Source organism: Apium graveolens, chromosome 3 (genome assembly GCF_009905375.1).
Source record: "Apium graveolens cultivar Ventura chromosome 3, ASM990537v1, whole genome shotgun sequence".
Lineage (NCBI taxonomy): Eukaryota > Viridiplantae > Streptophyta > Magnoliopsida > Apiales > Apiaceae > Apium > Apium graveolens.
Window position 1 is genome coordinate 537,572 of NC_133649.1, and position 72,089 is coordinate 609,660.

At 33.3% G+C, this 72,089-nt stretch overlaps 6 protein-coding genes across 9 annotated transcripts; 1 reads left to right on the plus strand and 5 right to left on the minus strand.

The window, feature by feature from the left end:
• The first annotated feature begins 14,924 nt into the window (after positions 1-14,924).
• Positions 14,925-18,027, plus strand: LOC141711311 (uncharacterized). Its single transcript, XM_074513689.1, has 5 exons — positions 14,925-15,399; positions 16,032-16,153; positions 16,479-16,570; positions 17,488-17,574; positions 17,677-18,027. The coding sequence occupies exons 1-5, from the start codon at positions 15,041-15,043 to the stop codon at positions 17,782-17,784; spliced, it is 768 nt and encodes a 255-aa protein (XP_074369790.1). The 5' UTR covers positions 14,925-15,040; the 3' UTR covers positions 17,785-18,027.
• Positions 18,028-18,119: 92 nt separating this feature from the next.
• On the minus strand, positions 18,120-22,027 carry LOC141711310 (serine/threonine protein phosphatase 2A 59 kDa regulatory subunit B' zeta isoform-like). 2 transcript variants are annotated; one of them, XM_074513688.1, is made up of 3 exons: positions 21,794-22,027; positions 20,178-21,542; positions 18,120-19,121 (listed from the first exon to the last, which is right to left on the minus strand). In XM_074513688.1, exons 2-3 carry the CDS (start codon positions 21,417-21,419, stop codon positions 18,804-18,806), a joined length of 1,560 nt encoding a protein of 519 aa, XP_074369789.1. In that variant the 5' UTR covers positions 21,420-21,542; positions 21,794-22,027; the 3' UTR covers positions 18,120-18,803. The 2 variants fall into 2 exon arrangements, with proteins under 2 accessions (XP_074369789.1, XP_074369788.1); XM_074513687.1 differs by having other exon boundaries at positions 20,178-21,597.
• Positions 22,028-22,960: 933 nt separating this feature from the next.
• Positions 22,961-27,247, minus strand: LOC141711312 (serine/threonine protein phosphatase 2A 59 kDa regulatory subunit B' gamma isoform-like). The gene is made up of 3 exons (XM_074513690.1): positions 27,033-27,247; positions 25,530-26,897; positions 22,961-24,008 (listed from the first exon to the last, which is right to left on the minus strand). Exons 2-3 carry the CDS (start codon positions 26,772-26,774, stop codon positions 23,640-23,642), a joined length of 1,614 nt encoding a protein of 537 aa, XP_074369791.1. The 5' UTR covers positions 26,775-26,897; positions 27,033-27,247; the 3' UTR covers positions 22,961-23,639.
• Positions 27,248-27,867: 620 nt separating this feature from the next.
• LOC141711314 (chromatin remodeling protein EBS-like) lies at positions 27,868-31,754 on the minus strand. 2 transcript variants are annotated; one of them, XM_074513691.1, is made up of 6 exons: positions 31,613-31,754; positions 31,491-31,572; positions 31,048-31,390; positions 30,896-30,964; positions 29,925-30,052; positions 27,868-28,219 (listed from the first exon to the last, which is right to left on the minus strand). In XM_074513691.1, the coding sequence occupies exons 2-6, from the start codon at positions 31,561-31,563 to the stop codon at positions 28,176-28,178; spliced, it is 657 nt and encodes a 218-aa protein (XP_074369792.1). In that variant the 5' UTR covers positions 31,564-31,572; positions 31,613-31,754; the 3' UTR covers positions 27,868-28,175. The 2 variants fall into 2 exon arrangements, with proteins under 2 accessions (XP_074369792.1, XP_074369793.1); XM_074513692.1 differs by having other exon boundaries at positions 29,914-30,052; positions 31,491-31,749.
• Positions 31,755-61,202: 29,448 nt separating this feature from the next.
• LOC141711316 (glycine-rich RNA-binding protein 4, mitochondrial) lies at positions 61,203-62,625 on the minus strand. The gene is made up of 4 exons (XM_074513694.1): positions 62,408-62,625; positions 62,187-62,255; positions 61,573-61,679; positions 61,203-61,477 (listed from the first exon to the last, which is right to left on the minus strand). Exons 1-4 carry the CDS (start codon positions 62,547-62,549, stop codon positions 61,364-61,366), a joined length of 432 nt encoding a protein of 143 aa, XP_074369795.1. The 5' UTR covers positions 62,550-62,625; the 3' UTR covers positions 61,203-61,363.
• Positions 62,626-62,770: 145 nt separating this feature from the next.
• Positions 62,771-67,377, minus strand: LOC141711315 (pyrophosphate--fructose 6-phosphate 1-phosphotransferase subunit beta-like). Of its 2 annotated transcripts, none has more exons than XM_074513693.1 (16): positions 67,019-67,366; positions 66,652-66,810; positions 66,407-66,528; positions 66,084-66,137; positions 65,831-65,937; positions 65,638-65,743; positions 65,432-65,495; positions 65,218-65,306; positions 64,944-65,075; positions 64,663-64,833; positions 64,451-64,566; positions 64,244-64,355; positions 63,978-64,062; positions 63,421-63,465; positions 63,199-63,267; positions 62,771-63,105 (listed from the first exon to the last, which is right to left on the minus strand). In XM_074513693.1, exons 1-16 carry the CDS (start codon positions 67,227-67,229, stop codon positions 63,029-63,031), a joined length of 1,719 nt encoding a protein of 572 aa, XP_074369794.1. In that variant the 5' UTR covers positions 67,230-67,366; the 3' UTR covers positions 62,771-63,028. The 2 variants fall into 2 exon arrangements, 1 of the variants encoding a protein (XP_074369794.1); XR_012571308.1 differs by lacking the exon at positions 62,771-63,105 and adding an exon at positions 63,723-63,820 and having other exon boundaries at positions 67,019-67,377.
• Positions 67,378-72,089: the final 4,712 nt, after the last annotated feature.

Here is a 72,089-nt window from a genome sequence, read left to right on the forward strand (position 1 = left end):
ATAGTTCTCGCCAAAACCTCATAACCAATCAACAAAATAAAAAGCGGGAAGGATATTCTGACCCAGTCTTGCATATTTGCAAGTTTATGTCTTATTCATGTGACAAGAGTTTATAATTACTATTTATCGTCTTTTTGTGTTGATTCTTTTCTGTCAAACATGGCATCTTCACAAGCCAATTTGGAAGAAATGTGCGCACGCCTGTCAGTAGCGGAGGAGGAGGACGAGGGAGTGTTCGTTGGGGAGGAGGAGATCGTACAAAGTAAGCAAACGTTCATCCTGGTGGGACGATTTCTAACTGATAAGAACATAAACTTTCAGGTCATGCAAAGTGTAATGGCTACATTATGGCGACCAAAAGAAGGGTTAGAGATACATGATTTGGGAGGCCAACGATATTCATTTGTATTCTACCATGTGTTTGATATGCAGAAGGTTATAGAGGGAGGCCCCTGGACATTTGAACAGAGTTTGTTGTTGCATGAATTAAAAGAACAGGAAGATCCCAGTCGAGTTTTGTTAAACAAGATGGACATCTGGGTCCAGATTTATGACTTACCAAGGGGGATGATTTCAGAGAAGATAATTCAAAGTATAGGCAATTCTGTTGGAGTGCTTGTCAAAACAGACCCTTTAAATATGCAGGGTTTATGGAAGCCGTATATGAGGGTTCGTGTAACAATGGACATTGGTAAGCCTTTGAAACGAAGGATGAAGCTCAAGCGAGAAGGTAATACTTGGAGTTGGATTAACTTTAAATACGAAAGATTGAGTACCTTCTTCTTCGTATGTGGTTTATTGGGGCATTCTGAAAGAGATTGTGACATAGTGTATGCTAATCCTGAGAAGGTAATTGATAGGGCATATGGCGTATGGTTACGGGCACCAAACAAGAATGCTAAAAATCAGAATACGGGATCAAAATGGTTAAGGAATAGTCCAGACGGAGGTCAGGCATGGAACTCAGGTGGTCCTAGCAAAGAAGCCACTGTGTAAGGTGGGAGAGAGTTAGCAGCAAGATTCAAGGAAACAGATGGGGTTGTTACCGAAATTCCAGGGCATGAGATTGCACTTCGAATGCAACAGCGTGATCACGCAAAATAGGGGAATCAACAAATTGCTGTGTTCTCGGATGGAAAAGATATAGGCGGGAACAATAGTCAAACTGATGTTGTTGTGATCGACACGAAATGTAGGAGGGTTGTTACGGGATTTGATGCAGAAAATCAGGAAGAAGATATGGTTGATATTACTGAAAATATAAATAGGCCAAAAAACTTGTTAGGGGCGGGTACTGGACTCCAGGCCCGCCTGGATCAATGAGTGTCCTAGCTTGGAATTGTCGTGGGTTAGGTAGACCACGGACAATTCATTTTCTTAAAGAAATTACCCAACAAAAAAAGCCCAACATTATTTTTTTGTCAGAAATATTAGTTAAAGAGAATAAAATTAGGGATTTATGTAAACAGTTAAATTATGCAGAGTACTGGAGTGTTGACACACAAGGCCACAGTGGTGGCTTGGCATTGTTATGGAAGAACGAGGGTGGGTGTAAAATAATGGAAGCTACAAGGCATTTTATAGATTTTGAAGTTGAGAACGATCAGGTGGGAAGATGGCGCTACACTGGTTTTTATGGTTGTCCGGAGCGAAGTAGGAGACGTGAATCATGGGGGATGTTAAAGTGTTTATCGGAGAAATCAGACTTACCGTGGTGTATTTTAGGCGATTTCAACGACTTGATGTATGCTGATGAGAAACGAGGAGGAAGTAACCATCCGTTTAGCTTACTTACAGGGTTTACAGATACGGTGCATGATTGTGGCTTAAGGGACCTTGGTTTCGTGGGGGAAAAGTTTACGTGGGAGAGGTCGAGAGGTCAAGATAATTGGGTTCAAGAAAGACTCGATAGAGGGTTAGCCAATCAAGGTTGGCAAGCGTTATTTCCACAAGCTGAGATTCAAATAGTTGAAGTGGCTACATCGGATCACTTGCCTCTTTTTCTGCATTTAAAGAGACAGACGTATATGCCTAAGGAAAGGCGTTTTCGTTTTGAGAACGTTTGGCTTAAGGAAGGGGATTGTAAAAATATTGTGAAGAATGGGTGGGAGATGGCAGAAGGGCTAGATATTGTAGGAAAGATTCGTTTGTGTGGGTTAAAGTTACAGGAGTGGGGAGGTGGCATAAACAAGGAATTTAAAATCAAAATCCAGAACTGTCGGAACTTGTTACGTAAGTTACGATCACGTCGTGATGTGGGGGGGATTCGAAGGTACAACGAAACACGGTGGGAGTACTTATCTTTGCTAGAAAAGCAGGAGATATACTGGAAACAAATATCTAAACAGCACTGGCTTCAAGAGGGGGACAAGAATACGCGGTTTTTCCACAAGTTTGCATCGAGCAGAAAAAAGAACAACAGACTGGATAGAATTAAATATGATAAGGGCGTGTGGAGGGAGACACCAGCTGAGGTTCAGGGGGTTATAGAAGTTTACTTCTCACAATTATTCACAGCATCCACGTTGAATGGCAAATTGTCTGACAGAGAGGTAGTCAAGCAGGTCTCAGAAACGGAGAATGAAGAATTGATAGCAGAAGTGACACAAGAAGAAGTAAGGGAGGCAGCCTTTTCAATGCACCCTGATAAAGCACCAGGGCCCGACGGATTAAACCCTGCTTTCTTTCAGGTCTTCTGGAGTGTGGTTGGTAACGACGTTGTTCAATTTTGTCGTAATTTTATGAATACAGGGGAGCTACCTGAAGGAATTGATAAGGCATTGGTATGTTTGATTCCGAAAATTAAAGTACCACAAACCATGGGAGATCTTCATCCTATCTCGCTGTGCAATGTTCTTGTTCGAATTCTGTCTAAGGTCATGTCGAACAGATTAAAGAGATGCTTGGGGTCTATTATTTCTGATACTCAAAGTGCGTTTATTGAGGGGAGGTTTCTCACTAACAATGCCTTAATAGCTTTTGAGATCAATCACTACATGAAGCGACGCACGCAAGGAAAGATTGGAGTGGCAGGGTTAAAGATCGATATTTCAAAAGCATACGACCGATTGGAATGGGGATTTATTCGTAATATGATGGAGAAGTTTGGATTCCATCAGATTTGGGTGCATAGAGTAATGACGTTTATATGCTCAGTATCGTATAGTTTTTTACATGATGGTGAGGAATTTGGTTGTGTTGTGCCTAGTCGTGGCCTACGACAAGGCGATCCAATTGCTCCTTACATCTATATTATGTGCGCTGAGGGTCTGAGTTCGATGATTCGTCGTAATGAGGAGGTGGGATTACTACATGGATGTTGTATTGCAAGGGGTTTGCCAGTGATATCCCATTTACTATTTGCTGATGATTGTTACCTTTTCTTCAAGGCCACGAAGACGGAGGCTACTGTTATGAAGAAGGTTTTAAACAGATATGCAGTAATATCAAGTCAAGTTATTAACTTTAACAAGTCTGCAATTACATTCTCTCCAAACACTACGCCTCCTGATCGCTTGGAGGTGTGTGAACAGTTGGAGGTGAAGGAGTGTAATACGCCTGGGAAATACTTGGGTATGCCGATGTCTATAGGAAAGAAAAAGAAATCAGTGTTTGGTTTTTTGGTTGATAAAGTTGATAAGAAGCTGAAATCTTGGAACGTGCAGAACATTTCCAAAGCCGGTAAGGTGACATTGTTAAAAACTGCTGCTCAATCCATTCCAAACTTCTGGATGAATCTTTTGCTTCTACCAGTCGACGTATGTGAGACGATTGAGAGAAAGATGAATGTGTATTGGTGGGGGAGTGGGGAGAATCAGAAGGGCATTATATGGATGGCTTAGGATAGGCTGTGTGAAGTAAAGGAGGGGGGTTTAGGTTTTCGAAGCCTAAAGGATTTTAATGTTGCAATGCTTGCAAAACAAGCTTGGAGATTGTTGACTAATGCTAATCCTTTGGTTACTTCTCTGATGAAGGCAAGATACTATGCTAAAACTGATTTTCTCGAGGCCAAAGTGGGGACAAACCCGAGTTATATGTGGCGTAGTATAATGGCTGCCCAGGAGATGTTGCAGCAAGGTAGTAGAAAGAGAATTGGTGATGGTAGAGACACGAGGGTTTGGGGGAGTCCATGGTTACCATGTAGGGATAATGCATACCTTACAAGTGAAGTATATCCTGGATTGGAGAATACAACAGTGCACAGTTTGATGAAGGGTAATTGTAAGGAATGGGATGATGAGATTTTACAGGACCTGTTTAACGAACGGGATAAAGAATTGATACATAGTATTCAAATTCCAAATCGTAGCAAACATGATTCATGGTATTGGGGCCTTGATTGTAGTGGGGAATTCATTGTTAAAAGCTGCTATAGGCATATTCGAGGAGAAAGTGATTGTTATGATCGTGTTTTCTGGAAGAAATTATGGAGCCTTAAGCTCCCAGGAAAAGTATTGAACTTTCTTTGGAGAGCATGCCCGAATGTTTTACCTACGACCTATGCATTGAGTTTAAAACATGTCAGTGTGTTACAAACATGTACGTGGTGTCACCAGTATGTTGAGACGTAAGTTCATGCGCTATTTACATACTGTTTTGCAAAGGAAGTGTGGACTTCTGTAGGTTTACAAGGGATAATTCCAATGGACGAGACTGGTACGGCTTTGCAGGTTTTGCAGAATGTTTTCAGCAGTGTTAGCAGTGAACAATGTGCTCGAATTGGGTTGTTTTGCTGGGGGTTATGGGTGCGAAGAAACTCGTGGGTCTGGGACAGGAGGAGCAAGTCCGTTTTTGGGGTAAATGCTATGGTATCTAACTTATTGCAGGACTAGAAACAGGTGCAAGCTGATAACATTAGTAACAGGGCGAGTAAGATGCAGAGCAAATGGTGCAAACCTCCCCAGGGTTGGCTAAAAATTAACGTTGATGCAGCTTGTCAACGGGGTGCAGATTGTGCAGACATGGGATGTGTTGTGCGAGATGATCAGGGTCGCTTTATACGAGCTCGTAGTAATCTGGTAACTGGTCGTATGCAAGCACGGGAGGCTGAGGCTTGGAGCTTAAAGGAAGCATTGGTTTGGGTTCGAAAATGGAGAACAAGCCGCTGCATTTTTGAGATGGATGCTAAGCTCGTGGTGACTGCAATTCATGGTACTCAGGGGAATTCAAATTTTCATGTCATTGTCGAGGAATGTATTGAGATTCTTAAACACTTTGAGGAGGTGTTAGTAACGTTTGATTATAGATCTGCGAATAGAGTGGCTCATATGTTAGCGCAGGCTGCTTATTCTGAGTCAGGTCTTATGGAGTGGTGTGACATTGCTCCAGATTTTATTTTTGTAACCTCATTTCGGAAGAAGTTTAATATATGCAAGTACGACTTTTCAAAAAAAAAAAAAGTAGCTCATGATATAGTGAGGCTCCTTATATATTGGTTCTTATGAACGTTTTTACTTCTTCTTGGAGTCTATATTATTGGATTATTCATTAAATTAATAGAATTTTTGTTCAAAAAGAAGGTATATTAGATTAATTGCTTTGTATAAAAAATAATGTAGTCTCGAGAGCCGAAAATATGAAATGAAATAAATTTAGATAAAATCCGATTCAAAATTTTGCAAGTCTTAAAAATAAGTATGCAAATCGAAATGAACATGCATGATTTCATAATTTCAAATTATAAAGACGCCACTATTTTTGAAATTTTTTGAAATGTGTTAAATAATAATCTCTTATAATCTAGAAGTTTGGAGGAAAATATTGTGGTGTGTTTGCACTATCTATTAAATTAGCCTAAAACAAATAAAACTCTAAAGAAAACAATCCAAGAATCGGGGTTTTTTAATTGGCTACTGTGAATTTCTAGTTTGTGTTTCTTGTTTGCTAAAAACAATCCTTCTAAAATTTATAAAATACTCTCTCAAGATAAATTAGAGTCATGTTCCAGAATTACAATTCCTCTCCTGATTCATTATAATTAATATGGATACAATCAAAGGTTCACGACTCTCTTAATTGTGTTAAGCCCTCAATGACAGATTAACAAATACAAAAAAATCACATAATAACTAAACAAACATAACAAGTAAAAGAATAATACTCAACTCTTGAATTAAAGGATTAGCTACTCATGATAAGATACACAAGATATAAATTTAGCCTTCAAATCATGAGTTTAAGAACTTAAGGACAAAGAATACAACTTGAAAGGTTCCTTTGAAATTCAAACGAATTACTTCGCTTATTTTTCCAATCTCAATCTTAAAGTACTTCTTTTTCTTTTCTTTCAAGAGTGTGGTTATATTTATTTTTTTATAATATGTTATGGATGTCTCTATACAATATATAAAAACTTAATATAATAAAGAGGTTTAATGTTTTTCCCCAAATAAATTGGATTCTGAATTAAAATTTGTAGTTTGTTTTTCAGGTCTGATTATGGGTTTCTCTAGTTAGAATTTGATGTTGGACCACTTCTAAACTATAGATTATTCTATTAGATTCGCATGGGTTGTAAGATCATCCAAATATGATATCTAGAATTATGAGTTAAGGTCCAAACAGTTGTGTATGCTCGTAGTCCAATAAATCTGAAGTTTCTTCTGATTTATCTCCAAATAAGCCCAATTTTCATAAAAAGTTGGAATTTTTTATTATAAATATTCAATCACGAGCAAGCTCGACTTGGTTCTAATTAATAATATTCAATTATTGATATAATATATAAATATGAGAATAACATCATTTAAAATATATATAACTATATACTCTATCATTCGTTCGTGAGCAACTTCGAACATGACTCGATAAGGGCTTGACTCATTAAAAACTCTAGCTCAATTTTAAACTCGAAAATGTAGGGTTAAGCTTAACGATCTCGAGCTGTGCTTTAGAATGTGCGACTCGAGATCAGCTCGAATTCAGCTTGTTAAAACTCGAAAAAAATATATAAATATAGCATGAATTTGAATAATATTCCTAACATTTATAGTTCTAAAGTACACCCAAATATTTAATTCACAAGTCATTTGGATTATTTAAGGATAATAGATTAAAATTTGAGATTCGGTTATGCTGAAACAGATTACAAATTGGTCAAATTGGGTTTAAATGTTATTATTAACGAGCTGTTAGCTAACGGCTCAAGTTTGGGCTAAAGTCCGGCTCCGCACGTTTTTTTTACTTTTATTCGATAAAAGCTGGAGTGCGACTCGGCTCGTTAACGAGTTCGAACATAATTTTTGTGTGATAAGAAATTTCGGCTTAATTTCGTCAAGGGAAAAAAAAATTAAACTTGACTAGTTAAGTACAAAACTCGGCTCGACTTAATTCGTTTACTGCAGAGATCGAAATCGAAGTTGAAAATTTAATAGGCGTCATTTTATATGTTGCAATTTATAGTCGCCGGAAAGCCAAAATGCGTCTAAATTTTTATTTTAGTTGTACAAAGACTTCATACAATGGTAGCACCTTTGATCTCCCAAAGATGAAGCCTGGAACATAATGGAAATAATAAATGAGCTAACTGGCAACCTTTGAAGTTCAAACGAATTACTTCGCTTATTTTTCCAATCTCAATCTTAAAGTGCTTCTTTTTCTTCTCTTTCAAAAGTGTGGTTATATTTATTTTTTTCAATACGTTATGGATGTCTGTATACAATATATAAAAACCTAATATAATAAGGAGGTTTAATATTTTTCCTAAAATAAATTGGATTCTGAACTAAAATTTGTATTATGTTTTTTAGGCCCGATTTTGAGTTGCTCTAGTTAGAATTTGATGTTGGACTACTTATAAACTATAGATTATTCTGTTAGATTTGCATGGGTAGTAAGATCGCGTAAATATGATGTCTAGAATTATGAGTTAACGCCCAAACAGTGATATATGCTCGTAGTCCAATAAATCTAAATTTTCTTATGATTTATATCCAAATAAGCCCAATTTTCATAGAAAGTTGAAAATTCTTTATTTCCTGTCGTAAAACATTAAACTCTAATTAATAATATTCAATTAATTTATATAATATTATAAATATGAGAATAACATCGTTTAAAATATATGTAACAATATGCTCTATTATTCGTGAGCAAGTTCGAACTTGACTCGATAATGACTCGGCTTGTTAAGAACTCTACCTCAATTTTAAGCTCGAAAATGCAGCGGTAAACTTAACGATCTCGAGTTGTGCTTTAAAATGTGTAGCTCGAGATCAGCTCGATTTCGTTCGTCTCAAATTCAGCTTGTTAAAACTCGAAAAAAAACATAAATATATCCCGAATTTGAATAATATTTCTAACATTTTAAGTTCTAAAGTACACCCAAATTTTAATCCCCAAGTCATTTGGATTAATATTTAAAGATAATAGATTAAAATTTGAGATTTGGTTGTGTTGACATAGATAATAAGTTGGTCAAATTGGGTTTAAATGTTATTGTTCACGAGCTGTTGGCTTAGGGTTCAAGTTCGGCTCCGCTCATTTTTTTACTTTTATTTGATAAAATTCGAGTGCGACTCGGTTTGTTAACGATCTTGAACATAATTTATGTGCGATTAAAAAGTTTGTCATGACTCGTTAAGAAAAAGAAAATTAAGTTTGGCTAATTTAGTATTAAATTCGGCTCGACTTGATTCATTTATTGCAAAGACCGAAACACGAAACTGAAAATTTAATTTATGTCATTTTATATGTTGCAATTTTTAGTGACCGGAAAGGCAAAATGCGTCAAAAATTTCATCTTACTTGTACAAAGACTTCATACGATGGCAGCACCTTTCATTTCACAAAGACATTGAAGTGCAATGATGGAGGCTTGAACATAATGGAAATAATAAATGAGCCATCAGCCATATCTAATTTGAATGGGAAACGAAAATATTGTTCGGATTTTGCTCAACTTCATGAAATATGAAGGAGTAATTTACAGTGGACCCCTAAGCTTTCAAGTGCCTCAAATTGTGGTCTTCATGTGATTATTGCTCAAACTTAATTTATTCCTTTCCCATTGTAATTACCTATATTCGCCCCTCAACAATTTATAGAAATTGTATATAAAAGGCACAAGCAAAAATTGGCTTTAAAATAATTTATTGTCTGAACAAAGTTTTTTATAAAATATATACAAATTAATTAGGATAAGATGGGTAAAACATGCATGTGGTTCAGGGCCCTTGAATTTTAATGTGACAGCCTGAGCTATATTTTTGCATTCCCGCTGACTTTCAATATAGCATTGTGCATTTCGTGTACGACTTTCACTCCAACTTTTTCGTCCAATATGTGTTAGACACGTTTATCAATACATATTTTGATTGTTAATATCTTTAATTTCATATTAGTATTAAATATAAAAAATACATACATTAAAATACTCATAGATACGAATCCAACAAAATCACTTTGACTATATTTGATATTATAGATTAAACGTAAATTAGTAGTCAATCGATTATCATGAACAGTATAAAAAGTCATAACAGGAATAACATTTTGGGGCGGAGGGAGTATTAGATTATTACTCTCTCTATTTTTTATTATATGATGTTTGACTTTTGTGCGTTTTGACCGCATAGTTTGAATAATAATTTTTAATTTTTTCTTTTTGTGAATAAAAATATATAACTAAAACTTTAATTTAGAAAAAGAAAATTTTAAAAAATATTATTTTATCTATGCGGTCAAAAGATTTAGAATTGTGTGCAAGAAGATCAAATGATGTATAAAAGAAAACAGAGTGAGTAGTTTGCTAAGCAGCTTAATGTTAAATTTAATTTAATATCTGCTGGTACTATAATATTCAGTTATTTTTTTTTATCATTAGTAATAGAATAATGCATTTGATAGTGTTAATTCTGGAGGTTCGCGATAAGTTTACAGCCTCGATCGGTTTAAATCTAACACGTTTGTTACCAGCTTTCATTGGCTTCTTCACGAAGTCCAAGCCGAGTTTTATTTTTTAAAAAACGAATCGAGTCAAGACAAATTTAATAACCAAGCCAAAAGTGATATTCAACATCGGCTCATTCTTGTTTAAAAATGAATTGAGACCGAGTCGAACATGTATTTGTTCACAAATATTCGAGACGAACCGAACTCGAGCCGAGTCGAACCGAACTCGAGCCGAGTCGAACCGAACTCGAGCCGAGTCGAATTGTCCACGAGTCGAATAGTCCACTAATAGTCAGGGCCGACCCTTGGGTAAGGCGACCAAGGCGGCCGCCTAGGGCACCACCACGCACAGGGGTACCAAAATATTTCAATAACATATGTATATAGGTGTATTTATTTTTTATATTTTTTATATTTTTTATTTTTTTATATTTTAAAATAGAAATTTTAATTAGAATACATTAACATATATGTGATTGGGGGACATATTAAAATTTTAAAATATATTATTATCTTTGTGATAACTTTATTTTAAAATTGAAATATAATTTACTTTAATTTACTTTAAAAATATAATTAATAAATTTATTTAATAAACAAAACAAAGTAAAAATGTGAAAGGTTTGGAGAAATTGAGTTTTTGGATTATGCGCGTCTATACCCATGACCCCAGATGGCCAGATGAAGTCATATAACAAAAGTACAAAACCCTCTCCTTTCCTCTACTTAGCTACCGAATAAAATACAGAACACAGATTGTTCTCTCTTCATTCTGAATATCAATTATCAAAACACTGGAAGTCATCGACTCATCGTGAAGATCGGATCATCTGTGCTTTGCAATTCAGCAATTATAACACAGGTATGTTTTAAAGATTTCTATTCTAATTAATTTTTTAATAATATTGTAATTTACTATTTGTTTAACGAGTTAATAGTGCTTCGAATGGTAATACCCGATGAGATAACAAAGGCAATAGATGTGCTTAATTATTTAAGTTCTAGTTCAAGACAAATAAATTATCCAAATGCTTGGATAGCTTATAGAATCGTTGTGACTATTCATGTTACAGTGGTAGAGGCGGAAAGGACATTTTCTAGATTGAAACTGATCAAATCTTATCTCCGCTCTTTGATGTCTCAAGATAGACTTAATGGATTGACTTTATTATCTATTGAAAGTGAGCTGGCAAGTTCTCTAGATTATAGCAAAATCATAGAGAGATTCACATCTCAAAAATCTAGAAAAAAGTTTCAAAATCAATAAAGGTAAACTCATTTTTATAACTTTATTTTGACATTGTTGTGTACTAGTAATGATGACTGTTCTATATTCATGATACTACATCAGTGGCTTGCAGGAGATTATTGCAGGAGGTTGAAAACTTGGATATTTAGCGTACAAGAAATTCATTATATTCACTAGCTACTTTAGATTCAAATAAGTTTTCTTTTATACAATGAATATATTTTATTGTGATTTTTTGGTTATGAATATGGGGCACCATTTTTGAATCCCGCCTAGAGCACCCAAATACATAGGGCCGGCCCTGCTAATAGTTTGCATATATTTTCAATCGAGCAATCTTAAAATATAGTTTATAATTTTATAAGTTGTATCGAGATCAAATAATAATCTTATCTTATAATAATAAGGGCACAATCACACTCTACACTTATTTCTTAATTTATATCATTTTATTTTTTAATACGAGCTTTAAGAATATATCTAATTTTTATTTTAAATTACCGAGACATTCATAACTTTAGAAATCACACATTATTTTTTGAACTGTCGTTGTCGAAATTTTATTATATTTTGATATTTTACTTAAATTTGGTTGATGTAAATTACAAGTTGTGTTGTTTAATAGTGTATATGAAAATATGAAGAATTTGAGATGAATATATCATGATAACAATATTTGATAGTTTTGTTACGATAAAATTAAGCATTAAATTTAGAGAACCAAACAAAAATTATTAAATTATTAAATTATTAATAAACGATGAAAAATGTACTAATAAAAAATTTAAGTGACTAGTAATAATTTATTATTTATAATATTTATAAATTTTATGTGAACCGAGTCGAGTTACCGAGTTCGAGCCGAACTGATAAAAAGTCCGGTTCGGCTCGTTTAATCATTCAAACTCATTTTCATATTCAAGACCGGCTTAAACGAGCCGAGCCAAGTTTAATTAAACGAGTCGATCTCAAATTTTATTTACAAACGACTCTGTTCATTTGCAGCCCTCCGTGAAATGGTAAGAACTAGTAGGGTGTTTGTAAGTATGTTTGGAATGATAATTGAGATGAGAAACGAGGGTTAATAAAAATGATATGGAAATTTAAGGGTTAGAAAGGGTATGATTTAACCCAAGAGATGGAAAGGGGTTGGATAACCCGTGAACGGAATGGGGTTCCCATTTCATACACTTTGATTGATGACTATTATGAAGCACGAGATTGAGATTGAAATTGAGATTCCGATTTTCGTTAACCGGCCTCATTGTTCATAAACTAAATCTCTAGATTTTTGCTTTTAAAATAAGCTTCGTACTATAATTCGTGCTCGTTTAAGATATATTACAAATATTTTTACTTATACCCGTAATTTATAAGTATTCACCGAACATATCATTCAACGAGACCACACAATGTCGGTCATCAGGTTATGATTCAATATATATGTACATCAAGTATGAAAACACGAGAAGTACGCTGTTACGAGAAATTCCAGAAATATGTTGGTATACAAACTTTACTTGCAAGCTTAAGAATGGTCACCGTCCCATAAATTGAACAACCGTCATTGTGCCCTACTTAATCCACGTTTAGCCAACTACATATATATTATGAATTGAAATAATCAAGATCTTATGCTCTTAATTTATGATTTAACTAGATTCAACTCTTACGGAAGCATTGACTAATTTATATTTGGAACATGGACCAACCAACCATGCCACTATATATATAAACACAGCTGCGACTTTCTTACAATATAAGTCTGTCTCACCACATTGTAATTCTTAAGAACCAAGCCAAAACTAAGATATGAACAGGTTTCACTTGTCTCTCTTGGCTTTCATTTTCATTTTTACTATTTCCACCGGAACTTTTGGCATCAGGGTTGGGCAGCAGTTGCCGAACCCTGGTACGAGAGAGGGACGTGTTACTGTACCTGGTGCACAAGTCTCCCGTATTAGCAGAAGAATGGCGGAGGGAGTTGTGTTTCGGCCTAATGTAGAAGCTCCGATCGCTGCGGGTGGTTTTGAGTCGGAGAAGAGAAGAGTTCCAACTGGATCTAATCCACTGCACAACAAGAGATGATAATTGATAGCTTAGTAATTACTTTACAAGTCTCTGGAGTTTGGATGATATACGTACATGTAGCTACTTCAACTATCATCTAAAGCTATTTTTTATTGTTTTCTTTCATTTATGTGTAGTTAGTTGTATACTTATTTAATTAATTGATTGTAGTGTTATGAAGATTTTGTATAGAAGATGAATATACTTAGATGTATGATTATGATCCTACATCCAAGATGTTTGATAAATATGTTTCTCCGATCTCAATCGAGGATGTATAATTCTATATCAGTGTGTTTACATATATTTCTTTTCATAATTAACCAGTGTTACAGAAATCGGAAATCGGGATAGATCGGTTAAGCTACCGATTTACGATTTATCGGAAATCGGGGATTTATCGATATATGAAATCGGGAAAAAATCGGAAATTTTAATATTATTTTTATAAAATATATATCAAATTATATTATTATTATTATTATAAACCCAAACATATTAAACTTTTAATTTTAAAAGTTTTTTTTTATATAAATGGATTTATTATTTTGTCACTATATTAGATTTGTTTGTTCCGTAAAAAAAGTACATGAATGAATAAATTAATAAAAAGAATTCTATATAAACACACATAAAATTACGTTGATGCCCCTTTATTTATATCTGTAAGCAAAGGCAAAAGTTTGGGGGATTGTGCGTGGCTTCATCTTCTTCGTTCTTTCTCTTTTACGTGCGTGGTTTGGGGAGTTGCGCGTGGCTTCATCTTCTTTGTTCTTTCTCTTTTACGTGCGTATCTGTATATCTATTTGTATAATTTTTTTTCATCGTCTCTTAAACCTTGCCATCTATAGACTTTAATTGTTATGATTCCTTTGATTTCTCCGATTTTAACCCGATATGCGACAATTTCGACCCATTTTTTAAAATACGTTTTTTCCGGCGATTTGAAGATAATAGATCGGTTAGTAACCGAACGCCGATTTATCGGCAAAATCGCCGATTTCTGGAACAATGTAATTAACACATTCGCACATACAAGATCAAATCAAATGGAGTATATTTTGCATATTAAATAAAACAATGTTTGAGGATATAAAGTACGTCGGCTTATAAAAAAATGAAGATATCATTTTTATTTTTAGAAATTGATTTTTTTCAGTGATACGAGCACATAATAAAACGTTACATGATAAATTTTGATCGATTTTTAAATACTACTAGTTTTACGTCAAGTCGATAAAAATTAATAAATATCTTGCTTCTATACTAGATGAAACCTTTAAAATATCACATACCCATATTTTGATGAAATGTTCCTTAAAAAAAAGATATATCCATATTTTGATAAAAATGACATACTAGATATTGACAAATAAAACTCAGAATATAATTTTTTTATAAAACACGCGATATGGTATTAATTGCAGTTTGAGTTTTTAACCGTTTCTAATATCTACTATTCTTGATACAGAGAGGATTAATTCAATTATAACAAAGAAACGTCATTTAACTTTTGTATACAAAATCGTAATCCCTTTTTATAATTTTCCTAAAATTATTCGTAAGTGTTTAATTAGTTAAAAATAGGATAACTATCTTATTGGTTATACATTCAAATTACAGAGATAAAAATTTACGATTAAGGCAGAGTCTGTCGCTTAAATGCGTTTTATTTTATTCATGTGATTTGCAGACTATTACGTGAGCGTGTGCGGTGTACGGACACAATTACGGCACAAAGGAAAACAATCGGATGTCCAAACTCCAGGTATAAACAACATAAACATAGTACTGGGCTGGTGCAAGTTTAACTTGTAATTGAAAGACAAGATGAGTTTCCTCGGCGGAGGTAGATTAGCCGGCAAAGAAGCTGCTTATTTTTTCCAAGAATCCAAACAAGCCGTTAGTCGTTTAGTTGACAAAAACAAGAAAATTTCTTCTTCTTATGATTTTGATAAAGAATTACAAGTTGGATCATCGGAATCAGCAGATGTTTTGCCGGAGATTCTTAGACATTCTTTGCCGTCTAAATTATTCCGGCCACCTTCTGAATCTTCTTCTGATTCCCTCTCAGCTACCAAGTGGGCTATTGCTTCTGATGGTAAAGTTTCAAAGTTTGTATCTCGGGATGCTATTAATCCTCTTAAGTCTTATGTTTCTCTCCCTCAAGTCACTTTTGGCCCTAAAAGGTTCTCTCTATCTCTCTCTCTCTCTCTCCCCCTTCTCTCCCCCCCTCTCTCTCGCTCCCTCTCCCCCCTCTCTCTCTCCCCTCGCTCTCTCTCTCTCTCTCTCTCTCTCTCTCTCTCTCCCCTCGCTCTCTCTCTCTCTCCCCTCGCTCTCTCTCTCTCTCTCCCCCCCCTCTCTCTCACTCTCTCTCTCTCCCCCCCTCTCTCTCACTCTCTCTCCCCCCCCTCTCCCTCTCCCCTCTCCCTCTCTATCTACCTCTCTCTCTCCCCTCGCTCTCTCTCTCGCTCCCTCCCTCTCTCTAGAATTATATCTGATAAATAGCAAAACTGTGCATAATCATAATTAATTTAAGTAATACACATATTGGCTATAAAAGAGAATTCGGGAATTATAATTTGTTACTTCTATAGTTCTATACTTCTATCTGATATTTTTTGGTAAAAGAGGAAGCTTTGATTGTACTAAAGCTGAATGCTTGTTGTTACTGTTATTCTTCTCTGGTTTGGTTGACTAGTTTAGTATTTTAGAATTTTTGTTGCAAATGAAAAATAGTTGATGGTAACTGGTAATTTTGTGAATAGTTAAGCTTGGTTGATCATTCATGTATTGATTGGGTATTACAACTTACATGTAGATGGCAGTTGCCCAATGCAGAGAATTCGTTTATAGCATCTACTGCAAATGATTCTCGTCTAGATAAATATCCTCCTGTTAACCCTGAGAAGTTGAAGGCTGCTGCTGCAGGATTTTCACAAAGTAGGTATCAGTATTAATTTTTTAAAATAGTAAAAACTATTACAATTTGTTTGTTTTATTTTCTTTAAAATATTTTGAATGCTTAGGTGATGGTTTGTGGAATATGTGAGTTAGATAGGTATCCATAAGACTATTAGTTCCGATCACTGATGGTGTTCGTAATCATTTGGAGATCCAATGAAATTAATATCAGTCTTGGCTTGGGAGAAGAGAATAGGGAACTTTATATTTCTATAAGTTTGAAGTGAGTTTAATGTAAATGTTTATTCGTGGATTTTGTTGAGCGTTCTAACCTCATTTTTTTTCTTTCTGTAATTTTATACAGTTGCAAGGGCATTTGCTGCTGCTACAGCTATTGTTTTTGGTGGTGCCACTATAGTGTTTGGACTTGCAGTGTCCAGGCTTGAACTGCGTAATGTAAGTAGTTAGTTGTTGTTGCCTTTATTATTGTGCATCTCTCTCTATTATTGAATGCTCTGTTGCATAGCAATTCTTTGGGAAACATGAAAGAGAATACATTGTTACATGGCATATAAGCATGTACACAGCACTCACACCCATAATCACCCCCTAATGGATTTTAAGTGTCTATGATGGAAAGAGGAAATTGATCAAAGATCCAGTGGTTCATGACAGGTTTTTAAAAATTATAGTCAGGCTTGATACTTAGTATGTTGGCTAGGGTATAGCTGTGAACTCAACAATTTAATCTGCATAATGTATCTTCATAAAGTGGCTCGCAACTGAGAGAGATTGAAAACCTGAAGACTGAAGTGCAGAAAAGAAGATATAAATACATATGTTGGCTGGTCCAGGACTTACAGAGTGAGCGAAATAGAAATAAAATAGGCTTCATTTTTGGAATTTCTCACTCTCGGCTTTGGAAAAGGTATTTTATGATTGGGCTTTGCCTGAACTTTAAATGGGTTGCTTTTGACATATAGTAATGGAGAATAGGAACCGCGTTTTACTCATTAGGTTTTGAATCCCTTTATGATTTTTCTATTATCATGTCTAGAAACCATATTCTGCTACTGATACAATTAGGCTAATACAACGAGATGAAGCTTTGAGGCATTCCTTTAAACATTTTAAAGACGAAAATGCCTCGAGCAAAACAGTTCCTTTTAATCTCTGGCATTGCTCATCGGCTTTCAAATTTTATTAGCATTTGTGCTTTCTCCACTATAATATCGTCAACTCATCTGCTACAAATTCTTTGTTTTTGTGAAGTCTGGACACTGAATACATTGTGATAGTAAGATAGTGCTGATGCCTTTTATTGCATGGATTTAATGAGATGTATTGTTTTGTAACATAATAAATGATGACAGAGTGATGACCTTCGGGTGAAAGGAAGAGAACTGGTGAATCCAAGATTTGAAATGGTCAAGGAGCGAGTTATCCCCTTACGAACTTGGGTGTGTTAAATATAAATTTATCTGCTGTTTGCATATAAACGAATTTGCTAAACCTCCATAGATCCTTAAAAGATATAAAAGCATTTAAACTTTTACTTTCAGGCCGAAGGCATGTCAAAAAAGTGGCATTTTGAGAAGGGACAAGACGTAAAAAATAACCCTTTACTAAAGGAGCTCTCGAAACAGATGGGTGCAAAATCGTCAAGCTAGCATATCTGGATTCAGTATGATCGTTATGATGTTTGTAATATACTAGTATCCGTGTATATATACAGCTATCGACTCAGATGGCTGTCAGGTTATAAAGAAAACCGTGCTTAAATACTTTGCTAAATATAAGATTTGTTGTTCTTCGGGCCCTTGTATGATAATCGAATTATTATTCATTGTATTCGCTATATTAAATCATGGTTCAAATATCATTTATCATATAAGCATATTTTTTTTCCAGTATCTGAAATGTAAGCATAATTCTGTGAAGACAGCATTTCAATTGGTCTCTATATATGAAACACTATTAAATGCCATACTTCAATTCAATGACATCAATAAGAATGGTAAAACTCTTGGTATATCAATGTTAATCTCTTATGAGGATCATCAACTACAAATTATTCCAGAGATCACAAACTCAAGAGAAAGCACTACATGATTAAGTAGGCAACTATCAAGGAAAAGCGGGATGTGTTCTTTTGATGTTATTGTTGAAAAATTAACTTCCGAAAAGTTGTCCATACTTTTGCGTTACAACCGGTAAATTTGCTGCCAATAGTGCTGCATAGGGGTCAAATTATACATGATTCTTGATATAGAAAGAAAATTATGATCAACTATGCTAGTGCAAAGTGACACCCTGATCCCATGCTTCATACACAAACACTGTAGGATGGAAAATTTCAAAATACCATCTATAAGAATCAGTTGGCATATGATATACACACCTCCATGGATGATAACAGTCTTGGGAAGAGCCCGACCCTGCACGAAGAACAAGAAACAGATATCGCTTTAATATCCACATAATCCCACCATCTGTCCTGCTCAGCCAGAAAAATGTTACTGAGATGTCCTAGGAAAGTGGGTGTGTGACTTTGCTCCTTTGGATGATTATCAACAGGTTGATGACGACTGAAGATGACAACTCTACCACTCATGAAAAGTCAAATCCCATCTACCCGCGTCAGATTAAGAACTTGTGCTAGTAGATATTAAGCAGAACTAGAGTCGAGCTAAACCCTGTTGCTCCCAGCATTGGATGCCGCAACATCTTCCAACCGATTCCAGGTGGATACTCGTTTCATTAATGTTTCTTTATCCTTGATTTGATCTTCTTCGAACTTGGATAGGCAGTCATCAAAAAGAGCTTGATCTGCATCTGAAAAGATTTTCTTCACATTAAGTGTCAAGCTTTGAACAGCTTGATTCCAGTGACTCCTTGTGTTGCTTTCCAAGGCCGGGAAGATTATGGGAAGTATGACCTTGCGATTCTGTGTAATTAGAGTCCTTATATGATCATTATTCCATAGGAACAATGCACGCTCAGCTACCTGCATCAAGTAAATGAGATGTAGCACAAGAAGTTACGAATGATTACTATAAATATTATTTTTTTTAGTACAAGCAAAGAGGAAAAAGCTACAAATTGCTAGGTATTATTATACTGGAAATAATCATCAAAAGTGAACTCTTAATGAACCGAAAGAAAAGACCACAAATCAACTATATCAATCATCTGTTATCATCAATCCTCTCTACTTGTTATGTCATTACAGGATACCGTCTTACAGAATCGGATTCCTTGTATAAATGTCAAGCTTAAGTACTCTACTCTTCCTGATCACATATAAGCCAGCATAGCTGAAAGCTACTTTTAAAAAAACACTGCACTGTTACTAAACTAGGAAAATTTCATGACTTGAAATTTGAAAAACCACACTTCATGTCTTTTCGACAATTTTTGTTTTCTGGGCTTATCTAAATATGTAGAACCATTCTGGTGGAAGTCCAAAAGTAGTATATATGATTCTTTTCATGTATGATTATAAAATAAGTTGTTGAAAAGATGTGATTATAACTTGATCTCACAAAACAAGCATGATTGAAAGAGGAAGTATATAGAGAGTTAAATTCAACAAAAATACTGTATTTTTTTTTAAAGAAGATGGTTCTCTCTTTCAGAATTTGTCTACTACATATCTTTGTACAGGGACAGATTAACAAAAGATCCTAAAAGTAAGAGATGGAAAATTTCAAAAATGGATTTAATAAATAATGTTAAAACAATACTTTTTTGAATGACGAAAATAAAGGCTTCAGCTAATGTACATAATGAATACAAACTCTCCTAACCAATTTGAACTATAATCTGGTTTCCATACGCACGAATACCTTAAAGATATAAACACTCCAGATACAAGATACACATAATTAGGAAATAAATTAACCAACTCCAGAATCTAACTGGGGCTTTGACGGCCTTTTAAACTCTGAAATTGATCATTAACTCTAGTCATTTTTCTTAAATTCGCCTCGCAACATTTTACCTTAATAGTTACCTATGTAATGAAGAAAAGGAAGTACATATCTGTGTAATGATATATTACCTGAAAGTGTGAGCTGTTGAGGCAACGACCAATCTGACGGAACAATGGAACCATGCACCTTTGAAATTCAGCAGCTTGGGTAGCTTCTAGAATTTCTTCTAGCTCGCCAAGAAACATAATCTCTTTTGAACTATTAGTTATCGGCCAATACTTCAACAGACCTCGGATCACTGGATCAGCCAGCTTAGAGTCTTTCTCGACAAATTGGGCAATGCAATACGAAAGTTGTTGGTGATACATTGATATACTTTTGGGTTTATGAAGTGGAATCAGTGCACGGACAAGGAAAAGCTTGTGTTCTTCCTTCAAGGGCAAAGCAAAACCATTAATGATACTACCCAAGATTTCAAGTAATTCGGCGATCCCATTATGGTGGCCCGTCTCAAATATAAAATTGTAAAAGACATTGTTAATGGATTTCCTAATAAATGGACGATGCACCATGAACTTCCCATAAATGCGGTGAAGAATTGTCTTCAAGTACTCCCTCTCTCTCTGATCGTCAGAGTCAAAGAGGTCAAGTAGCCTTAATATAAAAGATTGGTCAATGTACCTTTTAGCCAGTTTTGCATCTGTCTCCGGGGAAGCAATAAATCTCAAAAGAAATTCATACACAATTTGGAGATGAGGCCATGATGGCTCCAAAGTCGGTTCGTCATCCTCTGGGTCATACACATAGGGTAGTTTATTGTCATGATTCGGCAAGGCCCGGAACAAATTCGCAGCAATCATATTCGTGATTTCCTGCATTGTGATCTCATTGAACTTGGACGTCACTGAAGAAATGTAGTCCACAAGTTCAAGCAAAGTCTGTCGCTTTATATCCTTCTCTTCTAAATTCTTCGACGGATCAGAAAAATCAAACACAACGCAGCACAGACTCAACTTCTTAACAAAAAGATTGTGCTTTTCGGAGCTCGGAACATCCCTAAAACTAGGCAAAGCTTCATAAACACCATGATTCATCCCTTGATCAGCTTGCGAACCCATCTTCCCTAACTTCTTACCCTCGCTCGATTTAACACTATTACTCATCGGCTGTGGAACATGTGTTCCATTACCAGATCCCGAACCCGAATCTATCCCTTTCCCAGAACCAGAATTAGTCTTAGAACTATTACTAACACTACCACCTCCACCAGCTAAGCTCACAGAATCAAACACACCTTCATTGCTCAAATTTTTACGCGAAGATTTAGACGACGTCTTCCGAGGAAGTTTACCTAATATCTGCTTAATCATATCAGCTGAACAGCCCAAATGGAATCCTTCTGAGAATCCCTTTAGGACTATCACAACATAAAGTTTCCACCTTGAAGTTATAAATCAAACTATACACATTTTCAAGCCTAAACAAGACAACCCCTACATATATATACCAAAATCTTGATCAAATTCACAATAAAGTTTCCACCTTGAACTGTCAAATCAAATTATACACATTTTCAAGAACAAACAAGATAACCCCACCAAAAATATGCAAAAATCTTGATCAAATTCACAATACATAACCCAATTTCAAGAATCTGAAAAGGGTTGATTTGATGAAGCTTATAAACTTCAAATCCAGCAGCTAAATTATCAAAAATTCATCAGAAATGAATAAAAGAACTTACATTGATGAGTGATGACGTCACTAAAGATCTGAAAGACAGAAGAGATGAGAAACAGTGATTTTTATGGGAAAACAGAAACCATAAGTTTATGGAAAGCTTAGTTCTAGAATGGGATTCAATCTGGTAAGAACAAGAAATAAATTATTATTTTTTAATAAATAAAAAAAATATTGGTATTTGAATGAGAACAAGTAAACTGAATCAGCAGGCGTTGGCCGGGTCTTCTCTTTACTAATTCCATTTCCATGGGTAAATAAATAGTAAAATACAACAAAATGTTTTGCTTTTTTAACAATAACAAGGGTATCACATTAATAATTGTCTCCGAAATATAATAAAATGATATTTTACCATCATAAATCTTATTATCGAACTAAAGATCATGCATAGATGTCCCGAAAGATTTAAATAATAAAATATTTTAATGTTTGAAAAAATAACCTCCAAAAACGGCCTAAAAATTCACTTTACTAAAAAATTTCTATACAAAAGTACAAAATTAATAAAACTAGTATTTTTCGATGGTTGCAGAAGATCCATCATTTCATCATTATTTGTAGTTTAAATGAGTGATGTAATATAATTATTCAATAAAAAATGTGTACATTTATTAATTATTATTATTATTATTATTATTATTTTAAGTTCACAAATATGTTTTCCAGATTTTGCTTCAATAATATACTTGAGATGATACTATACAAAAGGCTTTTTTTCTTAATTTGGAAAGAGTTTTTATTATTTTTCTTAATCATATATAACCCAGACATGTTTCCTTCACATTCAAAATAATTTAGAAATATGTTTTGGTGAAAAAGTGTTGATAAATATATAAGGTCACGCTTGTTGCCTCAGATAAAGGTAATCTAATGAAGCTTATTAACTCGACCTGGCCAATATGATACAAATGTAGTGTAGATTTTTTTTGTTATCTTGATTTATGATAACTACAGTATTATTGCTCTTCATAGAACGTGCTCTTCATAGAACTTGACTCTTGACTCTGTACATTGTCAATTCTGCAAACAACTTTTCACTCTCTGCATTTCAATTGGTCATCAGAATTTAATTTTGAAGAGTTCTTCTCCATGCATGAGTTAATTTTACAGCAAAACAATAACATCATAATTTACAATTACAATCTCTAGAACTGATTGTTCAAGAACAACTGAAATTCAAACTCTGCATTGGCTAGAACAAATTGAAATTCAATCTCTACATTCGACATGATTTTGAGTCTCGTCCTTGGAAATCACCGCCTTCAGAAAAGGCATCAAAGAGAAGGTAAAAACTCCTGGTATATGAATGCCAATCTCTTATGAGGATCAACTACAAATTATTCCAGAGATCACAAACTCAAGATAAAGCACTTCACGGTTTAACTAGGCAACTATTAAGGGAAAAGGGAATGTGTTTGTGATGTTACGGTTGAATAGGTTAGTTAACTTCCACAAAGTTGTGTCCATACTTTTGCTTTACAACCAATAAATTTGCTGCCATATAGTGCTGCGCATAAGGGTCATATTATACACGATTTTTCATACAAAAGCACGGTAGGATAGAATTTTCAAAATTACCATCTCTAGGAATCAGTTGACGTATGACACACACCCCTCCATGGCTGATAACAGTCTGGGGAAGAGCCCAGACCCTGCACAAAGAACAAGAAACAGATAGAGCCTTAATATCATCAGATCGCACCATATGTCATGCTCAGCCAGCAGAGTGATACTGAGATTCCCTAGGGAAGTGGGAGTGACACTGCCCTCCTTTGTATGATTATCAACAGATTGAGGATGACAACTCGAGTGCCCATGAAAAGTCAAATTCAATTACCCGCCTCAGTTTAAGAACTTGTGCTACTAGATATTGCAACAGAAGCAGAACTGGAGTCGAGTAAAACCCCGTTACTCTCAGCCTTGGATGCTGCGACATCTTCCAACCGCTTCCAGGTGGATACTCGTTTCATCAATGTTTCTTTATCCTTGATTTGATCTTCTTGAAACTTGGATAGGCAGTCATCAAATAGAGCCTGATCTGCATCTGAAAAGATTTTCTTCACATTAACAGTCAAGCTTTTAACAGCTTGATTCCAGTGACTCCCGGTGTTGCTTTCCAAGGCCGGGAAGATTATGGGAAGTATAACCTTGCGGTTCTGCGTAATTAGAGTCCTTATATGATCATTATTCCATAGGAACAATGCACGCTCAGCTACCTGCATCAAGTAAATGAGATGTAGCACAATAAGTTATGAACGATTATTATAATATTATTTTGAAGTACAAGCAAAGAGGAAAACACTAAGAAGAATTCCTCGGTATAATAACAGTGGAAATAAAGATCGAGTGAACTCTTTATGAATGGAAAGAAAAGATCACAATTTAACTATAGAAATCATCTGTTTTTAATCCTCTCTGCTTGTGAAGTCATTACAAAATCAGATTCATAGTTTAAATGTCAAACTCCTACTAGCCTACATTTCATGATCACATTTAAAATAAGCCAGCATTTCTAAAAGCTACATCTAAAAAAACTTGCACTCTTACTAAAGTTGGTGACTTGAAAACCACACTTCATGTCTTTTCAACATCTATTGTATTCTGGTCTTAAATTACATATGTAGAACCTTCTGATGGAAGTCCAAAAGTAGTAATTATATGATTCTTTTCATGTGCGAGTATAAACTAAATTGTTGATACGATGTGATCATACCTTTATTTGACAAAAGTACATGGAGATTTAAAATAAACAACAAACACTATAAAATAACAAAATTAAATGAAAGAAAAAAAGCCGCTTTTGATGGTTCCCTCTTTCGAAATTCGTCTACTAACATATCGTGGGATAGATTGAGAAAAGATCCTAAAAGGACTCCAAAAACGAGTTTAATGCATAATGGTATAGCATAGAGCAATAAATTTTTGAATGACCAAAGTAAAGGCTTCAGCTAAGGTATATTATGAGTACAAACTCTCCTAACCAATTTAAACTCTAATCTGGTTCCGTTACCAACTAATACCTAAATATATATCTACTCCAGATAAAATATAAATAAAATCAGGAAATAAAATAACCCATTCCCGAATCAAATTGGGGCTTTGACGGCCCTATAAACTATAATATTGATCATTTATTCCAGTCATTTTTCTTGAATTTATCTTGATTTATTCTACCTCTTATCTATGGTACGCAAGACTCTCAAGGAATAAGATATTCATCAATAATATACAACTCTCAAAAACAAAAGCATATTACATACAGCTGGTGTATTTATAGTGCTTGTATTTTACGCAATACGATAACCTCAGACACATATATGGTTCTGTTCATTCATTTTCATCTAGTTTAATTTTAGTGCCGGATCTTCATATAATTTATAGAAAAAATTTATGAATATACAGGAATTCAAGTATGGCAGACAAATCAGGAGCTGAATTTTTAAACAACTTCGCCTGTATCAAATTATGGCATGACCACTATTCTCCAATCTCCATAATGGTAGTTGTTTAGAATACTCCAGTATGCTTAAATGGACTACATGCTACATATATAAATGGTTTGCACATAAGTCTGATAGAATAGCTTGCACAAATGAATATCACCACTACACAATTATGGAAGAGACAAGTCGCTAGGCAGACTACTTAGTATCTGGTACTAGTACATACTGACATATAATGGTTGAATATAATTTCCTGTAACATCAAATAGGTACATATCTATGTAATGATATTACCTGAAAGTGTGAGCTGTTGAGGCAACGACCGATCTGACGGAACAATGGAACCATGCACCTCTGAAATTCGGCAGCTTGGGTAGCTTCCAGAATTTCTTCTAGCTCGCCAAGAAACATAACCTCTTTTGAACTATTAGTTACGGGCCAAAACTTCAGTAGGCCTAGGATCACAGGATCAGCCAATTTCGAGTCTTTCTCTACAAATTGGGCAATGCAATATGAAAGTTGTTGGTGATACATTGATATACTTTTGGGTTTATGGAGGGGAATCAGTACACGCACAAGGAAAAGTTTGTGTTCTTCCTTCAAGGGCAATGCAAAACCATTAATAATACTACCCAAGATTTCAAGCAATTCGGCGATCCCATTATGGTGGTCCGTCTCAAATATAAAATTGTAGAATACATTGTTAATGGATTTCCTAATAAATGGACGATGCACCATGAACTTCCCATATATGCGGTGAAGGATTGTCTTCAAGTATTCCCTCTCTCTTTGATCGTCTGAGTCAAAGAGGTCAAGTAGTCTCAATATAAAAGGTTGGTCAATGTATCTTTTGGCTAGTTTTGCATCTGTTTCCGGGGAAGCAACAAATCTCAAAAGAAAATCATACACTATTTGGAGATGAGGCCATGATGGCTCCAAAGTCGGTTCGTCATCCTCTGGGTCAAACACATAAGGTAGTTTATTATCATGATTCGGCAAGGCTCGGAACAAATTCGCAGCAATCATTTTCGTGATTTCCGCCATTGTAATCTCATTGAACTTGGACGTCACCGATGAAATGTAGTCCACAAGTTCAAGCAAAGTCTGTCGCTTAATATCCTTCTCTTTTAAATTCTTCGACGGATCATTAAAATCAAACACTATACAGCACATACTCAATTTCCTAATAAAAAGATTGTGCTTTTCAAAGCTCGGAATATCCTTAAAACTAGGCAAAGCTTCATAAACACCATAATTCATCCCTTGATCAGCTTGCGAACCCATCTTACTTAACTTCTTACTTTCACTCGATTTAACACTAGTACTCATTAGTTGTGGAACATGACTCACATTACGAGAAGCTCCCAAACCCGAATGAGGCCCTTTACCAGAATCAGAAACATTCTTAGAATTATTACTATCACCACCACCTACACTAGCTAAGCTCACAGAATCAAACACACCCTCATTGCTCAAATTTTTACGCGAAGATTTAGACGATGTCTTCCGAGGAAGTTTACCTAATATCTGCTTAATCATATCAGCTAAAACACCCAAATGGAATCCTTCTGAGAATCCCTTTAGGACTATCACAACATAAAGTTTCCACCTTTAACTTATAAATCAAATTACACACATTTTGAAGCCTAAACAAGACAACCCCTACACATATATACAAAAATCTTGATCAAATTCACAATATAAAAAAACCCAATATCAAGAATCTAAAAGGGTTGATTTTAAGCTTATAAACTTCAAATCTATCAGCTAAAATTATCAATTAATATAAGAACTTACATTGATGACGTCATTGAAGATCTGATAGACAGAAGAGATGAGAAACAATGATGTTTTATGGAAACCTTAGTTTTAGTTTGGGATTCAATCTGGTAAGAACAAGAAATTATTTATTTATATTAATATAAGATAAATAAATTTTGGTATTTGAATGAGAATGAGTAAACTGAATTAGCAGGCGTTGGCCGAGTCCTCTCTTACTATTTCCACTGTATAATTTTTATTATTTTATATAATAATAAATGTAATTTTCTTTTAGATGAATTTTGTAATAAAATTATTTAAACATGATAAATAATAACCTAGTAGATAAATATAGGAAAAAATATCGTAGACAATTTTTTTGGTGAAAAGAGTAGATAGATACACAAGCCAAAAGGTCATTTGTTGCCTCTTTCAAAGGTAATCTATAAAGATTTATTAGCTCGACCGGCCAGAATTATATAAATCTAGATATTTGGTTCATGATAAGTGAGAGGTAACGACCCCAGGGATTCGAAATGTCAGTGTTAGTGTTTGAATTAATAATTTTGGCGTATAACTAGGACCGTCAATTTCATATTCATGGGTTAGCGTAATTCAGTAATTTTAATATATGAAATGAGAATCGCATAAAATGAATAAATCATACCCGCCCTGCCATCCTATAAATCGTATCCGCCCAGCATTCATGCACTTTTCATTCTCATTCTTGATTCCGATACCCAAACAGCATCCAAACATCTATGTAATGTACATTTTTGTTATCTCAATTCATGATTATTTTTTGACAGTTTATTTTCTCAAACAAGAGTTTAATTTTCTCCTGCTAATTTGAGATGGAAGACGAGAAAACGAGAAAATTGACATAACCATTCAAATTTCAAGCATCCAGCTACGGCAATCATGCTGTTCCGCAACTTGTTTACTCCCCCCCCCCCAGTCTACGGCAGGGAATTTTAAAGGAAAAAAAGAAGAAGAAAAGAAACTACTACAACAGAAAAAAGAACATAGTCAAAGTTGTACACAGCTAGTGTTTTCGTCTCAATGAAATTTGGAGGTTATGTCCCAGTCCAGCATGCTATCTCTTCTCTGCGCTATACAAATCAACTAGACAACAACAGCAGCAATGGAGCTTATACAGCAAGGAGATGAGACTTCGGATTAAGTATCACGATCAGTCATCTCTTCCTGCGCTTTGGTTCCACCTATAATTTTTGTCAAATAGAAGGCAACGTCAGATGGGGAACATTGCACTACAGTGGAAACTTCAATAACTTACTAAAGGGGTACTAAAAAACATAACTGCAACCACCTCAAGCTAATCTACCCGATCCCGATATTTGGGACCAAATATACTTGGGGGAAAATAACAAGTGCTATATATCTTTATGATGCAAAACTGTAGATTTGCACTTTCCACGATAAACTTTGAATGCATGCAAACTACTGATATAATGATATTATATATCAATCACTGTATTAAATCTAATGTTTCATTCTATTAGTATTCTAATAATCATATTAGAGTAGACAGGCATACTGGAAAGAAATTCTGATCTTAAACAAAAGGTCCTGAACTAGTTACTGGAAATCTCACCCTCAAAATAGAAACATTTAACTGATTCTGCAAGCTAATCAGAGGCGGCAAAAAATAATAACATTGATAGAGGAAGTATTATGTGAATTACGACAACATGAGCATGTACGAAGACAGCCATACATCTAGTACATTAAGTATCCCAGAAAGGCAAGGGCCAATAAGCATACAAAATGCGAGGAATCTGGCCGTATTGTAGCATTGCGCCATTGCCTAGTATTATAGTAGTGCTAGTGACAAACAAAGGGTAGTAGGTACTAAAGCATCTGCGAATACATGTACATTAATTTGGAAATTCAAATTAAATCTTATCACGCACAAAAATAATAACTTGGAAATTCATATGAATCTTTTCAGGCACAGGAAAAAAAAGGAAATGTAAGAGTTCCTTTTATAGTAAATTTAAAGTGTATAACATCGCTTGCAACAGTGATGCTAAAGTAAAATTTACCTCAGCTCTGCAGTGTACGACATATACCAGCTAATAATTCTAGTCAACTTATCCAATCCATGCCACTCTGTTCTGGATTTTTCATTTTGATGTTAAGTACAACTTCCATTGAAATTGGGGTATTTTGGTGTTAAGTCATAAAAAAGCAAATTATTGCCCAGCCTCTCCCCCACCATGGTTAGGTCAATTTCCTCTATTTAAAACATTATGCTTTTAAAATCACATATGCAATTCTCTCCACATAACGGTGAGGTGGTGAACTAAACACATTTATAAGTTTATTGGCATGAAGCAGTTGTGTTAAGTAAATTCCTCGAAAGCATGTCAATTACCCTCATACATCACCACATTGTGTGCACAGAATGACAGGATGTAAATACTTAATGTTGATAATCAGACGAGCTAATCAAGAGAGAAATTCATATAATGTATCCAATAATTCTAAATGAATACTGCATGAGTATCTTCACATATACTGTTTTTTATTACAGTCTCAGGAACAAGTACACTGATCTATTTAAGTCAAAAACTACAGTTGTGTTTGGTTGGGGTGAATGGAATGGAATATATGGATGAAATTAAAGAAAATAAATGGGAGTTAGGAGGGAATATTTTAAAAAAAGAAGTTAGATATGCAAAATTGGTATGATAAGAATTGTGAAGAAAATGAGGTTAGTAAGGAATGGAGCATTCCATCTCAAATTGTGGGTGTTTAATTATAGTTTAGATGTTTAGGAATAGAATGGGTTGAAGAATGAAAATTTTGAAAATTTAATCATTTTAGACTTAAAACCTCATTCCATTTCATTCACTTCAACCAAAGACAACATAAGATATTACGACATCCTCACCTTAACCTCACCATTTAGCGATAGTGGCAACGAGTTCAAGGATCTTTTGGAATCCTCTTCAGATGCGCAATCGGAACATATAAATTGTTCCAACTTCCTTGCTTCTTCAATGGTCATACCCATACAAGAAGGATGAAACCTGAAAAATGACTCAGATCAGCATTTCCCTTGGGAAAAACGATCTATTATTAACAGTATGGAAATAATTTATGCTTTAAGCCAGCTACACAAGTCACCAAGTAGGTAGTTATGCAGTGTTGTGTCCAGAAGAGCTAGTAGGCAAGTTGGCAATGTAAGTAGTTCATCCATTTTGTGTATGGGATAATACACTCAGTCATGGTTTCTTGTAACAGGTTAGTTTCTGATAATATTTTTTTCTAAGCAGAATATGCCAATAGTTCACTCATAATTCTTATTTAGCAACTGAAATTAAATACATATGAGAAATGCCATTTAGCCACATTCATTAATTTAGATTAAGGATCAGAATAGGTTTTAGATTTTAGAGGCATCTAGAGCTAGTGAGAAAACTTGATAACAAATTGACTTCCCAAACCTAAAGAAGTTATTAAACCGCCCACAAAGCTAGTATTTTGAAGCAACTAGGGTTATAACTTTCAGATTCAGAGAAGGTTAGGTTGCCACTGACTGGAATAAACAAGATTGAAGTTTCCATAATAATCGATACTGATCATTACAGCAGTCTTTCAACTTTCAAGTAAAAAACAACAAAAGAATGAAGTAAAAACTTCAATCTTCTAACTTTACGAAACATCCATATTCAACTTTGTTTTAGACTTATAATGGATAGTTTACTAAGTAACGATAATTACAATGATCTTTCAACTTCCAAGTAAAAAACACCGAAAAGCGGAGGGAAAACTTCAAACATGGCCGTTTCGCATAGTATACTCTACCACTCCTAAACATGTACATTACATTATAGATAACATCAGAATACAAATAAAACGAAAGTTTATACCAATCTTTGCATCCTTCACATTGTACCATTAGATCATCCGGATTGTACGGCATTTCACACTTGCAGTACCTACATTAACAAAACCAAGCACTCCTAACAGATCACAACGAATAATACCGCACAAATTGAAATAATCAAAGCCAAAAACTCACACAGCAACACGATCGGGAATAAATCCACCCGTAGAAGCCTTATACTCAAACCGACAAAAGTAATCCTCAGTACCGACATTCTCAAGCTTAGTATAATTCTTAAAGGAATGCACAATGCACTTCCCTTCGATCGTATGCGCACTTTGTACATCGTAATGGTCCGATAAAAACAGCTCTTTAGCTCCGTGAAATTGACGACGACCGCCTTGAGATTCTTCGGGGCGGTAGTACCAACGGACCTTCACTTTGACGTTGCTGCGGTGATCTGCCTCGAGTTTCTCAACTCGTGCCACGTATGGTGCCTTGTCGGAATCGGAGGGGCGGAGTAATACGCAATCTCCAGCTGCGAAATAGATGTGATGTAATTGAGAATTAATTGAATTAATAAAATTAATAATTATAAGGAAATAAAAGAGAAATAAGAGAGTAATTGAGGTGGTTACGTCGGACGACTTTGTTGGTGCCTTTGATTGTGTATGTGTCGAGGTCTTTTTTGCCTGGTTTTGTTTTTGCCATTAGTTAATTGAGAGAGAGAGAGAGAGAGAGAGAGAGAGAGAGAGAGAGAGAGAGAGAGAGAGAGAGAGAGATTTAAAATGGTGAAACTGTAGTGAAGTGAAACCCTAATAATTGGGCGAGAGTGAGAGAGGGAGAGAGGTACAGTTTACTTGGAGTGGGAAGAAGCGCACATGATAATGGCCCGTGTAAGGCACTGCCCCCGAGCGACCTCGAGTCGGTTCGGTTTTTAGGTAAAATCGGAACCGAAATAGAAATCTTTAATTTTTAATGTAATAAAAATTCGGTAATTGCAATTGAATTATTTATTTCAATTTTAAGAATCAATTTATTTATGTCAATTCGATTAACATAAAATAAGAACTTATTTCATAATAATAATAGAATTCACATCGCTCAAAATTTTGATTCGTCGTGTTATGAGGTACTCTCTTTCTCCCTCTCATTTATTTAAACTTTCTTTTTTAGGATGTCCCTTCCAATTATTTATATTTCAAAATTTTTCAAAAATAGTAAAGTTTTTATAATTTTTAAAATAACTACATTCACTACTTCTCTCCATTATACTCACTTTATACATATAAATATTAATCGGTCTCACTACTTTACTCACTTTTTTAACTTTCTTCCACTATCTTATCATTTTTCTTAAACTCCGTGCTCAACCCAAATATAAACATTTGGGAGGGACGGGGGAGTATCAATTATCCCAATGATTAAAAATGTTTTATCCCCAAATATAAGGTATATATTAGTACACATGTAATTGGCTATTAAGTAAAAAGGAAATTACAATTTCATTAATGGTTTTTAATTATTTTTTCAAAATAAATATTAAACATATTTACATTTTTTTATTGAATTTACCATATAATTGTTTAAATTTCATTAAATTTATGTAAAACAATAATATTGTATTTTCTAAAAAAAAATTAAACAACAAATTAATATTACTTATTTTTTATTAGGATTTAAATTGTCTCATTTATAATTTTACTTAGTTCCCGAAATGCTAAAAATTCTACTGAATAAAAAATGTATTCAACAAAATATAAAACTATCGCTACGACATGAGCTTTTAAATTTTAACTAAAGTAAATTATTTATATTAATTACGTTGATTTTAAATGCAATTAGACGATACATTGTTTTTTAATTTTTATTAAATTTTCAATCTATTAACATCAATATCATCTTTTGAACTAGTAGTAACAACAACATTTAACTTCAACATTCTTCGAATCAGCAAAATCTTCTGAGCTCGCAGTATCAATAGCATCACATCTAAACCTGTAGTAGCGGGCAAACGGCAATATCAGTTTCAACAATCTTCGAATCAACAACATCCCCCTGAACCTAAAATATAAGCAACATAAGATTAATTATAGCATTCTTCGTATCAGTAGCATCATCTGAACCTACATTAACAGGAACTGCTTTTCCATTAATTTTAGCATTCTTCATATCTCGCAATGCTGGTTCCGGACTACCTACTACTTCACATGTCCTATTCAATATTTGGCCAAAAGGGATCTTAGAACGGTCAATATCGGCTAGATTTTTCAATAAAGAAATACCATTGAATTTCAGGTACAGATGAGTGGGCAAGTTTCAAAAATGGTATAGTTTCATTTAGAGTTGTACCTAATTGTTGAGCAGGAATGAAACAGTATGTATAACTCAACAATACTGGCTTGGATATCTCAACATAGAACAAAGGACTTTGAAATGATCTATATTCCACTAGAATCAGTACAGATTGTTTATTGGGCATATACGCGATGGTTTTGGTAGCTACAGTGAAGAAGACATCAACAGTGATCCATATGAAGTTCATTAATATGTTCAAGCATCGGAGGAATAAAGTTGGAGTCATTCAAAGGATCAGTGTGAAGACCTCAAGGATTCTTAGTGAAGTTGTTTATATCTGGTAGAAGACTTGACAATGATTTGAGAAGATATAATACGAAGTCCTAAGAGCGAAACTAGTCACCTGTGAACCAGACCATTGCACTAGGTGTCAGTGATTCGTGAAAGAAAACTGAGTATTATCATTAGGAAGATTGTTAAGTGAGGATTCGTATCTGGGAATACAGGTTTTTTGATTCAGGCGAAGACTCAAGAGAGAAGACTTGAAGATAGGTTAGCTTTGGGATTGCAGTGCTCTACAGAAATTAAGTCAAGATGATCACTACCTTGTAGTAGGAGTCACTGAGATCAGTTTATTGAATATCAGAAGCAATATCCTGGAAATACAGTTCAATATCTCAATACAAGAACTGATCTTGACTTGGTACGAGCCTCAGGGAATAATCTATAACAAAATTGAATTCACAAGTGCACTTTTTATTACTCTGGTCGCCACTTAGATAATATAAGCATTATATGGATTATTTCTTAGGCGAAATAGTTCTCCTAGGTGCTTTACTAGTTGGAGTCGCAAGTGAGAACTAGGATGAAAGAGAAAACTCCATCCCATGTGCTCCATGGCCCATAAATTGACTTCTCTAGGTGTGACAGCCCGCAGATCCGATGGTCTAGATCTGGTGCCACTAATACAAAAATTAATTTAAAAAAAACCCTGTATTATGGGATAAAGTCAAAGTAAATATTTTAAAAGGTTTTAAAGTAAGTCGATTTTAACCCCTTACAAAAGGATCGCGTACAGGCTACATTATTGGAATCAGAAACCACAACTATTAAATCTTATTACAACACATCATATATTACCAAATAAACTTCGACAAGAAGAATAGCTGATAATCAATCTATAAATCTGTTTTACATCTGAGTTAAGAATGTACACCACTAACCTAAATTAATTCCTTTGGCATCTTCCAAGTAACTCAACATGTTCTCTAATGAAAAACTCAACCATTTAGAATCCTTGTTGTTTAGCATTACTCTCACGCGCATCCTAATCAGGTGAATCATCTATGGCCTTAGCTGAAAGGTTAGGGTTGAAAAAGCAAGAATGAGCCAAAAATGCTCAGCAAGTATCATATATACGAGTAAACAATATATATATATATATACATATATATTTTTTAAACCGTTATAATATTAAAATATTTAAAATTATAAAGAACCGGAAATCCACCATATACTAGCATGTTCTTGATAAAACGTAACACAATATAAATAAAATAAGGAATACTGAAACTTTGACTTTAGCATGATGTCCTTTATCTGAATAAATTGACTTTAAACATTTTCAAAACTGAAATAATCAGTTCTGTTGGACATTCAACAGGTGAAGATAGCTGACCAGACTATCAACACCGGACACCTCTAACGGCCATCCAGAATTTCGTGTTCCGGAACTTAGAAACTAGCTAGGTCTCTATCACGTTGGACTAACCGGTAAAAGAAATATGCGCCACCGAATTAGCCTCTTAGACCACCACATGCTGGGTCGTTACCGTATGACGAATCTCTTACGTAACTCCAATAGATTACCTGATTTCCCTTTTTATTCCAGTTTTAAATTTTAAATTAATTTTACCTATCTCTTTCCAAATTTCACTACAGAGGTGAACTGAATATAATTCCAAATTTGATTTTAAATCACAGTTAGAAATAGGTAATCCATGAGTTATTATTCCCTAAAACAAGAATAAAATAGAATTTCTAAACACGAGAATACGTAACTTAAATCATTTTGATCAAGTATGAATACGTTAATCAAACAATGCAACCATGTTTATTCAAAAGTACTGAATCATAACATATATGGTCAGAGGTACTTGCCTCAGTTTTGCTAACTTCTACACCGACTAAACTCTACCGAACTATCTCACGCCACAACTTTGTCTTAAAGAATTATTCCTAATTTAATTCGCCACGTTATTTAATTCCATCTGTCCTTTTGATATACATGCCTCGGTTGATTCTCCAAGAGTAACATGGTACTTCAGTTGTCGATGCAGATGAAATTAACTAATACCTAATAACGATTAGAATCTGGGATTAGCTACCCTTCGTAGAGAATATGCAAGAATCTATATAGGTTTCTAAATAATATATACATATTTTGAATCCGCTAACATATACTCACCACATCATGGAACAATTAATAATTATTTATTAACATCCTAATTAATACTAATGACTATTATCCTGTACTTATGAGCTATGTGATTTAGATAAACACATAACACGCCAGCGAACATATGATGCATATAACTATTCAAAGTTGGTATTTAAGCACGTACACAAGTCCCATGTATTTACATAATCGCATCATCCTTGTACACTACTTCCAATTATCGAATAAGCATATAAGGATTCTACCGAAAATTCGGCAGTACTTCCTCTATTTATCGGACTATCCTGTTGTTTCCAATCTCAATCAACAATCACTTATATATTAAAAATCAGCCTTGACTTGCCGTTAACACGTAGGACATTCTGCCATGACTTGTAGTAAACACACAAGAAAATCTGCCTTGACTTGCACTAAACATACAAGAAAATCTTTCAGAAATATTATTAAATCACCTCATCTTAGTCACATTATATTAACAACTTATCAAGTAGAGGCTCACATATAATCACCCGACAAATAAGTGCACCTAACCAAGTGTTTAATAGTATTCAACCATATAGCATTATACACCCACATTTATTCATATAAATGCAAGTAAACAAATATCCAACTTCATTCTCAAGTACTCATTTCATATACATGACCAATAAAATAAATAATCAAGTACTTATGATCATATACAGTAAGTACAAGTGAGTGTAATCAATCATTGGGCTATATATCTTATCGCTTAACACAATGGATTACTTACTAGCCCAACTAGCAGACATTTAGCATTTACAACTTTATTTAAAAGCCAAGCATACATAAACATGACTGCCATTTCCAAATCCTTAATCCATTCCTTATCAAAGTCTCATTAAAATTTAGACTCTACCGTTACACATGTACAATTCCATATAATTTTCACATTGTAACTAAATTATCTCATTCTTCATTACATATGAATTAATTTACAATTTATAATTCAAACCCAAAATCTAATTACAACAATAAATCCGAAATATTATTTACTTAAACTTTCACCACGTTATCCACGTATACACATAATCATATTATAATCACACTACACATAAACCATTTAGTTCAAGTCAAATAATTTGGAGCCAACGATGATCCTCTAATTCTATACCAAATGCAATAGATGTTATTTTCTTATAAGTCCGCCCCACTCTACGATTTTTATAATTTGAAAAACAAGTCTGTTTAGTTGAAATTTGGTGGAGACTTAGCTGACTCACCTCCCTAGCTACCATAAAATTTTCAGATGAAAACAAGGTGTTTAGAGCCCTTGAACAGAATCGTCATAATGGCCAACAGACCATGTCCAGAAATTCTGCGCACCTTGCACTAAATAAATTTTATCTCAAAACAGTTATCCAAAACATGATAGTTTCCTTGCAAATGCTGATTTTTCTGCACTTAAACTTTATTAACAACTTTAATCAATTCTTAGCAATTAATTAAACCCATAATCTCTATTAATCCAATCATCAAACACTTAGCATGCAAACCATATACTCAAATCTTAATATCTCATATTATCACAACAACAATAATCACCAAAATTTATCATATGCCAACACAAACAACAAACAAACACAAATTATATTTACCCACACAAACAACTAACAATTATACCAACACAAACAATAATTAATTCGAACTTCAGATAAATGAAGAATCGAATCACTGCAATTCCACAACAATCACCACACACATATGCGTATACACACAACGCATACACACACAGATATATATAAATATATATATATATACCGGAATCAAGAACTGAGCAGAACCGAGCAATAGGAACACAACCGCGGCTCACCGGAAGAACACAGCACATGGCAGCACCACTGAGCACAGGCGAGAGAAGGAGAAAAACGAGGAAACACGGGGGAAGGGGAGAAACAGGGGGGAGAGAGGGAAGAGAGAGACCGTGAGATTGATGTTGTAAAATAAAGAAAAAGAAACCAGGCAGGACACGTGTGGATGCAAAAGGGCTTCCACATAACTAATTTATTGCCACGTACCCCCCTCCCTTATGAATGCAAATCTCAATCTGACACCCGTAATTTGAATTTAACGATATATTTCGCGGATGGAAATAAGTCCGAAAAAATCCGAAATAATTTTAAAATTCCCCAAATATTCAAAAACTAATAAAATAATTTTTTCAAGACATTTTTGAATTTAACATTGGATCAGTAATTTAAGAGAATCAAAAAAAATTTACAGCTAAATAATTGATGGAATATTATTTTATAAATTTGATAAATCCCTATAAATATATAATGAAATTATAAAGCAATAACAAAAATTCTCACAATATTCATATTTATGAAAAATAAACTCTAGTGTTTCTTTTGAATACAATTATAAATTAATGCAATCACACATCCAACCGAAGTTTCAATTAATAACACGAATAATTCAACACATAATTAATATTTAACACGCAACACATAATTTGCGGAATAATATATTTAAATTCATAAAATCTAGAGTCGTTATAACATTCCCCCCTTAAAAAGATTTTATCCTCGGAATCAGCGAAGCGAACTAAGACGCATATAAATAAGAATTCTACTACACGCGTCGTAGTATCATATCGTTAGTCACTATTGATCAACCTCGGCATACTTTCAAATTTAAAGGAATGAGAATCTTAAGGCTTTTGTAAATGCAGAATTCATCTCCCAGAATCAATCTTTCAGAATTTTGACTATAGAACAAAATGTTCTCAGGATAGGTTTCATTTGAATAAAGGAATGACCGAGATATTAATATGATCAAACGAACTTGGTGTTCCGTACCCAAATTAAGATACTACTAAAGGTTGTCAACCTTCTTGTAGTCACAACACACACAAGTGATGACGTCTCATTCAATTCCTATCACACAGACAGGTATACCTTGTGTCCCCTATAGTTAGGGTTGTTCATCTCAGTGTAAAATAAGATTGAAATCATTATCACAAATTAAGTTCAAAATTGAATAAATGCTCAAGGTACTAGGGTCCATGAAAAGAATAGCTAGAAACGATATAGTGAGCACAAGCATTATTCTATAACTCAAGAAATGAAATATATTATTTTCAAAGCATTTCAATAAAGGTGATGTCGAAACTGATTATTAAGATGGGAAATAATCAATCTAATCAACAAAAGAGGAAAGTATTGCCAAGATTCTGACGGATGTTGTCCCCGTATACTCTTCTAAAAGATCGTTGCTCAATTCTAAAGTTTCTTCTAACACATATTAAAGAATAATAAAAAAATACTTGAGCCATGTACATGAATATACCTCCTTCAACGCTTATTGTTGTGACCGATCAATCTTCTAGTATCATTCTGGAATTCACATTGTTTCACATTATTTGCCTCAAGAGCTCATAGTTCACGTTGATAGCCAAAAGGCTAGAAATTCACATTGGTAACCACAAAGGCTAGAAATTCACATTGATAGCCACAAAGGCTACTAATTCACGTTTAAAGGCTAGCTAGGCCTATCTTAGAGATCATTGTTCACGTTGAAAGCCAATAGGCTAGAAATTCACATTGATAGCCATAAAGGCTAGAAATTCACATTGATAGCCACAAAGGCTACTAATTCACGTTTAAAGGCTAGCTAGGCCTATATTTGATACTGTAGTATTGACGGCCACAACATCTATAGTTAATCCAAGCGTTTATGCCTTTTTACAACATTCAAAACAAAAATTCAAGTAGCAGGTTATACGCTTATAACTACCAATCAACCACAATTTACAATCCAACGACACAATTACGACTTAAATATATATAGATGACTAACTCATATTACGAAAATAATATTCTGTAATTGGTATTCCCTATAATTACAGGATGCATTCCCGTAATTCCGAAATTAATTTCTCATAAATCGAGCAGCGTTTCCTCTATTTATTAGACTACCAGTCGATATCATATCAACCAACCAACCACAACAATACACTTCCAATCATCCAATATGATTATAGTAATTATACTCGACTAATTTACGTTTCGAAAATAATCTTTACGAAATAATGTTTTATAATTTGTAGGACCTAGCGGAACATCATAGTCGTCATCTCGCCGAGGCTCTCAATTAATTTCATTAAATTAATCAATAAAATTGCTGCAGAAAATTTCTAAAATTCAACACAGTACACGCACGGCCAAGATCAGAGAAACAACACAATAACGGCCGGAAACAAATAACAGGTGGCCGGAAAGCGCAAAGTAACAGAAAACACATCATACTTGATACATACACGTATGTATACATGTACCCACAATTAGAGACAACACCGACAAGCCACCAGAAAATGAACATATGGCATTGTCAGCTAACAGGGGTCTCTGAAGTTTTCCTAATAAATGTCCACCGCTGCTAGAAATTTTATCTCGTGTGCCACAAACGTCATAATCATTCATTCGAATTCTCATTTACTCTTGATGATAATATTCGATAATCTGGCACAAACTATACGCATACTCTATCATTCATTATTTAACTATATACGAAGTGTCTCACTCTAACCGACAAAACACATACCCGACTACGAACTTTATACTCTTCTGACAAAACGCACTAGATGGCACTCTAAATGATGCTCTAAAAGCGGCAAAAAAATATTCAGGAATATTCTAAACTAGTCTGACTTCAACTAGTTCTAACTCTAAAGGCTCCTCTAATGGTCCAACTCTGCTCATCCTCAACAGATCTAACTCTGGATAAATCAATGAACTTAAGACAGGGAAAACTCGATTTTGGAAACCATAATATCTGTAATTATAAACACTCAAACTTAATCGTCTAACTTGATTTTATCGTGCTCACAAAGACTATCCCCAAGTAGTCTTACAATACCTCGATGTGAGGTTACCCTTGACACATCTTTTTCACTAAACATGTTATTACAATCTACATTCTGATTTCAATAATTTGTAACCTGAAGCTCTGATGCCAACTGTGACATCCCGCAAATTCGGGGGGTCTAGATCTGGTGCCACTAATACAAAAATTAATTTTAAAAATAAAACATGTACTTTGGGATAAAGTCAAAGTAAATATTTTAAAAGGTTTCAAAGAAAGTCGATTTTAACCCCCTTACAACAGGATCGCATACATGTTACATTATTGGAATCATAAACCACAACTATTAAATCTTATTACAATACATCCCACATTACCAGATAAACTTCGACAAGAAGAATAGCTGATAACCAATCTATAAATCTGTTTTACATCTAAATTGAGAATTTACACCTCTAACCTCAACTAATTCCATTGGCATCTTCCAAGTAACTCAACCTGATCTCTGATGAAAAACTCAACCATTTAGAATCTGTGATGTTTAGCATTACTCTCACGCGCAACCTAATCAAGTGAATCATCTTTGGCCTTAGCTGAAAGGTTAGGGTTGAACAAGCAAGAATGAGCCAAAAAAACACAGCAAGTATCAGATATACGAGTAAACAAAATATATATATTTTTTCTTCTAAACCGTTATAAGATTTAAACATTTGAAATTATTAAGAACTGGAAATCCACCATATACAGCATGCTCTTGATAAAACGTAACACAGTGTAAATAGAATAATGAATTGTGAAACTTTGACTTTAGCATGTTGTCTTTTATCTGAATAAATTGACTTTAAACATTTTTTAAACTGAAATAATCAGTTCTATTGCACTTTCAACATGTGAAGATAGTTGATCAGTCTATCAACACCGGACAGTTCTAACGGCCATCCCGAATTTCGTGTTACGGAACTTAGAAACTAGATAGGTCTCCATCACGCTGGAATAACTGGTAAAAGAAATATGCGCCACCGAATTAGCCTCTTACACCACCACATTCTAGGCCGTTACCGAATATCGGACATGTTACGCAACTCCAATAGATTACCTGATTTCCCTTTTTATTCCAGTTTTCAATTTTGAATTGATTTTACCTATCTCTTTCCAAATTTCGCGACATAGGTGAACTGAATATAATTCCAAATTTGATTTTAAATCATAATTAAAAATAGGTAATGTGACGCCCTCAATCTCGGGGTTAGGAAATGAGGACCCACACACCTCTAAACTAACATCAATTATAACATAAACCCCGATTAAGTAATAACAGGATCTAAACAAGATTAAGTTTGAGACAAGACTACAACTATCATCCAACAAATAATTTACAACCCAAAGTATTTATAAATTCAAATACAATCGATTCCGACATGTAACCGATAGATAACCCGTTGTATCCTTTTACAATCCTTCCAACTAAAACATTTGCTCACACATCCTGTAACTACCTACTCTGGAATCTGGAAGCCTACGACACGGTAGGGGCCACCAGGTACGCTCTTACGAGCAGTGCGCCTAAGTCTGGCCATCATCCTGCTTAACTGTCATGGTTAGAACAAAGCAAAATATATGAGCACAAAAGCTTAGCAAGTAACTATATGACAGTTTTATAATGCAATAATAACAATATCAAAATAAACTTTTGAAGCATTCTACTTTATATCTCTAGGTGGCAGATTTCTATCTTTGGCTATGCAAAGGTAATGAGGAAAGATTCGGGCTTTCAAGGATCAAGGCTCAAGATAGGGTGAAAGCTGACATTCATCACAAATCAATATTAGGATTTCAATTAGTCTCTCAATTGACAGGAAAGTATCTAATCAAACTTCGGGAATCAATTTCAATATCAACATCAATATCAATGATACGAATCAGGGTTCTCAAATTCTATAATTTTAAACGATGTCACAATTCAACTCATTTCAATACATTTCATTTTTAAGGAAGCAAATGCTAAAGGAATGTAATCATTTACTCTTTTACAAAACAAAAGGGAATCCTTGATTGGAATACTTATCTTTTATATATAATACGGGTTATCAGCCCGTACCAACCTCCATCTGCTCGTTATGGTACCTATGACATCATTTTAGCCTTAAATTGGACTAGCCCCGCTAACGTCTTACATGACTGGACTAGTCCCACTAGTCTCTTACGTCTCAATCCAATCCATTAGGAATACGTTTGGAAAACCTTTGTCTTGGAAGAAGGAAAGATTGACTAAGTTCATTTTATCATTACCAAGAATGTGAAATCATTCAGACTTTTTCAAGTCGAAAATCATTCTTAAGTCCAATTCAAGATTCGAAGGTAAACAAGGATCAATACCAAAGATCTTGATCAAATGATGAACATGGTATTCTACTTCGGAAATCAAAATAGTTCCAATGAGCAATACGTGACAAGGTATACGGGTTATCGAAGAATTCAGATTGATAGAACATTACGTAAGGAGGCTCATAAAGGTTCAATTTAGGTCACGAGATCGTAAGATAGCAAAGTAAAAGTGTAAAGCATTAAGACTCAGGATCAACAGGGTTACTATAATGGGTCAAACAGGGTTTGATAACAGGTTGTAACAAGGAACAATAACAAGGTTTCTCGAGAATAAACAACAGGTTTATCATGAACATTATAAGGGAATCACTACTTTATCATGGCATCAATAATTTTCCTCTCTATAATCAAATCAAAGAGAAGGCAGAGTTACTTGCCTTAAGTCGCTTTCCTGCTTAATGGGTATAGAGCTACTGCCACCTAAGATCGCTTTTCCTTTCCTAGCCTGAATGCCTCCGCTATCCAAGTCTACAATCCAAACAGAAATCCCTAATAGGAACTTATTCGATACTCGACGTTTCGCAGAACGTCTAACAACTACCCCTTATCGCGGTAACACTTAAAACATAAACTCAACCATATTCACATAGCACATAATACGATACACTCATATATTCCCAACTTCACAAGTGATCATCGAATCACATATTACGACACAACCATAACACATAGCATGCAATACCTTTATACCCAAAACTCTATACTTGAGTAATAATAACAATTTGTAAAACCCTATATCAAAACGACTTATTCTTCCCTTCTTAATCCACAAAATTCAAACCAAAACTATACAATACACTCAATAATTCCTACTAACTTAACATGCATCCATATATCTTTACATGCATAACTCCAAATCAACATCCAAGCTTAACTATGACTTAAATTCAATAAATAAGTTTATAATATTTATTTATCACCAAGTTTCAAATCAAAAAAGTTACTTTAATCAATTTATTTCTTACAACCAATGCACTATTCAGCCCTAATCAAATAAAATAACATGCAAAGACAATTTGACCAATTAAACTTAGTTTAAATCAACTTTAGTAGGAACAACCCTTAAAATCACTTTCTTTTGAATAAAAACCGAACCAAACTCGAATTTAAACAAAACCCTCACATGCATACATCAAATTGAGTTTCACAAATCAATCTAATTATAATCATTTAATAATTTCTAAGAACAATCATCAAAAAGTCGTTTTCATCAACAAAAATTAACTTAATCTTTTCAAAAATCAAGAACCCATTCGGGGTTTAAAATAAACATCACATGCAAGACTCAAAATAACTTCTTTTGAATAGGTAGAGCTCAGGCACGCATCATAGCTCACCACCGGTTCACCGTAGTTCATCACCGGTGGCGGTGGCTTCACGGTAGTGCCCTCATTCGAGGGTGTCCAACCACGAAACCTCCGATTATCCATCAATTACTCAAAGTAACTAACATGCATAACTCAAATATCATTTATTTGCAAGGAATCAAGCTCAAAAATGAAGTGAAGCCAAGAACCGAGAGGTTCTCGGTGAACCCAAACACACCGAACACACAAAACACACCCACATGCAAGTATGTTCATGCATTTTTGGAGTACAAGGAACTCAAATCTTAGTATAAGATTGAGTTTTAATAGAGGTTATATAAGAAACAAGAGAGAGAGAGAGAGAGAGAGAGAGAGAGAGAGAGAGAGAGAGGAAAAAAACGAGAGAGAGAGAGAGAGATGAGAAAATAGAGAGGGCCGGGGTGAGGAAAAAGAAAAAGGAGAGGGGAGGGGTGTGTATATAGATACACTCAGGGGCATTTCGATAATTAACACAAATCCATTTTCCTTTATTTTTATTCTTTTCCCAACAAAATATCTATAATGAAATAATGACCCACATTTTACATTCACATAATTAAACTTTTGATTTTTATCCACTAGAATACAAAATTAGCTTTCCACTAGTATTTTTAAATAAATTTTTGAACAAATAAATAATTTGTTATAGATTTTACAAATAAGTCCAAATAATAGGATTTAAACTTCATAAAATCAGTTTAAAATGCCAAACTACTCACATAAATCCAACTAATATTTTTAGAAAGTCTCTTGATATATTTTGAAGACAATGAAGCAAATTTCATACCTTAATCACATTTCTTTGATTTTATAAAAATGTTTAAGATCACTAAATCCCTTATAAATTCTTTTATAAATATTTAAGATTCCTGAAAAATCTCAAACTCGAATATGCATATAATACATATCATATAGACACATTCAGATCATCAAATAATATCTCGCATTCACATTTCCAAATATTTTAATTGTAATATCCCATATTTTCAAATATTATCATTATTATTTGGAATTATTTATGTGAATTTTAGTGAATTTTAGTGAATTATCTGATAAGTGAAATTGATGTATGGGTGTTTAGATGTGACATTATTTGAATATTTGAATTTTTATATGTCTAGAATAAAATATAGATAATTGTGATATTTTTCTGGTAATTTTGGAGTGTTATATGATTTTATAATGATTTATGTATTATTAATTATTTTCTGAATAATTACCAAAATTATTTTATAAAGCCGGGAATCATCCGACTTCAACCGTTTTTGCGTTTTTACAACCCGAAACTCTTCCGAAAACTCCTTCCTAACCTAATCTGGTAATTCCGGACATTTTTCGTGTTTTGACTTTTTCAATCCAAATTACGGTTTGACCCGTGCGCGGCCCGGCGCAAGATTTTCGACACGATAGTTATTTCGGTAATCAATAAAACCCGTATTCTCGAGAGAAGAGATATTTTTACATTATTTTCGTATATGGTGTTTTATAAAAAGCTCGGTGTTGATAATTATTCAATTCCGGTATTAAATTGTATCATTTTACATTTACTTAGCGGCTAAATAACCTATTTTTGGATCCGATATGATCCAATAGGATACTCGTTCCGTGGTTAAGATGCATTTATATGAATCAATCCGTAATTTGGATACGTGTTTATTAGCGTTACTCGTTTTATCTCATTTTATATGTGTGAATGTATTTTATACGTGTTCGAGTTTTTCGGTTAAATTAAGTATCGTTTTTATTTTTCGAAAATTAATGAACCAGGACCCCACCGGGACGTCAAATCCTACAAAATTCGTATTTTTATTTTTATAAAATCAATTGTATTTCAAATACCCAGTATTTCTACAATTTTGAAATATTCCCAATTTTTGGGGAATTTTGATACGAATTTTACATTTTACTGTTTTAAAATTATTCCCCGTAATTATAATTTTGGGACTTAATTATTTTAATTAGGGATTAAAAACACCCTAAATTGATTTTGGGGTATTTATTTTTCAGAAAATATAAATAGCCCATTTATTCTTTTATTTCATTTTTATTTTTATTAAAAACAAAAATCAAGAACTCGTTCTTGGAGGTTTCAATCCATTCTTGATCTTAATCTTGCGATATCTGGAGATCCGTTGCTCCGTTTTTGACGATCTAGTAGTCGAATCGAAGCTCTCTTCGAGCCCGTTATTTTGATACCAGAATCATCAAATCAGGTGGAGTAATGCTCAAAAAACGTAGTTCATCATTTTAGTACGAATTGGGTTCTTGATTTTCAGGAGTTTTTGGTTGTTTTTGATGTTAGGATTAGCTTTAACATGTTATTTAGAGTCGATTTATACCATTTTTGTGTTCGTTCTATTGCCGGAGGGCTATAGTCGAGTTTTTGGTTTTGTTAGTTTTTATTTTTCGATTTTCTAGTTTTTATGATAATTGTTGGATGATTATGATGATAGGAATAGATTATGCATGATTTTAGCTTCGTTTTGATATATAAATTGCAAGATTTGGTGGAGTTTTGACTTGTTTCGCGATTTCGTCGGAGTTCTTGAGCTCCATGTCGGTTTTAATGGTGATGTTGGCCTGATTCGGAGCTACAGGGATGATATGAGATGATTTTTGTGTTATTGTTGCTGCTGGTTGAATTGTAGATCGAAGACGATTAAAAACCGTGGTGTCAGCACTCGTTTTTGACCAAAACGAGGCTCGCCGGATTTGGTTGAAGGTTGCCGGATTCCGACAAGTTCTTCAAAGTGTTCCGGTCATCTTCCTCCTTCAATATCCTGTTTGATCCATCAAAGAAGATGACCCCCTTTCCAAAACATGTTTCTGGGAATTCATTTGAAATTCCAAAAATTGTTTTTAAATTCAAAAAGTAATTTAGTTAATTATTTTAAAAAGTTAACTGAATTATTTTAATTCCAAAAATTATTTTCTTTTATTATTTTCAAAAAAATTCAAATTTGATTTAATTATTTATAATTTATTTTAGTTAATTATTTATGGATTTGATTGATTGATTAATTCATTTAATCAATTAATTTTATTTATAAATGGTTAAATAAAATATAATTATTTATAATTAAGCCAAATAATTCCTAATAATTATTTTGGGCTTTTAAAAATATCTATAGAGTATTAAATATTCAATTAATACTATTATTAATTGAATTATTCGTATTTTATTCATAGAAAATCAACCGTTCGTCCGTTTAATACGAAACGAACGCGTACAGACTCAGAAAAATATTCCGCTTTCAATAAAAATACTTTCGAGACCCGAATTCTTTTGTTTCGAAAGGTCGCTTGTTTTACGAATCATTTTGAGCCGATTTTTGATCGATAAATCATATTTTTGACCTGATTTCAGTTTTAAATGTACCGAGTCGACCCTTTTGATGAACCGAGTCATATGTGATATGAATTATATGATACGTGAGTTATGTGCTTTATGTGCTATGTGCATTATGTGTATATGGATCAAGAGTCTTGTATTTATCTGTTTTATTTATGTGTGGGCTATTGTATGGGTAGACGATAAGCTTTTGATGCGTAGTTCGCCGAGTGATTATCGTTTAGACAATTAAAGTTATATATTTTAATTATAGATGCGGATCATTCGAGTTGATCAAGACAAGATGTTGGATAAAGAGTGAGATGAAATGGAATTGGATATCTGGCTTCTAGCAATCGCAGGAGCAACATATATGTAAAGTGTTGAAAAGAAGGACGGTGATATTTTGAGACAGGATGTCATAATAGATGCGTCTTTGTGAGTGTGACTAACTGCTAAAACCCAAAGGCAAGTACCCCTGACTTCACTTATCGTTCAAGTGACGTTTATTTCAAATCATATTATGCAAGTATCCCTATCATCACTTATTGTTCAAGTGATATTTATTTAAAATCTTATCATGCAAGTATTGCTTTTCATATTCTCAGTTCAAGATAGATAAATGTTTTATATATCGCTGAATTAAATAATTCTGTTTATGCAAGTACCCTCTGCTATTCCATGTTCAGAATAGATTTACAAATGTTTTGGGTTTTGAGAAAAATGATTTTGTTGCAAGTATTCCTGCCCAAGTGAACGGGGGAATAAAATTATTTCGGGTGTCGAGTATTATGACCCCTTTTCAATAAAAGGTTTTGAGATTGAATGGTTACTTATTGCGTAAGAGGCCGAAGCACCGGTCCAGCGTGAGCTATTATACAGAAGTGTAATACGGAAGTGTAATATCTTAAAAGGCTTGTTATGTCTTTTCTGGCGCCCTATAGGTACCGTATGTCTTCGGGATACGGGTAGTACCTATATTAACGGTATGGCTGCGGGATACCGGTGTTGTTTCATGATTGATCATCAGGAACAGCATAGTGCATAATTTGGTTCCAATCGATATTATTATATTACTTTTGATAATCTTATAAGGAAGGATTTATCAACTATTTCTGTTTTGGAATAATGGTAAAATGCAGGTTTAATTTAGATTCTAATTTATGCTGATACTCACGTTGTTGTTAAATATCAAAGGTGGTATTAGTATAGATGAATGATGTTGACTTCAGTATGGAATGTTGTGAGCATCAAAGTTCATATTGATATCTAATTTGATATGACAGCAAAATAAGTATTAATTTGAAGAGTTCGGTTTTGAATAAAGTTTATGATTCAATCCATAATCATTGTTTCATGTTATTGTGGTTTACGATATTTCTGTAAACACTGTTTTACGAGTTTGATCCTCGTCAAGATTCAAAGTATTGCTGAAGCATTTTGCTCAAAAATATCAAAATGATTTTGAATACAATTAAGGAATCAATTCTAGGATTCCTCAACTAAAATTTTATAATTCAGCAATTATGATTTTAAATATTCTGCTCTAATGCAGATGTCGGTTTTATGTCAAAACAACCATATATATATTATAATGAACTTGCTGAGCATTTCTTTCGCTCATACTTGCCTGTTTTTAAATCTAACCTCCAGTGAGGATTAGCTTGCGCTGTTTAGCTGCGTAATTCGAGGAAGCAAAGAAGAAGCTTTTGGAAGGTGGTTGGTCCAGGGTTTGTGGGCTAGTGTAAGTTCTATTGTATAAAGTTGTTTATATTATATTATATTATAATTGTGTATTTTATTTGGGCCTAGTATACTTCATTTCGAAGTTATACTAGTGGGTTTAGTTTTGAATTGGAATTTATTGAAAAGAGTTTTAAAAGAAAGTGAAAATTTATTGGTGGAATTTGGATACCTTGTTTCTAGAACTGTAACCTTAAAAGATCTTGGAGTAGTTTGGGGTCATTTATGATAATTATCTTCCGCTGGCATTTATTTATTGATTTAACAGGTTAATTTGGATTGAAGTTTTATAGTGACAACCAAATCCTCTGACCCCGGATTTGGGGGCGTTACAGGTTGGTATCAGAGCTGAGGTTATAGTAAACTAGAAACGTGAGTGTGTAGGAGTGTGTATAGCTATGTGAGGACGTTTGAGCTCATATCGAGTTCCTGTTGGACTATTGGATATAGTACCAACGAGTAAGTTAAGATAGGCGCATTCGTTCGAGATGGTTGTGCTGAGCTGGATGGAACTCCGGAAAGCTGCAAACTTCTATTGTGGAATCTTTCGAGACTATGATTCGACGACGATGGAGATTATCGATATCCTTGGAACGTGAAGAAGTGTCTATAAGTGGGTGACGATTCAACTGGAGAGTTCAAATTGAAGATAAATATTAAGACTTTGGCAATACCTTCTCTTTCTATAATTCCTTTTGACATCTCTCAAAAGAAGTAATTGTTAGAGGATATATTCCTTAACACTCATTTTCAATCATAATTGTGTTTTAAATGTGCCAGAGGCTGTCATGAAGCCTATTTTTCAGGTTTTGATAGCTTTGTCAAGTTATGATAATTAATTCCACTTTTCTTATTTGGTGGATAGTTTCTTGGTAATGTGACACCACTTGCTCATTTGGTGTCAGAATTTTTGTTCTCTGGATTTCATTTCCTTCAGAAATATCATCTTTGAAATCTTTTATAAAAATTTCATACCTTAATCACATTCCTTTGATTTTATAAAAATGTTTAAGATCACTAAATCCCTTATAAATCCTTTTATAAATATTTAAGATTCCTGAAAAATCTCAGACTCGAATATGCATATAATACATATCATATAGACACATTTAGATCATCAAATAATATCTCGCATTCACATTTCCAAATATTTTAATCCCTTTATAACACGGGTCCTGTTCGACTTGACGGCCCGACGACACATCTTAACCACTTAACTGACTCATCAAACTGGAACGAGCTACTTTACGCTCCCAGTTACTAATATACAATAACGACAATTAACCAACAAAATCAATTAGCCCTTTATTTATTCACATAATCCACAATTACAACATAAATTATACTTTATTCACTTAATTACGTCGCGAAATTCTCCGTCGCTACAGGTAATCCACGAGCTATTATTCCCCAAAACAACAATGAATAAAACAAAATTTCTAAACAAGGGAATACGTAACTTAAATCATTTTGATCAAGTATGAATATGTTAATCAAATAATGCAACCATGTTTATACAAAAGTATTGAACCATAACATATATGGTCAGAGGTACTTGCCTCAATTTTGATAACTTCTAAACCGACTAAACTCTACCGGACTATCTCACGGCACAACTTTGTCTTAAAGAAATATTCTTGATTCAATTCGCCACGTTATTCAATTACTTCTGAACATACTTGATATACATGCCCCAGTTGATTCTTCAAGAGTAACATGGTACTACAGTTGTCGATACAGATGAAATTCACTAATACATAATAACGATTAGAATCCGCGATTAGCTACCCTTCGTAGAGAATATGCAAGAATCTATATAGGTTTCCAAATAATATATACACATTTTGAATCCGCTAACATATACTCACTACGTAATGGAACAATTAATAATTATTTATTAACATCCTAATTAATACTAATGACTATCATCCTGTACCTATGAGCTATGTGATTCAGATAAACACATAAAACGCCATCGAACATATAATGCATATAACTATTCAAAGTTGGAATTTAAGCACGTACACAAGTCCCATATATTTACATACTCGCATCATCCTTGTACACTACTTACACTTATCGAATAAGCATATAAGGATTCTACCGAAAATTCGGCAGCACTTCCTCTATTTATCGGACTATCCAGTTGTTTCCAATCTCAATCAACAACCAATTATATAGTAAAAATAAGCCTTGACTTGATGTAAACACGTAGGAAATTCTGCCTTGACTTGCAGTAAACACACAAGAAAATCTGCCTTGACTTGTATTAAACACACAAGAAAATCTTTCAGAAATATTATTAAATCACCTCATCTTAATTACATTATATTAACAACTTATCAAGTAGAGGCTCACATATAATCACCCGACAAATAAGTGCACCTAACCATGTGTTTAATAATATTTAACCATATAGCATTATACACCCATATTTATTCATATAAATGGAAGTAAACAAATATCCAACTTCATTCTCAAGTACTCATGTCATATACATGACCAATAAAACAAATAATCAAGTACTTATGATCATATACAGTAAGTACAAGTGAGTGTAATAAATCATTGGACTATATATCTTATCGCTTAACACATTGGATTACGTACTAGCCCAACTAGCAGACATTTAGCACGACTTTATTTAAAAGCCAAACATACATAAACATGACTGCCATTTCTAAATCCTTAATTCATTCATTATCAAAGTCTCATTAAAATTTAAACTCTACCGTTACACATGTAAAATTCCATATAATTTTCACATTATAACTAAATTATCTCATTCTTCATTACATATGAATTAATTAATAATTTATAATTCAAACCCAAAATCTAATTACACCAATCAATCCAAAATATTATTAACTTAAACTTTCATCACGTTATCCACGTATATACATAATCATATTATAATCACACTACACATAAACCATTTACTTCAAGTCAAATAATTTGGAGCCAACAATGATCCTCTAATTCTATACCAAATGCAATAGATGTTATTTTCTTATAAGTCCGCCCACTCTACGATTTTTAGTAATTTGAAAAACAAGTTCGTTTAGTTGAAATTTGGCGGAGAGTTATCTGACTAACCTATCTAGCTACCATAAAAATTTTAGAAGAAAACAAGGTTTTAGAGCCCATGAACAGAGTCGTCAATATGGCCAACAAACCCTATCCAGAAATTCTGCGCACTTTGCACTCAATAAATTTTATCTCAACTTGTACTAGTCTGGTAGTAACCAAAGTTTGCAGGCATATAATTCAAACATAAACCTATAATTATTATGTTTTAATCATCAAGCAATTAGGTGTCTAAACATCTCAAAAAAGTTATCGAAAACATGACAGTTTCCTTGCAAATGCTGAATTTTCTGCACTTAAACTTTATTTACAACTTTAATCAATTCTTAGAAATTAATTAAACCCATGATCTCTACTAATCCAATCATCAAACACTTAGCATGCAAACCATATACTCAAATCTTAATATCTCATGTTATCACAACAACAATAATCACCAGAATTAACCATATGTCAACACAAACAACAAACAAACACAAAATTATATTTAACCACACAAGCAACTAACAATTATACCAACACAATCAATAATTAATTCTAACTTCAGAGAAATGAAGAATCGAATCACTGCAATTCCACAACAATCACCACACACACATGCGTATACACACAACGCATGTACACACACATATATATATAAGCCGAAATCAAGAACTGAGCAGAACCGAGCAATATGAACACAATTGCGGCTCACCTGAAAATCACAGCACATGGTGGCACCACTGAGCATAGGCGAGAGAAGGAGAAAAACGGAGGAACACAGGGGAAGGGGAGAAACAGGGGAGTGAGAGGAGAGATTGATTGAGAGAGGGAGGAGAGAGACCGTGAGAGATTGATGTTATACAATAAAGAAAAAGAAACCAGGCAGGACACATGTGGATGCAAAAAGGCTGCCACGCAGCTAATTTATTGCCACGTACCCCCTTTTTCTGAATTCAAATCTCTATCTGACACCCGTAATTTGAATTTAACGATATATCTCGCAGATGGAAATAATTCAAAAAAATTCCGAAATAATTTTAAAATTCCTCAAATATTCAAAAACTAATAAAATAAATTTTTCATAATTTTTTTAAATATTTTTTAATTTAAAACTGGATCAGTAATTAAATAAAATCAAAAAATCATTTAGAGCTAAATAATTGACCAAATATTATTTTATAAATTTGATAAATCCCTATAAATATATAATGAAATTATAAAGTAATAAAAATATTTTTTCTCATAATATTCATATTTATGAAAAATAAACTCTAGTATTGTTTTTGAATACAATTATAAATTAATGCAATCACACATCCAACTGAAGCTTCAATTAATAAGATGAATAATTCAACACATAATTAATATTTAACACACAACACATAATTTGCGGAATAATATATTTTAAATTCATAAAATATAGAGTCGTTATTCTTGTCTACAAGGAAGAGTGTGATTGCAAGTTAGCTTCACCTAGCTATTACAAGTCGCAAGTAAGGGTGTATAGAGAAGGTTCAATCGCCAGCAAGCCTACAATGCACTACTAGGTCACAAGTTAGATTCAGTAACTCAGAAAACTAAGGCAAACTCCTTCATTTGCTAGTTGGAGTCACAACTTAGGTATACAAGGAGTAGTTTGAGTCGCAGCTTAGCCGCTTCGATTAATACAGTCGCTAGTAAGCATTCAAAGGGGGGTATAAGGTCGCAAGATGGTAAAAACTCTAAGGCATTGTACTTGTTACCCTCTCTAGTCGCCAGCTAACTATTGGGAAATTGTCCAAGTGCCTTTTTAAGCTCCTGGTCGCAAGTTATGAAGAAATAAGTCACAGGGATGCAAATGGATCTAAATGCAAGTTGTTCAATTCAATATACTTGGTGATTATGTTTTCACGTGTCCTTTCTCTCTCCTGAACAACCTACCCGTCTATATGAACAAATCAGATGCAATTGGAATTGTATATCTCCCATATTGAATATAACAAAGCTCTTGCAAATTATATTCAGCATACTCAAAAGCTTGCTTGATTTGACAAGAAGAGGTCATGTCCAATTTGATTCACACCATTTAAAGCCTTACAAACTTGTAATACTCATCATTTAAAGCTTCTTTGATTATATTTAATACAATCTGATAAGAGATTTAGATCTTTAGAGTGATAAGCAGAACCCTAGTTTGATAGCTTATTGTTTGGTTCTTTTATATTTGTAGCTTCAAATCTTTTATATTTGGAGTTGTAAGCAAACTCTCTCGGTATTTATACTTTGAATAAAAGCATATTTACTAGAATCTCTTTGTTTGTTTATTTCGTTTTCATAGTTTGATTATTAGTTACATTTATTTGTGAAAAATGAAGAACATACATTCACCCCCTCTGTATGTACCTTTTGGACCTAACACTAATGGATATTAGATTTTATTACGCACAATTATCTTCAAAGGATTTTAAACACAGCACACACCTTCCTAAGTTCATCATCTCTAAAAGCAGTATCATCATCAACAAAATACAAATAAAGATAAAGAAGCGATTGACATTTATTTGAAGCCTATCCAACATTCATGATTACCAATTCTCAAAGATTAAATTTTCTATATGGATCCCTACTCCAGCACCTTCAAAATTATCAATTATTTGTCTAGATAAAGCTCTTTGTCACACTATCACGCTAAAAAACTGGGTGAAAATAGAAGTTTCTGGCCAAATATCGTATAATTGGCAGCAGACCAGCTAAAATTTCAAATGCTCTTCGGGATGAGTATTGATTGATTCATTCCAGCTAAATTCTCTAGTTCCTGATACGAATAACATAATTCGTATATCTTGTAGAGTTCTTGTTAAATAGACATTACTTCATGTTATCAACTTAAAAACCAACCAAATGTAAGTCATGTGATATGATCAATAAGTTTAACCGGAAGTCTCCTAAAATAATTGGGAAAAGATTAAATATTTACTCAGATTACTCTCAACTATACCCTAACTTTATTGTACATAATCATTGTTCTAAAATGTATATCTTCTATCAAAATTTAAATTATGAGGACCCAAGTAAAAGTATATCTTCCATGTTGTTGAAACCAAAAGAAAATATCTCTAAGTATTTATATCGGTTTGTGTGATTTAAGCAAATAAAATATTTAGTCTTGTTGATGCAAGGATATATTATTGCTCAAATAACATTGTCTCTTGAAATTTGTTCCAAGGTACTTGCACATATTCTATGCATATTAATCCTTTGTATGTGGGTCCTAAAGCAGTTTATTAGTGAGCTTACATCACTCAAATGTTGCATGTGCTTTTTATAAACCTGTGTCTTACCATATTTAATTGTTACATCCATTTTCCCAGTTGACAGCTTAAAATAGTACATTGTGATACAATCTGTAAATAATACACACAAGTAAAGTGGTGTGTGCGAATAACAGAATACATGAGAAAACAACAAAAATGAAAAAAATGGTATAATCAGAGAGAGGTCTCGAGTCCAATTAAAGGAACTGTTTTCTTAAATCTATTTCGCCTCTCAGCTCTCATTGTATGTGCGAGTCGATAACCTTCCGAGATAAAACGAGAAGATGATGATATTACGCGAACGGCACCTTCGACGAACTAGAACAGAGCAAGAAACTATCATCGGAATAGAATGAGAGAATAAGATTTGTGTTTAGGAGGCGACTGTGTTCGTATTGAATAAGATTATTAACCCTAAATTTTTATAACAATATAATATATAGGATAGGGAAAACGTATATGCTACTTCTCATAATTAATTAAAACTCGTTAATTAATTATATCATGCATACATTAATATGTAACTGAATCGAATTAATATTTCATCATATCAAATTTTAATAATTCATTACAAAAAAGAATTAATTTTTTTACGCCCCAGCCCAGTGAAAATAAATTTAACAAAACTAGTTCGTGATTATTCAAACCAATTTTGTGATATATTCGTGTTCGTACATTGCACACGCGGAAAAACCCAAGGCCTTTCGAAACTTCAAATTGCCCTTCGAAAGCCCACAATTCGCACACTTTACACTTATTTCTTAATTTAGTTATATCATTTTATTTTTCAAGATGATTTTTAAAAATATATCCAACTTTATTTTAAATTATCGAGACATTCATTACTTTATAAATCGTACATTACTTTTTAAAATGACGAAGTCAAATTTTATTATATTTTATTGTTTTACTTAAATTTGATTTATGTAAATTACAAGTTATTTAATGATATTTATGAAATATGAATAATCGAAGATGAATGTATCATGATAACAAATTAATAGTTTACTTACAAAAAAAGTAAGTGTTTAAATTAGAAAAATAAACAAAAATTCTAAAATATTTAAATTATTAATAAATGCTGAAAAAATATACTAGTAAAAACTTTTAAGTGATTAGTAATAATTTATTATTTATAATATATATAAACTTGATCTGAGTCGAGTCGGGTTACCGAGTTCGAGTTGAGTCCGAACCGAGCCCGAACTAAACAAACCGAGTCCGAACCGAACAGACAAAAAGTTCGGATTGGCTCGTTAATTTATCCTGGTTCGTTTTCATGTTCAAGACCGGCTCGTTTAAAAAATGAACCGAGCCGAGTTCACTTAAACGAGCCGATCCCGAGTTTTGTTCACGAACAGCTCTGTTCATTTGCAACTCTACCCACCCGCGTAGGTGATGGAGCAACACACAACCAACACAAGTGAATACTACGCAATTATCTTGCTATATAAAGTTAACGAAAACTATTTTTTATTTCAATTTGGGACTTAAGATGTGGTTCACTAATTTTCACTTTTGAGAGGCAACCTTTGGATAATCATATCTCATTCATCTCTAAGTCATTTTGAATGATCCAAAGTGCCTCAGAAAACTCTCATGGAGGATAATACAATCCAAGAGTCGCTCATTTCACACACACAACAATTAACCACTCAAGTACGACCCCAACAACCACCAACCTCCATCAACCTACAGTATTCAGATCTAAACGAGCTCATCTACTACATTTGTTTATCGTCTTCACTTTGACTCTTATCCATCTCCACCTTTTTCACCATTTCGCTCTGAATGTCGTCACTCTCCTATCATTGCCAAAAATTTGTATACGAATGTTTATATGTCTTTCCCATCTCGCAAGTAACATCTTTCTATTTAATTAACACCAAAAAATATCTCAGTGATATTATTTATTTCAGATCTAACATCCGATGATTTAACAACCGCCATCAAAGCTATGACGAACATTACAAGCTATTCAAATATGATATTTTTTTATGATTTGATTTCTATTTTTGATAATTTTCATTAAAAATTTAGTGATCTTACCTGAAATTTAGTGATTTTGTCACTAGTTTTTAAATACAACGGGTTCAGTTTGATTTTGATGATTTTATGACAATGATAATGGTTTGAATTTTAGTGATTTGGTTTTGGTTTATATTCGGTAGTAGTTGTAGTGATGTGGCAGTAGTATGTTGATTTTCTACGGTATAAATGATTTATGATGGAAATTATAATGATATTTGTGGTGGTTAGTAAGGGAGTTTCGTGATGGTGGGTGATTTTGGTATTTTTTTCATTTAAACAGTGTAAAATATTGTAAATTTATTATAAAATTTATGAAGAATTTTCGGTAGGGCTAAGCATTAGATCATATCGGTCCAAAACTGGACCGAATTGAATAGGCCGAAAATCGAAATATTATATTTTTCCGGAACGAATCGAAGTTGTATTATGGACCGAACTGAGTTAAACCGAAATAATTTGATTTGGTCTGGTTTTTAACCGAACAGACCAAACTTTTTTCAAAAAAACTGTTTAAAAAATTAAACCAAATATTAAAAAATTTAAAACACCATTAAATTAATGTCATATAAAGATTTCTAAGTGTGTATAAATACAATAACAAATTTATAATTATGATAATAATTTTTAAGATATTTATAAAGTGTATATAATATAAAAATTAACTAATTTATGATTTGGTCTATTCGGTCCGGACCAAAATATTTTTTAAAAGAACGGGACCGAACCGATATTTATTTCGGTGTACTCAGTCTGGACCGAATAGATCGAATTTCTGAAAAATTAGCACTAAACCAAATCAAATTAATACGATTCAATTTTTCGATTTCGGTCAAATTTGCTCGGCCCTAATATTAGGTGTATAATAAAAATCGGATATGTTTTAAACTGAGGCATTATGGATTTACGAGCCAATTTGGACCAGTTCTTTACATTAGGTGCAATGTTAATAGTTACTAGCCTAAAATCTGTGCGATGCACCGTTGTTTTAAATAATAATTATTTTATTATATTATTATTGTTTTAATTAATAAATATTTGTTAAAAGAGTAATTATGTATTAAATAAGTTTAACTGAATATATATCTCATTATATTATAATAGCTAATTTTAAAATAAATAAGTTTATAAACTTGTCGTTATGAAAAAAATATACTGGTCCCAATTAAATAGATCTTGTGTCTTAATTGAAATATTTCAATTTAAAATTACTTATTTTGTTAATAAGATTCAAATTTTGTGCTAATTTACATATTAACTATTATTATTATTATTAAATCTAACCATACATTAGATTTGAAAAAAAATCATCAATTAGAATTTAAACAATCAAACTACAGCCAAGTTTACGGAGATTAGAGTTATATTTTATTAATAGCTTGAAAGATATTAGTGTGCTAATATTAACGTTAGATATGATATATTTGATATTCTCATAAAATTTGGGTTTAGTATTTAATTCAAAACTGCTAGTAAAAATTGAGATATATACAATTTATATCAAATGAGACTGCTAATGTCTTAATAAAAAAAGCAAGCGTAAATCTATGTTTAACTATAATCGTAGATCTTCCGGTTTATTATTACTTAAAAATAGAAATGTAATTGCATGTATTACTATATTCTTACATCTCGTAGTTTATTAGAATCTTGCAATGCAGTGATTGTTTTAGTTCAGAAAAATGATTGATTTATATATTAATCATAATTAAAAGATATTTAAAATAATTAGGTTCTAAAATTAAGTACAATTAAGTAAAAGTAACATGAATAATTAGATGAAGGTAATTAAGTAATTTGAACAATTATCTACAGACCGAGTACCTAAAATTAATATATTATATTTTTTGTTGGATTTTAATTATATAGTATGAAGTTTTAATTTCTTCTTAGTTGTGGCCCATGTTATTCAATAATTTTCATTAATTTTGTTTTAAACATATCCATCACATCAATTACTGAATATCATTAATTCATTTTTTTAACGTCAATACTTTGAGTAGTCTTGACTTTGAGTTCAAGACGCTTACTTGATATTTACGTACTTAGTGGTTTATAAAATTTAATTTAATAATAAGTAATTAATACATGCATGTTTATCATACTCGATATAATAAAATTCTTTTTTCACGAAAAATCAGCTTTTGAGTTTGAATATAATGTTGTCTCTTATTAGCTTGATGTGTATTTGTTTTCTATTTTGATTTGGCTTTGAAAGGGAAACCTTTAATGATAAAATAATTAAGTAAGGATAGTTAAGTAATTTCAGCGGGTACCGGCTGACTATCAAATTTTTAATATTTTATTTATTTTAAGATATGATATGTAGACAAAAAATTAGAATTAAAATTGAAGTTATTAGTAATTATAATATTTTAGTTTATTTTATTAAATAAAATTTTTCTATAATATGTTTGAAAAAAGAAAAATTTTAATTGAAAAGATTAAAAAAATAGCATAATTTAGTTTAAGAAGATAATTATTTTATATATTAATCAAGAAGGAGGGTGTTGCGTCGGTTGCATGCAACATATGTTATGGTTCGTTTAAAACTGTGCCTAGTTAACATCCAATTATAGGTTGAGTTTAACACTGAATAGTTTAATATTATATTAATTATAAAGGGTAATTAAGTAAATGTAATTATTTTAATTAGTAAGGGTATTTAAGTAATTTCAGCAAGTACCGACCGACCGACTACCAAATTTTTAATGTTTCGTCTATTATAATATAGTATAGATTATACATTCTTTTGAATTACGGGTTTCAGATTTCAGATATGTCCATATCCATTTATTTATAAAAGAATCGGTTTCAAGTATGCCTGAACTTGATCTGAAATTTGTTGGATAGGGTTTGAATATTCATTTTCAGATATATTCGGGGATAGGGATAAAAAAATCCAAATTTTTTTATAAATTATGTTATAACTGACCCGACTGTCATCCCTACATAAAAGAAGAAATAGTATCGAAAAACAGTTTAAATTTTTGTATTCAGCTTTGTGAATAAACTTAGCAATAGGAAAAGGAAAAGTAGAATGAATAAATTATCAAAAAAGAGAGAGAGTAGAATGAACAACATATCCTCAAAAATGGGAGTAACTGGGTTTTATAGCTTAAATTACTTTAAATCAAATTACATTTTCGATCAATTATATTTATATACAATCAGACTTGTCACTATAGATACTAACATTTTTCGATCAATTGCATTGATACACAAACAGACTCAGTCACTCTAAATGCCAATATTGATTATGGAGTTAATTTTAATTACTCAACCAAAAATTTATTAACTAACAATTTTACCAATATCATTTTTTTTGCCAAACAAATTTGTCTTATAAACAGAAAAGGTTTTCTAATACAGTAATACATCACGAGATTGTCCAGACTCCAGCCGGTGCAATAAACTTCCGATATGCAATCAGATATCTCTGTCCCGGTGGACCTTTTGTGCATCTCTAGTCACGAAAAAAGCTTCGGTAATTGACATCCGAAATGCCACATATGCTTACCCATCTAAACAAATACTCTACACAATTCAAGCTGGAATATGTTAAAACCATCAGGTAAGCTAAGTTCCATAAGCCAAACCACGAAAGGTTTGATATTTTTCATAGCTTGAATAAGTGTTTATGATGCCAATATAACTTTGATCCGATAGTAAGGAACACATGAATCTAATACAAATAATCGTGCAAACACGAATCCGGACACCTTAAAATCCCCAATCAATTCTTCCTAGCATTAGCAATTCCACTGTTAGCAAGGCGAGGTACTACCACAGGTCCACCGCGAACCTTTTCAAGTGCATAGCTAATCCTCAGCGGTCGTCCTAAATATGCCTGCAAGAAACCATCTCTGTTAAATATATAATGTAACAATTGGAATAGCCTATCACACAACCACAAGTGCAAGCTACAATTGGCTCCTCACTAACCTTTCCATCCATTGCATCTTTTGCAGATGCAGCATCATCTCCTTTTGAGAAATATACAAAACCAAAACCTCTTGACCTTCCGGTATCTTTATCATACATGATTCTCACTACACAGCTCATAAACACAATACACACCGATAAAATAAATGCTTAAGAAAATGAGAACTAGCACATAATCCTTTAACTATGACTCAGGAAAGCAAACACGGGGTATTTAGAAATAGCCTAGTGGCGAAGCGTCTTCCCAACCCCCCCTTCCCTCCATAACAAGGTCATAGATTTGAAAACTCACTCCACTGCATTCTACTTTAAAACAATTATGTAAACTACCAACTTAAAAAACCAAAAGAAAAAGCCTATGATCACATATACCAAGATTATCGTGTTTTACACGATCAGTAGAATTTTCCTACATTGCATTTTTGAAATAATTGTAAAATCTTTGAAAATTGGGTACCATTTGCATTGATTCAGTTAAAAAAAATGCCATTGTAACATCAAACTGAAAATGACTAATTTATTTATAATGGGTCACACATTTTGTCAAACACGTGGAGACCCAAAATAAACCAAGAAAGACGAAAAAATCGACACATACATATGTACTTGCATACCTTCCGTGATCTCGCCAAAAGAAGAGAAGGCATCTTTCAGTGTTTTTTCATCCACAGACCACGATAAACCTAAAAAATAGAACAATAGATATGATTACAGGTAAGAGAGAGAGAGAGAGAGAGAGAGAGAGAGAGAGAGAGAGGGAGGGAGGGAGAGAGAAAGAGAGAGAGAGAGAGAGAGAGAGAGAGAGAGAGAGAGAGAGAGAGAGAGAGAGAGAGACCAGCAACGAAAAGCTTGTTGGTGGGTGGAGAAGAAGATGAAAAAGATTGGCAGAAGCTAGTTGAATATGAATAATGAGGTTTATTTTGAACTGCTGCAATTACTCCCATTCTTTTACCCAGTAACATAAGTGTGTTTTTCATGTCTAAATGTATTCTTGTTTCAGAACTGAAGCTCTGTCTGTAATTCTAATGTATATTTCTGACAGAACTCAAAGCCACTGAGTTTTAAGTTTAAAAACAAAATACCTTTTTAAGTTTTAACAGACTTTTAATTTGACAAGTTTAATTTTAATATTATTTTGATAAGTATCTAATCAAAAGTTAAAAGAAGAGATGTTATATAATAAAATTTTCGAACTTGCTAAGATCATAAGCTTACTAGATTTTCTGAATATGAACAAAAAATGCTACAAGAGCTGTAAAAATACTTCTAGTAATCTATGTACAAGGGAGGGGATCTCAGCACCACTCTCATTATTTCTCAAGTTGTTCTAGATATTACAAAGGGGATGGGATCCGATCGACACGATCGAATCCTTTTGCAGTTGTAGTAATTGGTTGCTCCTTGTCCTTGATCCGCATTATTTCAAACAAATTGCGATTCACATTTAAAGCGATTATTAGGCCTGAGCTCCAAGCTCCAGTGTTAGTGTTTGGGTTTGAATATTTGATGTTGGACCGACAAACTGAATAGGACCTGTCAGCATTGTAAAAGTAGTTAAAAGAAGTTGATAATCCTGCGGCTGCTATATTTGTGTGTAAGTAAAAAATTGGTCATTTCAGAAGATACCTGGACTAATATATCTGTTCTTTAGAGCCCATTCATCCCGCATAGATGCAAATTTCTTGAAAGGAGCTCCTGGTATGACATGGACAGTGAATCTGAGGTTTTAATTTGTCCATTGAGAAGAAAAGCGCATACGTGTGTGTGTGTGTTAGTTCACGTAACCTAGCTTGAAATCATTCTGCAACTACATTTCATAGATTAAAACATGAACTTGTTGTAGTGTACCTTCAAGTTCTACCATTGCCTTCTTAATCACAGGCTTGAACTTTCCTGCAAAGAAAGTATAAGCTTGTTGAAGAATAAGAAACAAAAAGGAGTCTGACAAAGAAGAGTGTATGTTTAATTTGGAATGTTCTACTGCTCAAGTCTACCACTATTCGTTTCATTTTACATCTGGAAACATTCTAAAGGAATCGTCGACAATAGACTTTTCTTGGTATTGCAGCTTAAGATTTATCACATGATTGTAGCATTTTGAGTATAACAAATGTCAAAAAGCTTCAAGTTCAGTATACTGATGACCGCACCTAGGAAAACATTATTAGTCGCCCTTCAAGTAACAATTTCTTTTTATCGCCAAGTCCATCAAGTTATGAGTTTACAAGCGAAGATGTAACAGCAGTGTCTAGCATTGTATTTGAAGATAAATATCAGTTTCAAGTTATATTCAAATTATCTCAAAGTCTCAAGAGTGGAATCGTTGCATAAATGGATAGAAAAATATTTCTGGATAGCAAGATGCTGCATCAGGGTTGCGACTGCAAGAAAGAAAAGGTTAATACCGTGTCTCCTTTCCACATCCATAAGAGATGTCAATGCTGTCCCACCTACAGTCCAGTTCTCCACTGGAGCGCCCAAATTGCTAACCTAAAAGTACATTTCATGCATCAGGAAGTCACATTAGAGCATGAGACTAAAGAATCGCCTATATTTAAAGTTCTGTGACAACATACTTATTGCAACAGCACTAGTAAACTCAATCACATCGATAGTGATGAAGGAGAATCAGTTTCATTAGACTATATGTATAGAGAGTAAAAATAGCTACCGAGGAAATCAATCCAGTCTTTCCAAACTGAATCAGCGCTGCAGCACCATAACCCAATGCATAACAGTAGTTAGAATCAAAATTGGAAGGCAACCCACATCTACCCTCATAGCTGCAACCGAAAGTCACAAAGAATTAATGTGACAAAAGGAGGGCCATAAATATATACAAAATTTCAGTCAGCCAACTAGAAGACATATTAATTACCCAAAAAAGTGAGGTTGTCCTTTAAAATTGTTTTTGTATAAACCTTTTTTCCTCCTCTTCTCCAGTTCAGTTTCTATCATTTGGATGAGCATCTTTTCTGTTTCAATCTTAGAAACCTATATAATGAAAGTACATTTGGTATGGAGATGATAAAAGTTAGATTATCGCCAATGATCAAACACAAGTTATTCAACATAAATTCAGGCTTATACCTGTACATTTCCATGAGGATCTCTCTCAAGCAGTAGTTGGTCCTGAATGTCTTGAGGTAAAATTTCGAATAGCTGGCAAGATTGGCTTCTAAGCTTCTTTTTCCAAACACCTTCTTTATCCACGGCATCACGGGCTAAAATTTCATTAAGCTCTGAGATAAGTTGTTGAACCTGCAAAGTAGAAATTTGGACAAGAATTAACTTTTTCACATCCAACCAATACCTAGTTCAAAGACCACTGTAACAGATCATGCAATGAGTGGATGAGTGAATTTTTAAACCTCCGGAATGAAATCAATGAGACCTTCTGGTATAAGTATGACACCATAATTATAACCAAGTTTAGCACGTTTGCAGATTATGTCTGTTATATAACCCGTGACATTTTTCAATGTAAGATTCTGAGCAGCAACCTGCAACCGATAAAACAGTATTAGTAATCAATGGATATTACTGTTGCAAACAATTTAGTTGGCAATATATGTTGAAGAAAACTGGAATTTTACTAATGACTCTTGAAAAATACATAAATTTACATTTCGATAAATATTGTACCTCTTCTCCAATAATGGTAATATTTGGATGAGTCTGCAATGCACATTCCAATGTAATATGAGAAGCTGCACGTCCCATAAGTCTTACAACTGCCAGAAGAGACTACAGTTTAATGAATGTGAGGCATAGAAACATGAAGCTTCTATAATAATTAGAAGTTGGAAACCATAACCTATATTTTAAAACCAAATACACAAAACACAGGTGTGCTTACAATGATAGTATTTTCCAGTCGAGCGAGCATCTGACATTATGTTTCCAATCAATTCTGAAAATATCTACATGGGCAGAGGAAATTAGTGTTTCGAATTAATACAACAGTTACTTTGAGATATATGAAGTCCTTCTACTGACTACTGGTATCGGACACGATCAGAACCAATATCAGTGACATAGACCTGTCTTAAAGAAAGTAATTACCTTGGTTGCAGTATCAAATCCAAAACTTATTGGAACTTCTTTGCACTTTAAGTCACCGTCAATTGTCTTAGGACACCCGATGACCCGAGTTTTAAGATTTTGACCCCTTGTCAATTGGTTAGAGAGAAATCAGTTATCAGCCCAACACCTAGATTATTTGAGATAAAGAACATAATTCATACACGTTGTTTACCTAAAATATTCAGCAAGAATGCAAGCATTTGTATTCGAATCATCCCCGCCTATAACTACAAGCCCATCCAGATCAAGCTTTTGAACTGTGTCTGCAGCTTGCTTAAGCTAAAACACAATAATGTATAATCTTAGTTGCTAAATCAGAATCTAAAATTGAAATTAACACGATACTTTGGCACTTGGCAGGATAGTAAAATATATATTAAGTCATATGAAAACACAAAAGTCCTCAAAAATGTAAAAAGTAGAACCTGTTCAGGAGTTTCGATCTTATCCCTGCCACTGCAGATCATATCAAAGCCGCCCTGCCAACAAATGCAGCAATGATCACTTACAAACATCACTTACCTAAGGAGCACTATAATTGAATGATGGCCTCACTGTTAACAATGCTTTCTTTTCAATTCAAAACACACAACTACACAGTTCAGTAAATACTTCCATGACATACTTGGTTATATTTTTTAATAAATTGTCCTCAGAATAATTAAGAACAAGAGGAATCACAACTTGACAACTGAATTCATGATGCAGTTATGTATGAAATCGCAATAAACAATTCACACAATTTCACCTGATTTCTGTACATATTAATAACATCTGAAGTCAGTTCGACATATTTAAACTTCATTATTCCAGCCGGTCCACCCCTAAAACCGTACATTTTGCTACCCTTGGCTCGTTCCTGTAAATAATCTTATAACAACAAAAACCAAAATTACAAAAAATGATAATTAGACCATACCCTAGAACATTTCACTGCATAAAACACGAAAAAAAAAGCAGCAGCAGCAGCAAAGTTCAAAGCATTAAAATCACCGAAAATTCCAGAAATCACGTTATGCCCTCCCGGTGCCTGTCCTCCGGAAAGAACAACACCAACCCTCAAGCTCCTATTATCTCCGATTGAACCTCCTCCAGGTAAAAGCATTACTGATGATTGTCCAAACAAATTTGGAAATAGCTTTCTAATTTCATCTGCAATATTATAAATTACATAATAATCAAAATTATTAGGTTATGATCTTAATTTTTTTAATGCATTTAAAACCTTAATATTAAATATGCATATTAAATTTACAACTAGTCTCGCGCTCAGGTGATAACAATTTGTTTTGCACGAAAATTTAAATTTATCGTATTCATAAGGTTCGAGCATGTATAAATATAAACAATTTTTTTAAACCTGGATTTCCGACAGCAGAGCTAGGCGGACCATCGACAAGTATGAAATGATTTTTGAGTACGGAAGGTAGTGGAAGTGATAACTTGAGTCGACTACTTTGTACTTCTGTAAAACCCGAGACGTCTCGCCACGACAAAGGCGTGGTCGCGGTAGCTCCGGTAAATAATTTTCCAGCAGTGACGGCTGCATAAACATTTCCATTTGAAGTCATCAGCTTGAGAAAAACGCGAGCTGCAGTTAACTATGAAAATGTAAAAAATGTGACTGAACATTTGATCGTTGGATCAAAGTGCTTTTAACAAGGAGAGTTCGTTAAGTTGTGAGGGTAGTATTGTAATTTTGATTCACGCAACTGGCGGGCACTTTCTGAAAACAATTTCTATACAGGTTTTGCACTAGGGCAGAGTAATAATAATCTAGAACATAGTTTGTCAATTTTCTATTGCTTAAGTAGATTATTCTAGAACTTAACGAGATAACTCAATTAGTTAAGCATCTGTCTCTTGTCGTCCCAGTTTCTGAATTCGATTATCGTGCATCCTCAAAAGTTGTTAGAACATATGCTGAAAGATAAGGCATATAAACCCGTCTTTTGTCGTCCCAATTTCTGAATTCGATTCTCGCTTATTCTTGAAAATTTTGTTAGAACAAATACTGAACAATAAAACATATAAGTTTAATTAGTCAAAAAAGTAGTTGATTCTAGAATAATTATGCAAGTTTTGTAACAACTTTTTGAATTTAAAGAAGTTACAGAGTAATTGTAGTCATGTTTTTAACTGATTTTTTTTAAAAAAATTAGTACAATTATTTTTTGAGTAGAAAGAGACAGGACCACAGTTTAAAATGCCCAGAAAGAAAGGTTGATGTAGAATCCACTAGGAGGTTATAACAACCCACGCTTCCGGACGATTAATTCTAAACCAAAACTAAAATAAAATACAATTTACTAATACGAAATCACTATTACAAAGGTGTCTATTACAAAAGCGCAGCTAACGGAAACGGTCCAAAAGTCAATCTACTCCAAAACTAAGGTCCTCGAACTCCAATGCTATACAACTCGAATCTCGGACGAAACCTGAAATTGTAAGAATGAGCTATACAGCCCAGCAAGAAAATAATCGATCCAACTAGTAGGCCAAGTAACACATACACATATTAAAAAAATACGATAATCAATATGATACGATATAAGAAACAAATACTTTTGATACATATTCTTATTCTTATTCGATACACATAGCACATAAACAACAATAATTCAAAATCCATAACCCATGCCACGACCACTACAACCCGGTGATAACGGTCCTAAATTTTCATAAAACTGTCACTACAATCCGGTGACTGCGGTCCTAAATTCTTATTCGATATTTTCACAAACCATGGCACAAATCAGAGATCCAAAATTATCGTCTAGACATCACACATATACACAATAATACATATACCGTAACACATCATACTTTCAAATATATAATCACTTAGCCCAAATTTTGATAATCAAATATAAACACGTAACATATAATTTTGAAAACACTAGTAAGACCGATCGAAAACTTACTTCAAAACCTGACCAGATCTGAATTTAGCATTTTTGACCCTCTAAACGACGTTATCTTGAAAAATACGAAACACGAAAGTTCTAGAGAACGAAAAGATCTTTCCGAAAAGTCCAGGATCACTGAATTCTGACTCACGATGAATTTTCTACAAATTTTACAAGACTACTGATTTATGCTGAGGAGAGCCCTACGAATTTTTATATTAAAAACGAGGAAGACGAATATGGTGTATTTATAACGATACCAAACCCTATATCTTTATCTACAAGTTATCCATAATAGAATTGGATCCAAATTTTAGGCCCATTAGTCTAATCCAATTTTAAATCCTAGTCCTTTTCTAATTTTAATATATTTTTTTCTATTATTCTATTATTGATCGAATTCTAAAAATTACGGGATATTACATACTACCCTCCTTAAAAAGAATTTGGTCCCCAAATTCATAACAAACCTATACGTCTACTCTCGCTAATCTCCTATAGGACAAACTTAAACTATGGTCCACAAGATCGAATCCTAGGGAATGTACTAGTCCCATAACTAACACACACCGAAGAACAGCCTGCTCTGATACCAACTATAACCACCCCGCTTCCGGACGATTAATTCTAAACCAAAACTAAAATAAAATACAATTTACTAATACGAAATCACTATTACAAAGGTGTCTATTACAAAAGCGCAGCTAACGGAAACGGTCCAAAAGTCAATCTACTCCAAAACTAAGGTCCTCGAACTCCAATGCTATACAACTCGAATCTCGGACGAAACCTGAAATTGTAAGAATGAGCTATACAGCCCAGCAAGAAAATAATCGATCCAACTAGTAGGCCAAGTAACACATACACATATTAAAAAAATACGATAATCAATATGATACGATATAAGAAACAAATACTTTTGATACATATTCTTATTCTTATTCGATACACATAGCACATAAACAACAATAATTCAAAATCCATAACCCATGCCACGACCACTACAACCCGGTGATAACGGTCCTAAATTTTCATAAAACTGTCACTACAATCCGGTGACTGCGGTCCTAAATTCTTATTCGATATTTTCACAAACCATGGCACAAATCAGAGATCCAAAATTATCGTCTAGACATCACACATATACACAATAATACATATACCGTAACACATCATACTTTCAAATATATAATCACTTAGCCCAAATTTTGATAATCAAATATAAACACGTAACATATAATTTTGAAAACACTAGTAAGACCGATCGAAAACTTACTTCAAAACCTGACCAGATCTGAATTTAGCATTTTTGACCCTCTAAACGACGTTATCTTGAAAAATACGAAACACGAAAGTTCTAGAGAACGAAAAGATCTTTCCGAAAAGTCCAGGATCACTGAATTCTGACTCACGATGAATTTTCTACAAATTTTACAAGACTGCTGATTTATGCTGAGGAGAGCCCTACGAATTTTTATATTAAAAACGAGGAAGACGAATATGGTGTATTTATAACGATACCAAACCCTATATCTTTATCTACAAGTTATCCATAATAGAATTGGATCCAAATTTTAGGCCCATTAGTCTAATCCAATTTTAAATCCTAGTCCTTTTCTAATTTTAATATATTTTTTTCTATTATTCTATTATTGATCGAATTCTAAAAATTACGGGATATTACAGAGGTGCATACTGATTACTGAATAGGGGTCATTTTTTTTTCATTTTTAATTATAATAATTTAAAGTATTATTTTTTTATTAGTGCAAGTATATTTAATTAGTGCATTATAGTCTTTGACTTCGTATGTTATCAGGTCACTTTTTGTGTGATGAAAATTTTACTTACATTAACAATGATCAATTGTGTTGTTTCACATAACTCACAAGTCACACTCTAATACATAAAATTATAAATTACTGGAGGAAGCTTATACAATTTAACCTCAATAAACTAATAATTGATAAAGTAATAATTTGGTTAAAATAATATTTTTATTCGATCCCAACATAATGGATACAATATATATTTTCTCCCAATAAAGTAATAAACTCGTTGAAGTAATTTTTTCTTCGTCTCAACCATATTACCTTAAAGAGGTTTAACTGTACATAAATTCGTAAAATTACGCAGTTTCAATCTCTCAATAAAACCCGTTTAGTTTAATTAATTAGTCTGATCTTTGTATTATTTCCAAAATTGTAAAATTCGAAAATCTAATTTATTTAATTACTTTTTCAAAATTCGATTAATTCACCGATTTTTCGAATATTTATTTTCAGAATCCGAAAGTACTTGCTTAAATTCGAATCGATTTACTTCCGGATTTCCAAATTCTCATCCAAACACTTGTCCGAGTTTACCGTTTTTTAGAATATCAAGTATTTCTAATAATGAAAGATTTGACGATTCTAATTTCAACAAAATTACTAACACAAAATAACGCATTATCCTCCGAAAATCCGACATGGTGACATTATATTACTAGCGCGCATGTAGATTTCCAGAAGCTCCATTTTTAAAGAAAATAAGCCAAGGCAGCCATCGAACTAGTCGTATGTTGCTGCTACTGGTGCTCATGTTCTCACGATGCAGCCGGTTTGAATTTGACATTTGAAGTTTTAGCTCCGACTAAAATACAGTCACCCGCCAAATTTCCAAGAGTATACTGCTCCCTCCGTCCCATCCCAGTGAGATGTTTACGTTATTATTACGCACGTATTTCGAGACTTCTATAAAGTATAGTTACGTAATGTTTTTTGAAAAATAAAATTTGAATAAAAATTTAAACATAAAACTTTTATTCAAAAAAAAATATTATGAAATTATATTTTAAATGAACATTAAAAAATATGTCGAAATATAATATAGACAATCCAGTTGAACAGAGGTAATATTCCTTAGTGTAGCTGTTGTAGCAGTATATATCTTTCTTCATTTACGAAATATTGAGTGTTTGAATTTTATTAATTACAAAATTAAATATGCTCGGGACATTAGGAACAAGTCCAATGGTATTTTAATTCAATCTTATATTTAATATTAAAATAAATATCTTTTGATAGTACTTTAATATATAAATAAGACCATGTTTGGTATTATTGTTAAAAATTGTTGTACGGTTAGAATAAGTGCTCCTGAAAAAAGTGTTGTTATAAAAATTTGGTAATTTTTTATATATATATATATGTTTTCATACAAAAAAATAAAAAAAATAATGATTTTAATAAAATTTGATAGTGAAATCAACATATGCTTCTCGCAAAAACTGGAAAACAGTTTCTTCTAAAAATATGGGGGAATTCTTTTCTCTAACAATATTTTTTTGGCCAAAAACACTTTTTCGAAAAACAGTTTTAAAATTTTATAAAAAAAAATTTAACTGATTCTTAACAAAAAACTGTTATTGAGAATAATAATAAACACACCCTAAATAATTTATCTCCAACAACACTATTCATATATATCATTGCTTAAAATCAAGGTTTCGGTGTTGTAATTTAAATTGCTTCCCCA

Excerpts from the sequence above, each read along its gene's own strand:
- LOC141711311 (XM_074513689.1), top strand. The coding sequence starts at position 15,041 with ATGAGTTTCCTCGGCGGAGGTAGATTAGCCGGCAAAGAAGCTGCTTAT. Across the intron at positions 15,400-16,031 it reads GTCACTTTTGGCCCTAAAAG|ATGGCAGTTGCCCAATGCAG; the intron begins GTTCTCTCTATC and ends ACTTACATGTAG. Across the intron at positions 16,154-16,478 it reads TGCTGCAGGATTTTCACAAA|TTGCAAGGGCATTTGCTGCT; the intron begins GTAGGTATCAGT and ends AATTTTATACAG.
- LOC141711310 (XM_074513688.1), bottom strand. The coding sequence starts at position 21,419 with ATGATTAAGCAGATATTAGGTAAACTTCCTCGGAAGACGTCGTCTAAA. Across the intron at positions 19,122-20,177 it reads TCAACAGCTCACACTTTCAG|GTAGCTGAGCGTGCATTGTT; the intron begins GTAATATATCAT and ends TACTTGATGCAG.
- LOC141711312 (XM_074513690.1), bottom strand. The coding sequence starts at position 26,774 with ATGATTAAGCAGATATTAGGTAAACTTCCTCGGAAGACATCGTCTAAA. Across the intron at positions 24,009-25,529 it reads TCAACAGCTCACACTTTCAG|GTAGCTGAGCGTGCATTGTT; the intron begins GTAATATCATTA and ends TACTTGATGCAG.
- LOC141711314 (XM_074513691.1), bottom strand. The coding sequence starts at position 31,563 with ATGGCAAAAACAAAACCAGGCAAAAAAGACCTCGACACATACACAATC. Across the intron at positions 31,391-31,490 it reads CACCAACAAAGTCGTCCGAC|CTGGAGATTGCGTATTACTC; the intron begins GTAACCACCTCA and ends TCTATTTCGCAG. Across the intron at positions 28,220-29,924 it reads GTTGCCACTATCGCTAAATG|GTGGAACCAAAGCGCAGGAA; the intron begins GTGAGGTTAAGG and ends CAAAAATTATAG.
- LOC141711316 (XM_074513694.1), bottom strand. The coding sequence starts at position 62,549 with ATGAAAAACACACTTATGTTACTGGGTAAAAGAATGGGAGTAATTGCA. Across the intron at positions 62,256-62,407 it reads CAACAAGCTTTTCGTTGCTG|GTTTATCGTGGTCTGTGGAT; the intron begins GTCTCTCTCTCT and ends TCTATTTTTTAG. Across the intron at positions 61,680-62,186 it reads TTTTGGCGAGATCACGGAAG|TGAGAATCATGTATGATAAA; the intron begins GTATGCAAGTAC and ends TGAGCTGTGTAG.
- LOC141711315 (XM_074513693.1), bottom strand. The coding sequence starts at position 67,229 with ATGACTTCAAATGGAAATGTTTATGCAGCCGTCACTGCTGGAAAATTA. Across the intron at positions 65,496-65,637 it reads GATTTGATACTGCAACCAAG|ATATTTTCAGAATTGATTGG; the intron begins GTAATTACTTTC and ends CTGCCCATGTAG. Across the intron at positions 63,268-63,420 it reads GGCAATGGTAGAACTTGAAG|GAGCTCCTTTCAAGAAATTT; the intron begins GTACACTACAAC and ends ATGTCATACCAG.